This window comes from Pongo pygmaeus, chromosome 9, assembly GCF_028885625.2.
Source record: "Pongo pygmaeus isolate AG05252 chromosome 9, NHGRI_mPonPyg2-v2.0_pri, whole genome shotgun sequence".
In the NCBI taxonomy this organism is placed as follows: Eukaryota; Metazoa; Chordata; class Mammalia; order Primates; family Hominidae; genus Pongo; species Pongo pygmaeus.
Genome location: NC_072382.2, coordinates 90,819,457 through 90,873,872, shown reverse-complemented (window position 1 = coordinate 90,873,872; position 54,416 = coordinate 90,819,457). Strand labels below are relative to the sequence as shown.

At 39.1% G+C, this 54,416-nt stretch overlaps 2 protein-coding genes and 2 pseudogenes across 2 annotated transcripts; 1 reads left to right on the top strand and 3 right to left on the bottom strand.

Moving 5' to 3' along the window:
- Positions 1–2,786: 2,786 nt before the first annotated feature.
- Positions 2,787–5,293, bottom strand: LOC129007733 (ankyrin repeat domain-containing protein 33B-like; annotated as a pseudogene).
- A 3,564-nt stretch (positions 5,294–8,857) lies between these two features.
- LOC129007739 (tripartite motif-containing protein 64C) lies at positions 8,858–16,701 on the bottom strand. Its single transcript, XM_054438953.2, has 7 exons — positions 16,619–16,701; positions 13,843–14,258; positions 13,221–13,315; positions 12,290–12,520; positions 11,499–11,521; positions 10,451–10,548; positions 8,858–9,351 (listed from the first exon to the last, which is right to left on the bottom strand). Exons 2-7 carry the CDS (start codon positions 14,252–14,254, stop codon positions 8,858–8,860), a joined length of 1,353 nt encoding a protein of 450 aa, XP_054294928.1. The 5' UTR covers positions 14,255–14,258; positions 16,619–16,701.
- A 17,255-nt stretch (positions 16,702–33,956) lies between these two features.
- UBTFL1 (upstream binding transcription factor like 1) lies at positions 33,957–35,138 on the top strand. Its single transcript, XM_054438958.1, has one exon. The coding sequence runs from the start codon at positions 33,957–33,959 to the stop codon at positions 35,136–35,138; it is 1,182 nt and encodes a 393-aa protein (XP_054294933.1).
- A 14,902-nt stretch (positions 35,139–50,040) lies between these two features.
- Positions 50,041–53,889, bottom strand: LOC129008707 (cell adhesion molecule-related/down-regulated by oncogenes-like; annotated as a pseudogene).
- Between the last annotated feature and the right edge of the window lie 527 nt (positions 53,890–54,416).

The following is a 54,416-nucleotide window of genomic DNA, read 5'->3' as shown; positions in this document are numbered from 1 at the left end:
TTCAATCACTGATACCCTTTCTTCCAGTTGATTGAATCGGCTACTGAAACTTGTGCATTCATCACATAGTTCTCGGGCCATGGTTTTCACCTCCATCAGGTCATTTAAGGACTTCTCTACATTGGTTATTCTAGTTAGCCATTCATCTGATCTGTTTTCAAGGTTTTTAGCTTCTTTGCAACGGATTGGAACTTCCTCCTTTAGCAGGGAGAAGTTTGATCGTCTGAAGCCTTCTTCTCTCATCTTGTCAAAATCATTCTCCATCCAGCTTTGTTCCATTGCTGGTGAGGATCTGCATTCCTTTGGAGGGGGAGACATGCTCTGATTTTTAGAATTTTCAGTTTTTCTGTTCTGCTTTTTCCCCATCTTTGTGGTTTTATCTACCTTTGGGCTTTGATGATGGTGACGTACAGATGGGGTTTTGGTGTGGATGTCCTTTCTGTTTGTTAGTTTTCCTTCTAACAGTCAGGACCCTCAGCTGCAGGTCTGTTGGAGTTTGCTGGAGGTCCAATCCAGACCCTATTTGCCTGGGTATCAGCAGCGGAGGCTGCAGAACAGTGAATATTGCTGAACAGCAAATGTTGCTGCCTGATCATTCCTCTAGAAGCTTCATCTCAGAGGGGTAAGTGGCCGTGTGAGGTGTCAGTCTGCTCCTACTGGGGGGTGCCTCCTGGTTAGGCTACTCAGGGACCGACTTGAGGAGGCAGTCTGTCTGTTCTCAGATCTCGAACTCTGTGCTGGGAGAACCACTACTCTCTTCAGAGCTGTCAGACAGGGACATTTAAGTCTGCAGAGGTTTCTGCTGCCTTTTGTTCAGCTATGCCCTGCCCCCAGAGGTGGAGTCTACAGAGGCAGGCAGGCCTCCTTGAGCTGCAGTGGGCTCCACCCAGTTTGAGCTTCCAGCCCGCTTTGTTTACATACTGAAGCCACAGAAATGGCGGGCGCCCCTCCCCCAGCCTCACTGCTGCCTTGCAGTTGGATCTCAGACTGCTGTGCTAGCAATGAGTGAGGCTCTGTTGGCATAGGACCCTCTGAACCAGACACAGGATATAATCTCCTGGTGTGCTGTTTGCTGAGATCATTGGAAAAGCGCAGTATTAGGGTGGGGGTGACCCGATTTTCCAGGTGCCATCTTTCACAGATTCCTTTGGCTAGGAAAGGGAATTCCCTGACCCCTTGCACTTCCTGGGTGAGGCGATGCCTCATGCTTCTTTGGCTCACGCTGGGTGGGCTGCACCCACTGTCCTGCACCCACTGTCCAACAAGCCCCACTGAGATGAATCTGGTACCTCAGTTGGAAATGTAGTAATCACTCATCTTCTGCGTCGCTCACGCTGGGAGCTGTAGACTGGAGCTGTTCCTATTCGGCCACCTTGGAACCCGAGTGTGATTTTTAAATGATTTTTAACTTCCCATGGCGGAAACAGGAAGGAATGCCTGGCAACCCACAAAGGGTCAGATGCCACATCAACCGGAGCAGAAGCTGCCTAACCCTGGCTGTTCCAATGACAATTAGACGTTCTTGGGAAGGTGGAGCCCTTTGTGGGAGCTCCACAAAGTGGCCACTTAAAGGTGACTGAGGCCTCTCAAAATCCCTGTGTTAGAGCTGCAGCTCTCCATGTGGGCTGCAGTGCAGTCACCTATGGAGCTTTAGGACAGGCCCAGGGCTCATCTCCCTGGACCAGTGCCTTGAGAACTTTCGCAGAAGGGATAGCCGGCTTGGAGAAGCGTGCCTGGGAGACCATGTGGCACTGCCTGGCTGGGTCCTCAGCTGACAGAGGTGAGGGTAGGGCTCATGGTGACTTGGTAATGCTGTGAATTAGGTACATGTAGCAGGAAGGTGCCACAATGCCAAGGCCACACATCTTGGAAATTCCATGAGGTCTGCATGAGGTTGAACTAAACACCAAGTGCAGTCCTCAAAGGAAAAATAAAAGAAATATCCACATAAGGGACTCTTTGGAACTGAGTCTGGAAGAGAGGGCTGCCTGGTCCACTCCAGGAGAATTTGCCTAAAACAAGTTTGCTTCCCATTGCATTCTCTTTGCTTGTTCTAAACATCACCTCCTCCTCATTCCTGTAATTTGCATCATTCTGGGATCCTTACTCTTGTTGCATCCTTTATTACATTTTAAGGATGCCTGGATTCGATTTACTTAAGAGCATATATGGCTTAATTTTGTATTTCTGGTAATCATTTATTACATTACCCCCATTTTATCAAATGACACGTTTTTCTCACCTCTTTTTTTAAATATGTTAAAGAGTTTGTATCCAGTTTATCTAAAACTCCTTGCTTAAAATGAGTTTAATTCTAGCAATACATACATGCTTATTTTTGCATTGTTTTATAATTTGATGATAAAAGTTTTTCCCCAATATATGACTGTATGGATAATACTTTTTAAAAAGATACAATAAAATCTGATCTCTCTGTCTCACTTGATCATGTGGCTGAACTAGTCAATCCCTCCAACGAATAGAAATATCCGGCATCACTTAATCTAATTAATAAAAACATGCAGTGTGCACGTGCACCCATGATGAGAAGAAAAGATCAAAGCAAACAGCCCAAAAGGAGAGAATCCCATGATTTCTGTGTAAACTCCTACAGATATCATAAACATTTATTGCTAGAAACAGTATTTTAAATAAAAGGTCTTCAGGCAAGTGTATTAAAACTGCCTTGGATACAAGGGGTCCTACAACTTGTAAAAATTGGCAAATTGGATAACGATTAAAAATACAAAATTACACAGAAGATACCCTTTAATAAATTTATTTTTTAAAATTCAGACAGAGTTTGGCTCTCGTTGCCCAGGCCGGAGTGCAATGGCGCGATCTTGGCTGCCTGCCACCTTTGCCTCCGGGGTTCAAGCGATTCTCCTGCCTCAGCCTCCCGAGTAGTTGTGCCACCATACTCGGCTAATTTTGTATTTTTTGTAGAGATGGGGTTTCTCCATGTTGGTCACGCTAGTCTCAAACTCCCAACCACAGGAGATCCGCCTGCCTCGGACTACCAAAGTGCTGGGATTACAGGCGTGAGCCACCGCCTCCGGCCTAATAAATTGATCTTTAAAAACATCTTAATTGAGGTTCTCTAAAGGGAGCCTTTTAGGCAACATGCCCGCTAGGTGTTCTGACTGCCTGGGTGACTGGTGTCAGGCGAATCGATGTGGCTCCCCCAGGCCCTTCCTCGGAGCATCCTAGAGAGACAGCGCGGAAATACACGCGGCCGGGTGGTCCCGGGAGCTGCCATGGTGCCCAGCCCCGCGGCCTCGCCCTGCCCTCAAACCCCGTGTCAAGCACCCGCGGACTCTCACGTCCTCTTCTTCCAGGGCGGCGGGCGCTTCTCCTGCACCTTGGCCTGGCGCTTTTTCTCGGCCTCCTCCGCCTCCGGTTTCTCCTCCTTGGCCACCTTGTTAGGCCACTTGGGTATCCGCAGGTGGCCGCTGTCCTTGGTGCTGCCCTTCCGCGCTGGCCTCTCGGGCTGGAAGGCGGGCGCGGGGGCCTTGCTGAGGCGGACCCGGGGCACCACCATGCCTGGCCGCAAGCTGCTCCGCCGCAGGCGCTGCAGAGACAGGAGGCTGGCCTTCCACGGGGCGGGCTCGGCAGAGTCCCAGGACCCCAGCAGCGGGGCAGGTGGGAGGCAGGTTCTTGGGGTGCCCTTCTGGGAGCCCGCCGCCGCTAGGCCAGGCCGCTTGTGCAGCTCTGCGTCCTCCGTTTCGCCCGCCGCCCCCCCTGCGCCCGCCGCCCCCCCTGCGCCCGCCGCCCCCCCTGCGCCCGCCGCCCCCCCTGCGCCCGCCGCCCCCCCTGCGCCCGCCGCCCCCCCACCGACCCCACGCCTCGCCGCCAGAATTTCCTGCGCCGCCAGGATTTCCTGCACCGCCAGCCGCCTCTTCCCACGCACAGGGTGCTCTCGGGACACACGGTCTGGCACGCGAGGGCCACGGCGGGGCTGTTAGAGGCTCGTAGTCATCCTGACCATGGGGTCCAGGGCGCCCGGGTCCTCTGGGCCCCGCACTGAGGGCGGCGTCAGCGCGGACAGCTCGCAGTCCCTGACCCTCTGCAGGTAGTTTTTGGAGCCCTCGGGCTTCAGCGCCCTCTCGTGGAGCGGAGGCAGCTCCAGTTGGTACTTTTCCCCCAACCGCTCCTGGCAGGGGCGCTCCAGGAGCCTCTGCATGAGGCGACATGTAAGTGGCCACTCATCTGGCGACATCCCACGGCGAGGACCCTCGTGTGAACACCCGCCCCTGCTAGCTCAGGGCTCCGATGTTTTCGGTTCGACCCTGCATGGCGGCTTTCAACCCAAACGCATCCCTCCTTCAAGGTCAAGACCCAGGACATAGTTCAACAAGTAGTTGGTGATGATAGCATGCCCTGACTGGGCCAGAACAGCCTCTTTAATAAAACAACGCAGGAAAGTCATGAAACAGATGCTCAGCTCCTTTCTTCATTTTCACTTTAATTCCGTGATGCCTCTGTGTCCGTCTGACGACATTTCTCCTGGGGTCTGAGATTCTGCTGGTCTTCAATGCCTACTGAGAAGGGTTCCTGGCCATCATCAGCCATGAAAACCTCAAAGCCCTCTGTCCTCAACGTGGGATCCCTGGGCCAGCGGCATCAGCCTCACCAGGAAACCTGTTCTTCTGCTCATTCTTGGGCCCCACCCCAGGCCTATTCAGAGAAAGACTCCAGGGACAGGGCCTGGCAGCCTGTGTTTCCACCAGATCTGTGTTAAAGCTCAAATGAACCAGCCCAGGTGATGCTGACGCAGGAAGGGCAAGGCTGAGAGCCAGTGTCTAAGGCAACTGTACCCATGGGGCCAGAGGCAGCTCCTGCCTGTGCAGCTATGATTAGGGCTGCGTTCCCCTCCCTGTCCTGCCAGTTGACATCAATGTGGGGGTACTCAGCTAAGGCCATCACGGTATATCCACAAAGTCGTGGTAGCAGGCGACATTAAGGCCGGTCCAGCCATTATGGTCAGTCTCCTGTGCCTTCTTAAAGCTCACCCAACACCGCACTAGCTTCTGCAGCTGCCCCACGCCTCCAGGATGCCCTCCTCCGGGACGCTCTCCATGCCCTCGACGCCGTGCTCCTCCTCGTCCTGGAAAGTGTACAAAGAGTCGTCAGAGGCGATGCTGTGGGTGTCCGGCAGACTGGAGAAGTCCTGGAACTCTTTGGAGTCAGTGCGGTCCTCCTCGACCTGTGCGCCTAGGAGTGGGGATGGCGGTGGCGGGATCATGCAGCGCGCCCCGCCACCCTGCGGCCGGATCCCAGCCAGCAGCACCATGCTGGAGGCGTGGGCGGGGGTTCGTGGCACCGTCCCAGAAAGCCTGGTGCACTCCAAGGTCCCTGCTTCTCACAACTGAGTCCCCAGAGAAGCCCTAGCTCCCGCCCCCAGCCCGGCGGAAACCTCCCTTCCTTTACATTGTTAAGTTTGTTTTTATTTTAATTTTCTTAGGACATTGATAAAATCACTTTCGGATTATTGGGATTAAAAATTAAATAATTTTCAACTTTACCTTTTTTTAAAATTGTCACAATTTATTTTAATGCTTTTATTCGTTTGTAAATTTTAATTATTGTAATTTATATCTTCAATTATTATGGAAGAATTTTAGAAAAGTCTTTTCACATATTAAAGTCTAATTAATTAACTATTACTTATTCTCTCCTCTATCTCAAATACGGACTTTAAACTTTTAGAACACTTTATGTTTTGAGACTCTGGTTACTTATGTGACATTTTAACTATTATTCTTCACTCTTCTAGTGAATTTTTAATGTCATTCAAAGGGTACATCTTTCTATAGTGAGAATTATACATAGTTCTCAAAAATATTCTCAGATATTTAGAATTTCACCTTCCACTGGCGTGTTAAATATGTTCTCCTTCCCTTCTAATGCATGTTTTTCCCCCAAGTCCTCATGTTATACTCCTTTTTCACCCTCTATTCAAGAGGTGATTTTATTTATTTATTTATTTATTTATTTACTTATTTATTTATTTACTGAGACAGAGTCTCACTCAGTCTGTCACTGAGGCTGGAGTACAGTGACATGATCTCTGTTCACTGCTATCTTTGCCTCCTTGGTTCAAGTGCTTATCCTGCCTCAGCCTCCGTAAAAAAATCTGTAACCAGGCTATTGATAAATAACTTCTTTTAGGGATAAAAAACTCAGAAATTTCAAGATTTCTGGATTAATGATTGACAGTGTTCTTAGTGGTCTCTCTTTGATTTATTTCAATTGTAAGTAATTCTTGGTGATATTCTAATGTAAATTCTGACAGGTGATGAGAATAAATGAATTAAGTATCTCTAGGAGAATCAATAGAATAAGATTATCTTGGTTAAATGGTTGAGAAAATATGGTAAATAGACACAAAAACTTTTTCGTCTTCCAAAATCAGAGTCAAATACTACATGATCATAAAATAGCTAATACTGTCTTTCTGCAAAGTGAATCTGAGCTAAATTAAAAGAATGTCAGGAATAAATTTTTCCTTGAAATCTAGCAACAAATAATGTAATTAAATTATGAGGCATTGACTGTTGCATAGAGTTTTAGCATCAACAGAAAAGCTCACAAAACATAGGTGAAAATCAAAAAGGAGTGCTGGGTTGGAGCCCTAAGGTGAATAATTTTATCATCTCAGATCACTTGGAAAAAAGCAGCGAGTCCAAAAGAAGCTGATGATAAGCTTTCTCTCCGCTAATCCCTAATGTTCTGCATGAAATGTGTGAAGGCAGAAGAGAGACAGTTTATTACAGTCTACGTGGTATAGAGTGAAGGAATAAGAGAATATTTCTGATAAGTATTTTCAAAATTTGGAGAATCATTCCTATCTAAATCATTCATTTAAGGGACTAAAATACAAGTATGATGTTTCTTGATACCTAACCGTCAGCTAGCCAGGCTCTAAAAAGGACAACACTGGACACCTTGACAGTGGTAAAAAGCAGGGTTTACTCACTCTTGAATACTAAGAACTGGTGCTAACCTTAGGCAGCAGCTTATCTATTTGGTTGAGGTTCAGCTTTGTTTCATTGAACAAATCTCTTGGGTTATTTTCAGTTGTGCCAGCCATTTAATTTGTTTTCTGAATCAAATGATAAGAATAAATACGGTTTAGAGTGTAAACAGCATTCCCAGATATATCTTACAACTTGGTGTCCCATCTGCCTAATTTTGAACCTATAGGATGGGAATAAATGCATTGTGAAAAACACCAGGTGATTTCCTTAAAGCCAAATACTCTTGTCCCTCCTACTTTTCTTCCGGCTTTCCTGCTGCATGAGACATGGCAATAAATGGGAGTTTCCTGCACACAGAGATAAAATTCACTTGTTGAACATGTCATTCTTCTTCTTGACCAACTCCTATATTGGTCCAAACATGTGAGAGAAATGCACCTTCTGAATCGTTTCAAATTTGTGGTCTTTGTTAGAGCAGATAAGCCGATGCCCTAGGAGACGTAGCTATTACATTCTATTATAGAATTTTCCGTTCTGTATCATCTGGATTCTTATTTAAAGTGTAAACTAATTTTGTTCTTTCTACTGCATAACAAAGTTTATACCACTTTATGCTTAGTAATTAAATTTATATGTCAGTTTAAGGCCAGTCTCCACTATTCTAAGTCCTCTTCCTGTTCCCCATCATCTTATATAGGAACCTTCATTTTTCAATGGTTTATATTAAAAAACCTAAGACAATTGAAATCAACCCTATAAAAATTATGCTACAATTATTTTAAACCCTAACATAATAGTGTTATCTTTGATATCAATCTGAAAATCAATTTATTTCTTATCTTTTGATAGCTATTCATTAGTATGTTCTATCCTATTTTGTTACTTACATTTTGGAAAAGTTTCTCAATGTTAGAATACTATTTATACATATTAACTCCTCTACTTATCCATTAATTCATTTTATTTATTGTGTAATCTATTCTAAAAATCCCATTCGATAATGGTAATATATTAGCAAAGAAGACAAATACTGCCATTGCCCCCTTGGAATTTTCAATCTTGTAGTAATAAGTGTAAGAGTTTTCTGAATGTTATAATCTGATATAATATACTCGAGAAGATGTAATAGCAGAGCAACCCAGCACTGAAAAACTGTTGCATGAGCTGAAATGCGATTAATAACTAGGATGTTGAGAAATAATAAAGTCTGTGAGGTCAACTTAACATGCTCAGACTTAGAAAGAAAATAAGCACACTTCTTTATTCTTTGTAAGATAAGATATCCACCAGTTCATTTTTCTACCCCAGCCTGGTTCAAATATACAAGTAAGACAAATGGTTTAGTATATACAAACTGAAAACATACTCTCTGAAAAAGAAATCAGATTTAAAAAAGAACTTATATTGTATGATTTTATTTACCTGAATACAAAAACATAAAAAGTAGATTAAATGTTCTGAAGGAATGGGGGAAGGTGAATGGAGAATAAATGTTAATGGGTATTGGGATTCTTCTGGAAGTGATAAAAGTGCCCAGGCAGTAAGAGAGTTCTGATGGCTGCTCAAGTGTGATGTACTAACAATCTCTGAATTAAGTACATTAGGACATGACTTTCACAGTAAGTGAATGAATCTCAACAAAACTTGTACAAAAAAAGCCATTATTGTTGTTCTAGTAAAGATTCCACAATAATTTATTAATTAAAATAGCTTAATTAATGAATGTACACATTCAAGGTGGTTATCCCATTTATAACCATAAAGTAATTACATTCCATGAAGTTACAATGAGCTCACAGGCTCTCACACATAGGGTCTTAGGACACTATTTGCCTCATATATGGGAGGTCACAACAAATCATCATGAAACCAACTTTTCATGTACAACCAAAGCAAAAGAAAGGCCTCAGAGGGGAAGAGAAGGAGGAAGGAGGAAAATCATAGATAAGAGAACCTTTAGAAACATCAAAAAAACTCACAGATCCATTATCATAATCCAGAAACACCCCAACCCGACCCTGAGGCCTTTGCACATACTGAATTAAAGGTGGAGAGTTGGTGGAGAGACTATAGTGATTGCTCCTCTTTGAGGAAATTGAAAAAAATGTTTCATCAGAATCAAAAACGATACTGGTATCTGCTGTCCTGGAATCTCGACAGACTCCCAGAATCCAATTGGAGGAGTGGGTCACATCCACTTCCCAGTAATGCTTGCCGGAGGTGAATGCTTGCGCTCCCCACACAGCAAAGCTCTCCACTCCCTGGAGATCCATGGGTGCACCGAGATGGTCATCTCCAAATATCACATGTCTCACATGCTCAGAAAGGCTTATATAGCAAGGAGTCATTTCCGTGCTCAGAGCATTATCCACTGACAAGGAAAAAAATATATTAGTGAGTACCAGAAGGGATAGAGGCTCTGTGGCCCAATTATTCACTTCATTTGCTCTTCTTCCGAGAAAATACAAAAAAAAGGAAACCAAGAGATTTCAGCCCCATGCATCCATGAGGATGAAATATTATTACACCTCTACAGCATATACAATTATGTATCATTCCTTAAATAATAGAGAAAAAATGTGACCATATCACTGGGCAAAGTAATGATTTAATGTCTATCTCTGCATAGTTTGTTTCAGAACATATCTAAAATGTTTTTTTCTTCAATAGAAAAATCTTCTTGTATTATTTGTCTTTAAGATCATCAACAGGTAGACATCAATTTGCTGTGATGTGAGTATTTATTGGAATGTAAGTTATGCCTGTTATAGTTTCAAACATCAAAAATTTGGTAGAAATTAACACATGTAAAGTTTATAAGTTTCCAAAAAAAATACTCTGGCTTTACATTTTCTGTTTAGGCCCTGATTCAATCTACTCTGGATTCCTGCCCTCTGCTACCTAGACCTGCTCTCTAGAATGGGCCTAACATGGTTAGGCCATGTTCACAGATCCCTCACCTTTCACTTGTTACAAGATGTTTCTGATGGCATTAGAATTGTCCTGATTATGGATGTCTTAGTCATTTTCTTTGTTGATCAAAATGTTCTGATTTTGTAAATAATAAAAATTACTTATAAAATGCATGTAAATGAACAAAGAATAGAAATAATTAAAAACCATTATGCCAAATCTAAGCCTTCAAAATTGAATTAAATTGAATAAACAGGAAATACTGATGCCACCATGAGAACTAGTGTCTTCATAACTACATGATCTGAATATTCTTCGTCCTCTTATTCTGCAGATAAAGTATGTATCTTGCTTTTCATTTTCATCAAACTGTAAGTCAGGAAATTGAGTTTTGATCATTGTAATATTACTATGCAGGTAGAGAAGATGCACATGTTTTGGAAAACTATATATTACCTACATGTCAAAACTAATAAAACTTAAATGGGAAAAGCCTCAACCAAGTGACCCAATAAGGAAATAATTTGAGGCCGGACTGCCAAGCAGCTGGCTCTTGCCTCTGAAGTTGTTGAGCATGTCTAGGACTCCAGTGATGCACCATGAAGTGAGCTCCGGGTTCACTGGCTGGGGCTTTTGCATCTGTGCCAAATCAGTCCTGCAAAAAAAAATGGCCTCAGTTATATTTCCAGGCCCAGAGCTAATCACACAGTCATACGAAGATAATCATATTTTCATGTAAGATGTTTCCTCAGAATTTTGCCAGTTTGGGTTAACTGGGTGTACATTTTATTCCACACTCTAGGGGCCATAAGGATGTTACTTTTTCTAAACTTTACTTCCATAAAAATCCAATTTCCCCAGATATGTTATTCTCAGACATTATACAACTTCTAAAGTCATTAAAAGTCATTGCCTCCCTCTGCCCATCACACACCCTGAGGGTATGCAGAAATTCTGGAAATATTTCAGAGAGCAGAAAACTCAGACAAAAACCCTTGGGACCTCAGGCTGCAGTAGTCACTAATGCTAGTCAGTGTCTAATAGAGAGTGTTCACTGAGACAAAAGGTTTTAATCTTTTGTGCAAAACAAAGGAGTCTAATTCCAGCCTGAGAACCCTGCTGCTGAGGGTCCTGAGGCGACCATTTTCCTGAGGTCTTTCCTAGAACTGGGTGTATTGTGATGGAGCAGGCCCAGGTCATTGATGCTTTTAGGAACAAAATCCTCATCCTCAGCCTATCCTTACGAAACTCTGTCCTCCCTCTGTCTTTTTTTTTTTTTTTTAACCTCCCACTCCTCTAGAGTAGAAGACACCTCTGTGATTCCTCAGAGTAATTTTGTATTAAGATCTGTGGGGTAAGGCTGGACAAGATGGATGGATTGGGAGAACAAACTTCAGAATGGCAAATTAATTTTATGTATATTTTAATTCATACAAATTTTAAGATGAAAACTTTGCAGACCAGAGAGAAGACCTCAGGCCCTCTTTTGAAACAAAATCAGAAATAGCCACTAATAATGATGTTAGTGCCTCAAAATGTATATATCCCTTCAATTCACAAGAGAACAAACTTTTCAGAAATAGCATTTTTTTAGCATAAACTCACCTTGCGTATACATTTCCCACATCCTGCAAAAAAAGAAACAAAAGATAATGTTAATTATGAGAGATTTTTCCTTCTGCATCTTTTCTCATACTCTTATTTCTTTCTGTTTTAGTGTTTTAATAATGTATATCTTTTTATTCCCCTCTAAGGAATCATTCAAGGCTACGTTAATAAGAGAACCTCAACTAAACAATGAAAAGCTTCATCAGTGGGCATTAAGAAGAAAGGAGCTCAGCAAGAGATGGTGGAGTAAAGCAAAGATATCTAGGTTTCCAGTGTCATTAATTTCCTAATCTTATTTCCAAGGAAAGGTCTGACCACACATGACAACTATTAAAACAAAACAGAGAAGCATATGAGAAACAGAGCACATGGACATTGATGAGCAGCTTTGACAAACCTTGCCCAGGCAAGGGGAAACCCCTCAATGTCTTCAGCAAATCACTGCTGTGTGGGACATCAGAGAGTGAGGAGGAACAAGGGCATATACATGGATATTACTAACCTTCCCCTGGCCTAGAGTTCTAATGATTTTGGATGATCTCTTGTGGATAGCACTCCAAATTATACTGAAGAGAACTTTGTTATATGTTATCTACTAAAATGGCAAAAATTTCCCAAAGATTATCAAAGTATGCAGTAATAAATGACTGGAAAAATGTAATGGTGGAAGTCACACAGCATATGTCACTTAGCTTAGAGCAGTGACATATGCTGGTGACATTTGCATGTCCTGGCAGCATTGTCCAGCAAAGGCTTCCTGTCTCTGAGGATGGACCCTCCCTCCTCACCTGGAGCAGCTCCACGTCAGGCATGTGGCATGCCTCCCACAGCTCTCTGTACATGTCTTTCATCCCTTCTAAATGTTGGGTCATTCTCACTTGACTGTCTTTTAGTTGTTGGAAAAGCTCTTTTGCTTCCCTTTCCAGTGCCTGCAGATGGAGTTGCTCCTCTTCATCGAGAAACAGATGCATCTTTTGATACTGAATAGTGATTATCACCTCCCTTAATGACACATAGTCCTGCAGAGACATTTGGTTAAAAGGATTACATGTTCTCACTCTCAATAGAAAACTTCAAATAATTATATGCTGGGTGTAATCAAGCAATTTATAAACTTTCTGCCTCACTCTTGCAAAGAGTCTTGAATATTTGCTATCTTTTTCTGTCCATCTTTTTCAGTGTTCCTATTCTCTCTCCCTTTTTAAATCAAACCTATATAAAGACTCCTGGTTTCCGTCACTGTGATGCTTCTTCACAGTTGTTACTGAGTCAATTATTTCCTCTATTAATCTCTCTTTTAGGATTTTTCCATGTCTGATTTGCCTAAGTGTTAAAAAACATTTAGCCATACACCATATTATGAAGTATTTTTTTTCACTTTTACTATATTTTTACTCTATATTCTATTCTATTTCTTTCATCTTCCTCACACCCAATCTTAGTGAAAGGTTGTCTCATCTGCAGTGTCTGAAAAGGTTTATACCAACCTTCAAATTTGAACTAGAATACACATCATGCTGTTTATCCAGTATAATAAAATTAATTTGGCTAGCTTGTGTGGGCTTCTCTGTTTGCAACTCCTATTATATCAATTGAAATCCCTACATTTTCTTGAGACAAAATCACTATCTTTTAAATGGTAGTTTGAATTTAGCTAAAAAGTATAAGCCAACTTTGTGTTTATTTGCATAAAAACAAAGGAAGCATTTTTATTCTTACCACTAATGAAAAAAATTTGCTAGTTTCCTGATTTAGATTGTTTTGTATCTCTTGATTGATTTTCCATAAATAGTCCGTTTCCTTTATAAGTTTCCCTACAAAAGAAGCAAGAAGCTTAGCAATGATAAAGATAATATATTTCATCCCCTTATCAATAAAAATAAGGCTGTAATTGAAAGAAACATAAATTAAGTTAGAGTGGAGTGGTCAGATTTTTCCAAGTTAAACAAATATGGTTCTAATAATTTGGATGTAAAAAGTGATAGAAACATCATAGAGAGTTTTAAGGGACCCTTGAGATAATATCATCAACTTTCTGAAAAACTGGCTTTTACATAACCTGACTTTGAAAAGTGTTCTTGGTGCTGGCCACCAGCTCCACAGCTCCATTCTACACGTTTGAACAATGTTTCTAAGGAAACCTCCTTTAGTGAAGTCTCAACCCAGCTATGATTAGAGTGCCAAATTAGTCAGCAACATTGAAAGGACACATTTATGTGTTATGATTGACATGGAATAATCACCACCTCCACTATCTGCATTCTTATCACCATCATTATCATAGGCCCTCATCATTCTTATTTGGGATTCTATACAATTCAAACTGCCTTAGAGGCATCACATACCCTGCATTCCTCAGCAGCCCATCCTGTTGGGCTGTGGCTGTGAGCCATGTGCTCTGGTGACTCAGCACAGGGCCCACAGATCAATCTCTTGTCAGCCTCACAGAAGAGCTCCTTAGTCTCCTCATGGAGCACACAGATATTGTCTGAGTTGTTGATGTTCTGAAGTCTGGTCTGTCTGGCTAGGGAAGCCAGCTTTTTGAGTGCCACATTGATGTTGAAGTTGGGCTTCTCTGAGATTTTTATGCACATAGGGCAGTGCATTGGTGCTCTGCCTTCTTCTGAGCAGAGGCAGAGGCAGGGCCTGCAAGAGCTGTGCCCACAGTCAATGGTGACCGGGTCTATGAAGTAGTTCATACAAATGCAGCAGATGAGCTCATTCTGGAAGACTCGCAGGGCATCTGGATCCATGTTTCTGAAAATTAAAATAAAAAAGTGAGAATTTCTTTCTCTTATTTTTATTTGCCCCAATGAAAAGGAAAAAAAGGCCGGTGGACAATTTTCCTTGTCTACTTGAGCTCTGTCCAATATGTCTAATAAGTTAGCTCCAGTACAAACTGAGACATAGTAAATGCAAGCATGCTGGATTTATAAAGTTTTCCCTCAATAGCCATTGAAGATTCGGTCCAGGATTCCCTGAGATACCAAGATCCTAAGATGTTCAAGTATCTTATTAGTAAATGGTGTGGGATTTGCATGTAACCTAAACCTATCCTCTTGAATACTTTATGTCTAGATTACTTTGAATGCCTAATACAATGTAAATGCTGTGTAAATACTTGTAATGCCATACTGTTTAGGAACAGCAAGAAGATTAAAAATATGTACAAGTTTGGCAGGGTGCGTTCACTCATGCCTGTAATCCCAGCACTTCAGGAGGCCAAGGCAGGTGGATCACGAGGTCAGGAGATCAAGACCATCCTGGCTAACATGGTGAAACCCCATTTCTACTAAAAATACAAAAAATTAGCAGGGCGTGTTGGCACATGCCTGTAGTCCCAGCTATTCAGGAGGATGAGGCAGGAGAATCACTTGAACCCAGGAGGCAGAGGTTGCAGTGAGCTGAGATTGCGCCACTGCACTACAGCATGGGTAAGAGAGTGAGATTCTGTCTCAAAAAAAATTAAAAAAAAAAGTACATGTTCAGTACAGCTGCTTTTTTCTTCCTATAAATATTTTTTATCTGAGATTAGTTGAATCCATGGGTATGAAACATGGATATGAACAACCGTGATTCAAATGAGAAAATGAGACGACAGTCCTTATGGCATTTTTGTTAAGCAAGCCGTGCTCTCAATCATTCCCAGTTACTTAGACAAGCTTAAAGCCTGGGCGGAGGGTAAAAGCTGGGATGATTTCTGAGTCACTTATATAAGCTAATTAATGAAGAAACACATTCTGAATGTCATCCTGTCTCTGTCATTCTATCTCTCTCAATGATTCCATGATGATAATATATGAAAGACACTTAGTATCTATGGTATTATTCTATACTCCCTGCCTCCAAACTCACCTATGAAGTTTGCTCAGACAATTATAAATAAAGTAGCTTTTATCTAAGATTAAGTAATCAGAGTGGACTGTCAACTCCTAAAATTATCAATTATTAAATTTATCCTTTTAACTTTAATATCAAAACTCTTCCTTTCAATACGTTAAATGTAATTAATATCTATTATTTTTAATTTAGGAAATTTTTTTTCCCATAGTCAATTCAGATGATTAGAGAGAACACTTTCGCATTCTGAAATAGCGAATATTTCAACTATAATAATTAACAAGAATTAATCAACAATTAATTATCTTCTAAAATAACAAAAAAAGTGAAGATATGTATTAGGTTTTCCACTCTACCCTAGAAAATCCAGAAATGCAGTTAATGGAAGCATGGCCACTAATTCAACTTTCCCCTTAGTGACTTGGAAGTTTCAGCCTCTTGGGAGCCCTTGCCAGTTGGTTAGGTCTATTGATCTATTTTCTTTCTTTCTTTCTATCTTTTTTTTTTTTTGGTTGTTGTTGTTGTTGTTGTTGTTGTTGAGATGCAGTCTCGCTCTGTCACCCAGGCTGGAGTGCAGTGGCACGATCTCAGCTTACTGCAACCTCCGCCTCCCAGGTTCGAGCAACTCTTCTGCCGAGGCCTCCAGAGTAGCTGGTATTACAGGCACCCACCACCACGCCAGGAAAATTTTTTTGTATTTTTAGTAGAGACCGGGTTTCGCCATGTTGGCCAGGCTGGTGTCTAACTCTAGACCTCAAGCGATCTGCCTGCCTTGGCCTCTCAAAGTGCTAGGCTGCAAACATGAGCCATCATGCCCAGCCGATTAAATCTATTTTCAACAGCTTTCAAATCTAGTCTGCAAACTGCAAATTTTGAAGACACAGCAAATAAGACCTTTGAAACAAGAATTTTCAAAGTAATTCAACATTTTTAACATTCACTTTGGCATACATTATAACCATTACTACATGCCCACATTCTAGTGAACATTTCAGGTATTTTATGGGTTCTATCATTGCATGAAACTATGGAAATATGTCTTTTCACACTTAAGAAAAACCTAACAATACAGAAAACAGTCACATAAAAAGAATCGAATAGCAAGGGAACACAAACTACATCTTACAAATTGAAGATACTTTATATTGATTTTCTGTAAAATCACTAAGACAGTTACTTGCTTGCTTAGAAAAGACCCAAGCATGCTGCCAGGTAAATTTAAAGTATTTTAAGAGAAAAAGTGAGCATGATGGGTTTACTGCAAATTTTATACTCACAAGGCTACTATGAATGGTCTCAGTCTAGAAGCTCTGTAGATAACCAGGTTAGAAATAAATTCTGGCTCTTCAAAGCCCAGCAGCCACAAATCCAGTGGGTCCTCACTGAAGGAGAGAGAAATCTATGGACAAGCATCCTTTTAAAGTGTATGGGCCCATGAAAGACCACACCCACTTCCTGAGATTGATTAGATTGCACAGAAAGGTAAATTGGCTGATTAGGTTTATAAAGTATTGAAAACCACACTTGAAGGCTCAAAGCTCAACAGACAAGTTTGGAATGAGATGCAAGAAAGTTGACTTAACACAGTTTATTCAAAGTAATATTTTAAGTAGCTGGGCGAGGTGGCTCACGCCTGTAATCGCAGCACTGTGGGAGGCCCAGGAGGGTGGATCACGAGGTCAGGAGTTCAAGACCATCCTGGCCAAGATAGTGAAACTCCGTCTGTACTAAAAACAGAAAAAATTAGCGGAGTTCGGTGGCAGGCGCTTGTAATCCCAGCTACTTGGGAGGCTGAGGCATGAAAATCCCTTGAACCTGGGAGGCAGAGGTTACACTGAGCTGAGATAGCACCACTGCACTCCAGCCTGGGCGACAGAGTGAGACTCTGTCTCAAAAGAAAAAAAAAATAAGAAATATTTTAAATACAATAATTATTTCATTAAATATTATCACTTGCTAATTTTTTTTTTCTTTTGAGACGGTATCTCGCTCTGTCGCCCAGGCTGGAGTGCCATGGCTCGGTCTTAGCTCACTGCAACCTCTGCCTCTTGAGTTCAAGTGATTCTCCTGCATCAGGCTCCCAAGTAGCTGGGATTACAGTCGCCCGCCACTACGCCCAACTAATTTTTTTATTTTTAGTAGAGACGGGGTTTCACCATGTTGCTCAGGCTGGTCTCAAACTCCTGATCTCAGGTAATCTGCCCACCTTGGCCTCCCAAAGTGCTGGGATTACAAGCGTGAGCCACTGCACCGGGCCACATGCTAACTTTAAAATTTTGTTTCTCCCTCTGTTTTGAAATTAGAATTGCTTAAGTGCCTAGGCATTATTTATCTGAATATGTTCAAAGATAAAACATTAACTGGGATTACCAACACATCTGTGCTGTGTAACTCTCTTGTTTAAAAAAGTATAGCAAGGAACTCAATTGTGTTTCACATAATTGTATATATAATGGTTAATAGAATTAGTGTAACAGTCTGTTTTTCTTATAGTCTATTTTATGGCTATTTTATGTCTTATAGTCTATTTTATGACTATTTCCTAATGATTGTTTTATATGAAAATAAAACCTGTTTTGTATTCATCCACCTTTTTGAATAATTTTAAAACCAATACTTTACATATATATGTACATAACTATAACAATGTTATGTATTCATATTTTTAAAATTATATAATAATTATTTACACAATAATAATTATTATTATTACCTTCTTTTTGAGATGCAGTCTCTCTCTGGCACCAAGGCTGGAGTGCAATGGTATGATCTCGGCTCACTGCAACCTCTGCCTCTGAGGTTGAAGTGATTCTCCTGCCTCAGCCTCCCGAGTAGCTGGGATTACAGGTGTCTGCCACCGTGACTGGCTAATTTTGGTATTTTTAGTACAGATAAGGTTTCACCAAGTTGGCCAGGCTGGACTCGAACTCCTGACCTCAGGTGATCCACTGTTATCATTTTAGACTTTGAGTCTTTTTCAAACCAGTTTTTCTTTTCCAAATTGGAGACTTTTTCTTAAGAAATATTTCAAGAAATGAAAATACTATGACAAAATATAGAACTTTGTGACAGTTCTTGGACACTAGCAATATATAGCTATTACTTTCAAAAAGATTAATATAATTCACAATATTATCAGATATCCATGGAGAGCATATGCTTCAGTGTACCAGATAGAGCAATGGGCACAACCAAGGTGTAAATTGTTATGCTACTGTGAGCAGCAGAACAATAGCAAAAGGGTTCCATCTAATCATTTCAACATGGAAGCAAACTTTTTATTAGGATTTCTTGCTAATATCAAAATATTCAGCTAAAAAAATTTTGTTTCCTGGGAAATGATATAAAATATCAATAAGCATGATAAAATACACTATCACTATCAAATGCCATAATTAGTGCATGAGATAAACACAGGGTTTCACAGAAAGATAAAGTCTTTGGAAGTTCACAAAGAGATTCTCAGATTATTTGAATGATATTTAATAAACTTAGAGTTGACCCTTGAGCACCATGGTGGTTGGGGTGTCAAGATCCCAAGTAGTCAGAAATCAGCATATAACGTTTGTCTTCCTCAAAACTTAGCTATCAATAGCCTACTGTTTGCTTACTAGAAGCCTTAATGATAATATTCACAGGTGATTAACCCATATTTTATGTTATATATATACTGTATTTTTACAATAAAGTTAGCTAAATGAAATAAAATATTAAGAAAATCAAAAGAAAAATATATTTAATATTCATTAATGGAATACTAAATATAATTAGTGGAAGTGGATCGTTATAAGGGTTTTCATCCTCATCATTTTCATGTTGAGTAATCAGGGAAGGAGGAGAAAGAGGAGGGGTTGATCTTGCTGTCTCAGGGGTGTCAGAAGCAGAAGAAACTCCAATTATAAGTGACTCACATAGCTCCAACCAGTGTTATTCAAGGGTCAACAGTATATATAGGTCAAAAGCTTTAAAACTATATTCTCTGATTTTCTAAATAAAATTAAACTACATTACATAAGAAAATTTGATAGGAAATTTTTTGGATTTCAGGCAGGTAAATTGGGGCAGGGGGTGCTGGAAACTATACACTAGATAAACCATTGTACTATTGGATTTCCACATAGTTCACGTATGTGATTAACACATATATGATGAGAGAGGCCGTGCTTAGAGATGTAGCAGAAAAGGTAGCATAGGGTAGTTCAAGATGGGGCCTAGATGCATGGCTGAAGAATCTGTATGGATCATTTACTGATTCAAACATAAAATGAATACTGTGAAGAGAAGAGATGAAATGAAATTACATATACATTCTGAAAGAAGTAAAGATTTCCTGATGGAAAAGCAAAACAAATAATATTGAAGACACTCCTAAGCACTAAGAAAGAAATTGGCTCTGTGTGAAAGAGAGAGATATCATGAGCTTAATTATTAATATTATAAGTTGTCTTGATTCTTTAAAGGTGATATCCTTAAGGATAGTACTTACAATACTTTTTTCTTCAAAATATCAAGTGCCTACTGTGTCTTAATAAGCATTCTCAGCCAATGCAGAAATGAACAAATGAGACAGATTTTCTTGCATCTAAAGAGCTAATGAGGTTGCAGGGTGAGAAACTCAAGTCAAGAAGTCAAAATACAACATTCAAAAAGTGAAGCTGGCACAGTTCACAGTGGCTCTGGCCTGTAATACCAGCACTTCAGGATTCTGAAGCAGGAGGATCACTTGTGCTTAGCAGTTCAAGACTAGCCTCAGCAACAAAGTGAGAGCTCATCTCTAAGAAAAAATAAACAAAATTAGCTGGGGTTGTGGCATGTCCCTGTATTCTCAGACACTGGCTTAGGTGAGAGGATTGCTTGAACCTGGGAAGTCAAGGCTGCAGTGAGCTGGTATTGCACCACGCTTAAGCCTGGATGACAGAGCAAGACCCTGTCTCCAAAAAAAAAAAAAAAAAAAATTGACAGAGTGACGCATTGTGATAAGTGCTTTAGAGAAAAATACAGCAGGAAAGGAAAATGAAGAATCATAGACAAAAATCGATTTTTGTTTTATTTTGTTTTGTGTTTGTTTTTGAGACAGAGTCTCACTCTGTCTCCCAGGCTGGAGTGCAGTGGCGCTATCTTGGCTCACTGCAAGCTCCGCCTCCTGGGTTCTTGCCATTCTCCTGCCTCAGCCTCCAGAGTAGCTGGGACTACAGGAGCCCGCCACCACGCTCGGTTAATTTTTTTTTTGTATTATTAGTAGAGGCGGGGTTTCACCGTGTTAGCCAGGATGGTCTCGATCTCCTGACCTGGTGATCTGCCTGCCTCGGCCTCCCAAAGTGCTGGGATTACAGGCGTGAGCCACCACACCCGGCCCAAAATTGAATTTTTAATATCATGGTCAGAAAAGACATAGTATAGAATATATTTGCGCAGATACCTAAAGAAGGCTAGAAACTAAGGCAGGTGGCTATTTCATGTATTTCAGCTTTTTCCTAGCTTTTTAAGAAGAGATAACTACATTAAAAAATATCTAAATATAAACTGATTTTTCTCCACACCGTATTTGCCCCCACTGTCTATTATGAAGCTTCTGATATAAAGGAGAAGGAATGAGAATAGAGAAAATTGAAGCCAGATCTGGTAATGTTATTCCAACATTTTTCCTGGCAGAAGTTTCTTTCTAATCTTGACCTGTGTTTTCCGGTGAGAATCTCTTTCTTATCGGAACATAAGAATTTATAAACTGCTTTTCACTGGAACATTCTCTTTTTTCTACAATGGAAATTTCCTTCACTTGGGAAGTAACCAACTACAATATCAGGCTGTTTGAGGATGTGAGAAGTTTGATGTTTAGACGTGAATCTTTGCATTCTCACAGATTTGACTGTTTTGCTGCATGGGGAACCTGGGTCTTCTCCTCTGGCAAACACTACTGGGAGCTGGATGTGGACAACTCTTGGGACTGGGCTCTGGGAGTCTGTAAGGACTCCTGGATAAGGAAGAATAGCACAATAGTTAAATCTAAGGACATATTTCTTCTTTTATGTGTGAAGGTGGATAATTATTTCAGTCTCTTGACCACCTCCCCAATGTTTCCTCACCATGTAGAGAAACGTCTGGGCCGGGTTGGTGTGTTTCTTGATTTTGAAAGTGGAAGGGTGAGTTTTTTGAATGTCACCAAGAGTTCCCTCATATGGAGTTACCGGGCTGGTTCCTTAAATTTTCCTGTCAGGCCTTTCTTTTACACTGGCCATAGATGATCAGGATTAAGAAACCTGACTGTTCAGGAACTCCATATACAAGGGAGCCCTTCACTGTTGATACAAAGAAATCATACTGTTCAGGCTTTTTTCCACTTTAGTGTCACTTCATTTTATTGCTATTAAATAGAAGATATGTAAAATGCAAAACATTTTTGTACATTTTCTTACAATTAAAATAATCTCTTATGGCCCATTACCTAAAATATGTATTGTGATTTTCAAGTGTTTGTGAATTTATTGGATGGAATTCTGGAAATATGTTGGTGTGTGATTCCCACTTAATGATCTCATGCAGGAACAAAATTCGCACATCATGGACAGACAGGATTTTGTACAATGCACTTGTACGTGTGAGAGCTCTCTCCTATTAATACAGTAAATTTTACACCTCATCGCTTTAGGAGGAAAAGTTTATTTTACACAGAAGTTTTCACTGAATCTTTGGGCCAGAATAGGAATTTAACAGTCATTCATCCTAAGGCAACAAAAACCCATTCTGAGAAATTCATTACTAGGCGATTTTATCATTGTGTGAACATTAGAACACACATAAAAAACCTAGATAGAATATCCATCTACAGATATAAGCTGAATGGTATAGCCAGTTGCTTCTCTGAGAAGTTGCTAGCAATGTCTGAGCAGGAACCAAAAGGGTTTAACCCACACTGAATTCTGTAGGTGTTTAATAAAGCAAACAGCATCACCCAGGGAAAAATAAACAGATGAGCAGACTGTCTACTTTAAAATGTGTTTATACTTCCCATTCACACGGATTGTGACTTCTCATTGTTAACCTAGAGTCCCAGCTACTCAGGAGGCTGAGGCAGGAGAAACATGTGAACCTAGGAGGCAGAGGCTGCAGTGAGCCGAGATTGCACCACTGTACTCCAGTCTGGTGACAGAGCGAGACTCATCTCAAAAAAAAAAAAAAAAAAAAAAAAAAAAAAATTAGCTTCAAATTCCAAAACACTTAATGTTGCACCCTCCTTGAACAATAACTTAAAAAACTGGTTTCCACTCTGTGAAAATACAATCTTTAAGCCTATAACTGGTATCAGCAGATCAATATAAAAAATACAGTACCAAGCTACACTGGTATATTTCCATTTTAAGAACTTCACAATATCCTTATTACTGAGACCATAGTCCTTGCATTAGTTTTCAGTCCACTATGAACAATTATCTGCTGCATGTAAACATGTCTAAATAACTATAGATAAAATACATCAATTATGAATTTCTGTAAAAGATAATAAAATATCTTCTTTAAAAAACAAAACAATAAGCTATTACTGCACTATTTCCAATTTTATGAAAATGGAACAAACATATGGTTGTTGCTAGTCTTGAGTTCATTGTAATAAAAATGGCCCTAGTTCCTAGTTAAAGTCAGCAACCAATCCATTTTCTTCAATAGATGTCTTCTAGCTGTGTAGGCAAGAATTTGTTTTACATGCTATTCTGTCAATTTATAAAATTATACACCAGAAACTGACCAGTGCCACAGTACTCCGTTGCAAACAGTTTTCCATCAGGAGTGGGATCTGAGAAAGCAATTTCTTCTTTACTCAAATATGAGGCATATATAAAGTTACTCCTTAGGCATTCAATCATGGGAGAAGCAATTTTCTTCCGACACATCATGCTGAATACCCATATTCGACTGATCCCACAGATTGCAGGCTCTGGTAATGTTGAGCAGCAAGATTCCAATTTTAAATAAATGGGAGGCTGTTTTTCTCACCTACTTATCCAAATAGAGGAGGTAATCAAAACGAAGATTGACACTTTCATCAACTGGATTTCCTCTCTATGTGCAAGAAAGTGCAATCTGTTGCCATCTCCTGTTCAGTGAGAAAGCTGAAAAAAACATCCTGAGCAAGAGGAACTGAATGTAAGGAAATTACCTGGTGTTTTCCTCAGTACTTCTGTTCCCATCCTATTGCTTCAAGCTTAGGTATACAGCACACTGAACTGCAAGATGTATCCAGAAATGCTGAATACACACTAAAATGTTTATTTTTATTTCCTTTATTTTATTTTATTTTATTTTTATTTCTTTTGCTAGAGACAATTTCTCGCTATGTTGCCCATGGTGGTCTCGAACTCCTGACCTCAAGCAACTCTCCCGCCTGAACTGCCCAAAGCACTAGGATTAGAGGCATGTGCCACTGTGTCTGGTTTTTTTCTTTCTTTGGTCTCAAACTCCTGACCTCAAGCAACCCACCCTCCTCAACCGCCCAAAGCACTGAGATTAGAGGCATGTGCCACCGGTGTCTGGCCTTTTCTTTCTTTCTTTTTCTTTTTTTCTTTGATTTAGAAGAAAAAGAAAATTAAATGACAGCACAGCAGAAGAAATGCCCAAGAGCTTGTGTTCGATGAAAATCAGGTGATCCTTTACTAAAGAGTTGCTTTTAGTTAGAACCGGGAATGGGTATTCAGGAATAAGTAAACTCTGCTTTTCACCACTGTCGAAGCGTCCAGTGTTTCCCCATTCAGCAACTAGCTAATTAAGGGTCATATGGCAAGAAGGATCTTATGTGTCTTTTAATCTCTTAAATTGATCACTAACTCAAGGTGATTATACAAATTATGAAAATGCTTATTAGCAATGCTTCCTTATTCTTTCTGTCTGTACTACCTAGACTCCTTTGTTAACTTTCTCTCTTCTCCTCCCACACACTTATTTGCAGCACTTTCCTAGGTAACAGGAAAAGTCTATCACCTTCTGATGATTTGTGTCTCTCCAACTGATCCCAGATTATAGAATTTTGCCTTCTGGGCTTTCAACCCAATTCTCCTTTTTATTTCCACCTAAAGTTTCTGAGCTTTCTCTATTGACACTAAAAATTTCCATAAGCAACAGCTATTAAACTCTCAATATTACCTTGTTACCAATTTTGTTTGTCACTTATTCAAAGAAAATTATATAGCTAATCGTATTTAGCTTAGATTTACTTGTACATACAGTTGATATTAGCTACTGTAGACATTTAAGATATTACTTTAATTTTGGAAGAGGCGAAAGTGCATATTAGTTTGGTAAACTTTCTTAGCCATTAAACCAAAAACTTGTTACATTCTTCTGTATTGGCAACTTCTATTAGAATTATTATCATCTGGGACATTCCTAAAATTGAGAAATAAAATTAAGGTGAAACTACTGGGAACCTTGCCAGTTATATCAGAAATCTAGGACTCCTCACCTCCTGAAGAGGTTATTGATCCATTTGCCTTGTCACATTTTGGGGGACAGAAGTTAAATTCTTCACGGAAATAAAATTAAAAGTTAAAAACTGATGTGGAGACATAGCACGTGTGTAGTTCAAACCAGAGAGATTAGATGAAATTGTAAAAGGAAGAGTATACAAAATGAGAAGAGATCATGGTCTGTGATGAAATTGTGGGAAAGCGATAGCATAAAGGTAACATTGAGGAACTTGAGACCAGGAAGAAACTAAGATGTGTTTACCCATGTAGTTAAAAACAGAAAATTACATGTTGGGAGCCTGAGACGGGCAGATAACTTGAGGCCAGGAGTTTAAGACAAGCCTGGCCAGCATGGTGAAAGCCTGTCTCTACCAAAATTACAAAAATTATCCAGACATGGTGGTGGGCACCTATAATCCCAGCTAGTTGAGACACTGAGGCAGGAGACTTGCTTGAACCCAGAAGGTGCAGGCTGCTGTGAGCTAAGATTGTGCTACTGCACTTCACCCTGGGTGACAGAGTGAGACTCCATCTCAAAAAAAAAAAAAAAAAAAAAAGAATGCCAGACATGCAGACATGGTCACTCACGCCTGTAATCCCAGCACTTTGGGAGGCCGAGGTGGGCGATTCATGAGGTCAGGAGTTTGAGACCAGCCTGACCAAGATGATGAAAGCCCATCTCTACTAAAAATACAAAAATTAGGTGGGCATGGTGCACGCCTGTAATCCCAGCCACTCAGGAGGCTGAGGCAGGAGAATTGCTTGAACCCGGGAGGCAGAGGTTGCAGTGAGCTGAGATCGTGCCACTGCACTCCTGCACTCCAGCCTGGGTGACAGACCAAGACTACGTCTCAAAAAAAAAAAAAAAAAAGAAAAGAAAAAAATTGTGTGTGGCAAAATAAAGCTAATAAAAGTTATTTGTTCTGAAGAAAACCAACAGGAGTATCTCAGATTAGTATTGAAAAGCAAGGATACCATAAGGAAGAGTTCAGACTATGATAGAAACTTCACTTGAATGCTGAGTTATAAAAACTGGTCAGGTAGTGGTATGCAAGATGTTCTATAGGCAGAAAGAGGCAACAGCTAAGAGATTAAAATAATTTCCATCAAAAGGAGCCTTGATTGTCAGTATAGGATACAAGTAACAGACAGAGAGATAGAAGTAAAAACAGTATAAAGAACATCTCTAGCCAAATATTTCAGGTATTACCATCTAATCCCTCAAAAATCTTATCTAGGCCGGGTGTGGCGGCTCATGCCTGTAATCCCAGCACTTTGAGAGGTGGAGAGCGGTGGATCACCTGAGGTCAGCAGTAAGACCAGCCTGGCCAACATAGCGAAACCCTGTCTCTACTAAAAACACAAAAATTAGCCTGTAATCCCAGCTACTCGGGAGGCTGAGGCAGGAGAATCACTTGAATCCGCGAGGCAGAGGTTGCAGTGAGCCGAGGTTGCGCCAGTGCACTCCAGCCTGGGTAACAGAGTGAGACTCCATCTCAAAAAAAAAAAAAAAAAGTATCTAATGTTTCTAATGTGTTCCCATTTTCTCTAAGTGACAGTTTTCTGAGGTGCGGAAAAAGAAACACGACTAAAATTCCACATGGAATTGTCTTCATTGAGTAAAATTCCTTGGCATATTTAGTTTAGAAGCTGTACATTTGAGTAGGTGACTATGAAGTAATGACAACAGTAACAAGTTGATAGTATTCCTATATACAGGAAGCAGCATTTTGCCTTTGTGGAAATAGAAGAAGAGGCATTTGCACAGAGAAGGGCCAAGCACCATCTGATGACAGATGGGCACCAAGATTGGAAATGGTTAGGGGGAAAGATAATGAATAGCAATAGATAATAATCACATTTAATTTAATTTATTTACCAACCCCACCCAATTTAGTGAGGTGTACTTGTATGCAAGATCTTGTTTTGTGATTCTTATTGTTGAAATCAAAGAGAGTGAATGATTTTGTATCTGAATTTATGAGAACTGGAGCAGTTGCGCTAACTTGAGTTTGTAAAAATATCCAGAACCTGAACTGATTCTGTTAAAGCATGAGGTCATATTGGAGAGGTCCCTAGACTCTGTATACAATCTGGATGGATGCTTTTGAACCACATTTTGTATTTCTTGAAAAGCAGAGTTGCCTCAATTAACATCAGAGGATCTGAAAGTATCTGCTCTGCTTTTTGTCCTGTGTGAGATACTGTGGAGTGAAGTGAAGCAAGGAACAGAGAAAGACCACAGCCATCAGCTACCACGATAAGTAGCAGCCCTGAAAACAAAATTCTCATGTATACAGGGCACAGGGCTGGTCCTCGACAATGGAATACTAGCTAATACTGAGTGTCTAATTTGCAAGAAGAAGATCAACACACAAAGAACCTTTTTACTAAGCATTAGGGGTTATGACAGAAATAAAATATTTTTCTAGAAATGATGAGACAGAAGCTTATCACCAAAATCACTCATGCAGGGTATATTGCCATAATTAACTAATGCATCTTTTACCTGTTGGGAAGCGTTTTCTTAGGACTTCTTAATTTTCTTAGGACTAGAGCCAGAATAAAGCGAAAACATCTGGATGAGATTGAATAAAAATTCCTTTCAAGGCCAGGCATAGAGCCTTAAGCCTTATGCCTTTAATCTCAGCACTTTGGGAGCCTGGGCAGGAGGAATGCTTGAATCCAGGAGTTCAAGATGAGCCTGGACAACATTGAGATAAGCTATTTCTTTGTTTCTTTTTTTTTTTTTTTTTTTTTGAGACGGAGTCTTGCTCTGTCGCCTAGGCTGGAGTGCAGTGGCATGATCTGGGCTCACTTCAACCTCTGCCTCCAGGGTTCAAGCAATTCTCATGCCTCAGCCTTTCGAGCAGCTGGAATTAAATGCATGCGCTAAGATGCCAAGCATTTTTTTTTTTTTCATATTTTTAGTAGTGATGGTGTTTCACCATGTTGCCCAGGTTGGTCTCAAACTCCAGGCCTCAAGTCATCCGCCTGCCTCAGCCTCCTAAAGTACTGGGATTACAGGCATGAGCCACCAGGTCCAGCCCCAGATACTCTATTTCTATAAAAATAATTTTTCAAAAAATTAGCAGCATGGTGGCACACGTCTGTGGTTGCAGCTACTTGGGAGGCTAAGGTGGGAGGATCACTTGAACCTTGGAGTTTGAAGCTGCAGTGAGCCACGATTGTTCCACTGCATCCCATTCTGGGCACAGAACTAGAGCTTTTCTCGAAACAAACAAACAAAAAAAGGTATTTTATTTCACCACAATGTTTTATTTGCATATATTTGCTTGCGCACATATATGTGTGTGTTGTGGTGTATTTTAGAGTAGAAGACAAACTTTAAGTCACGACATGGGTGACAGTTTGAGCTTATATCCTCAAACTCTAGCATGTGTCAGAATTATCCACAGGGCTTAATATTATAGATATTCCTAAACCCCACCATATAAAACTAATTGTAACTACAATGCCTAAATAATTATTTATGTAAGTAATATAAGAGATACATATCTGATAGTATATTCTTACAGGAGTAAAGGTTTCTTTTTCAATAGAAGTTTATTCTCATTAACAACCATAAAATATAAAGAAAAAGATGATAATTTTAAAAAATAATATCAGGAAGATTTTATCATTAAAATCTCCAAGGAGTTTAATCCTTCTGATATTTTTCTGTACATGTTTTTGTCTATATCCATCTTTGTCTATAATTTTTAAAATTTTTTTCAAAATAAGTTATATTAATTGTATTATAAAGCTAAAATGTATTTAAACATTTTATTAATTTAGGCTTTTTCAAATAATATCTTGTTATTTGATACATTTAGTTAATTACTAGTTGGTAACTTTAGATATAAAATGTTTAATAGGCAGAAACCTGTTTTATAAATTATGAAGCCTCATATTGTCAAACCCTAATTTGATCAATGCACAATTTATACATATGTCAAAATACTATATTGTACCTTATAAAAATATGTGCAATTTTTATATATTGCTTAAAAATAAAAATTTTAAAATTTGTTCAAATAAGTTGTCATTTAAATAAAGGTATCTTTTTGATTAGTTTGAATTTGATCAAAAACAAAATTATCTGAATTTTTTTGGGGAGCAGCACCTATTTCATTTCCCTAAATTTAAAATTAAATCAGCCAGAGATGCCAGACATCGAGCTTCTACTTCTCTTTTTCCAAAACCATCCACCATCATCATTAGCATTTTGATCCCCAAGTCTAAAGGCTGGTAGGAACTGATCAGTACTGAAGGGAATTACATGTCCACGAGGAAGGTGAGATGGTAGCAGATCCTAGATTTCAGTGAAGAAAGGGCAGAAATTATCAAAGAATGGAATGATGTATGTTCAAATATCATATAAAAATACTGCCAGATGTGGGAACAGAAATGAAAGTAGACTTGTTGCCCCAGAAAAATCAAACATGAACTTTCCACGTGAGTGTTATTTAAAAATCAATGACAATATAAACCAGCACTAGAGGGTGTTTGTAGAGGGCTATTTACAGAGATTAGAAATGGAGTTAATTTAATCAATGGTTGAAAGGTAAATCCTTTCATTGATGCTTTGTACTGCAGAAACCTAATCAGGGAGGGGCTTTAAGGATCCTATAATACACTGGCATCCAAAAACCAAGGCTTATTATTTTAGAGGCATTTGGAATTTGCTAGACTGTGGAAACCTCAGAAAATAACATCTGTTGTCCAGAAAGCCCAGAGGACACAGAACTCCTGAGCCAAATGCACGAACTTTCCTGCAAGCACTGTTCAGACCAGTTATAGAATATTCAGGTGAGTATTTCCTTTAATTTTTTGTTCCTTGTTTATACAAATTGTGAACTTCTGAAGGGAAAGTCCTAGATATTATACAGTTTTATCTATGGCATGATATCTAGAATTTAATTGGAAACCTTTATTGTAGAATATGAAAAGTTCTATGTTGTCTGTAACTTCAGGTTGAATGCAGCCTTGGTCGTCTGCAAAGTTTTTAAAGTGCTCAAAGGCACTTTTTAATTTTCCTAATATTCCACTGAAGTTTTTATTTCTGTAATGGTATTTTTATTTTACAAAACCTATTTTGTTGTTTGAATCCTCTTTTTAAAGCCTCTTGTTATTTTTTGATATTTTTATTATATTTAATATAATTTGATAATAAATATCATACGTGTGCTTTGTGAAGCTACTATATAAATGTTTATTTTATTTTATTTTATTTTTATTTTCCTTTTTTGAGATGCAGTCTCACTCTGTCACCCAGGCTGGAGTGCAGTGGCGTGATCTCAGCTCACTGCAACCTCCGCCTCCCAGGTTCAAGCGATTCTCCTGCCTCAGCCTCCTGAGTAGCTGGGACTACAGGGGTGCACCACCATGCCCAGCTAATTTTTGTATTTTTAGTAGAGATTGGGTTTCACCATGTCAGCCAGGATGGTCTTGATCTCTTGACCTCATGATCTGCCTGCCTCAGCCTCCCAAAGTGCTGGGATTACAGGCGTGAGGCTCTGTGCCTGGCCAAATATTTATCTTTTATGTTACAAAAATTTAAAAAATTAACAATTCATGCAGCTTCATAAAGTCACAGGAGTTCATACATTTTGTTTAAGATCAAAACTTACTCTCAAATGGTTCAGGAATAAAATGGTGTCTTCTAAGTATTTCGTAAGTGATTATGATAAAAAATGAAAAATAAAAATTAGATGGATTATAACACAGAAAAGGGAAAATCACACAACATTGACAGGGTCAATGTTTTTGAGACAGAGTCTCACTCTGTTGTCTAGTCTGAAGTGCAGTGATACAATCAAGGCTCACTGAAGTCTTGACCTCCTTTGCTCAAGCCATCCTCTCACCTCAGCCTCCAGAGTAGTTGGGAGTACAGGCACTACAATGTGGGTCTGGCTAAATTTTTGTTTTTGTAGACGTGGGGTCTCTCCATGTTGCCCAGGCTGGTCTGGAACTCCTGAACTCAAGTAATCTTCCTGCTTCAGCCTCCAAAAATGTTGAAATTACAGGCATGAGCCACTGTGCCTGGCCCTATATAAATTCTTAGTTTTCTCAGTCTTTCTTTCTTTCTTTCTGTCTGTCTGTCTGTCTTTCTTTCTTTTTTTTTTTTTTTGACAGGGGTCTCTCACTTTGTTGCCCAGGCTTGTCTCAAACTCCTGAGTTCAAATGACCCTCCCATCTTAGGCTCCAAAAGTGCTGGGATTACAGGCATGAGCCACCATGCCTGGTCACAGTTTCATCATATACGTAATGGAACAGCAAGCATAAAATGAGCTCACAGAGTTTTAAAGAGAAAAATAAGATATTAATAATAAATGTAAAACATTTGCATATTAGGTTCCTGGGGCTGCTGTAATAAACTATCACAGATAAAACAATAATTTGCTCTCTCACATTTCTGAACGCGTAACATTTAAAATCAACATGTTGATAGAGTGGTTCCCTTTGGAAATTCTGAGGGGAAATCCACCTGCTCCCTCTCTGCTAGCTTTCTGGTGGGTAATGGGAATCCTTGGCTTTCATTGGCTTGTGGCAGCATAGCTCTAGTGAGCTCTGTCTCTGCCTCTGTCTCCACGTGGCTGTCTATGTGTCTCAGATCTTCCTTTTATTTCTTCTATAAGGATACCAGTCATTGGACTTAGGTCCCACCCTAAACCCAGACTAATCTCATTGGGAGATTACCAAGGTAGTTACATCTGCAAAGATCCTATTTTCGAAAGTCCATATTCACAGGTTTCAGGGGTTAGGACTTAGACATATGTTTCGGGGGGCAACTCTTTAACTGGCCATTTGAAAAAAATGCCTGGCTCATAAAACAGCCACATAACAACAAAAACACAACCGTATTTTTATTTCCACTGCTTTACACAAATTGCCCTAACTTTTACAATTGGGAAGATGGTACTTCTTTTTTCCTAAATTCAGATTCTGAATATTCCACATCTCTTTTCTAATGTCAATTCTATGTGATTTCCCTTTTTTCTGAGTTAGAATACATCTTATATTTATTTATTTTTATTATTTATAATCACCACAATATATTTGGAAGTTTGACATTTTTTGTTTCTGAACCATTTGAGACTATGTTCTGATCTTAAACACAAAGTATGGAATCCATTATGTTTTTTTTTTAACTTTAATTTGTGAAAGTTACTTTTTTCTTAATTACTCTTTTTATTGGTTACATTACTAAGTTTATTTTATTTTAATTTTCACAGGATTTTGATGAAATGACTTTTTTATGATTTTTGAGATTAAAAATTTAATAACTTTCAATTTTACATTCTTTTAAGTTTTTCACAGTTTATTGTAATTCTTCTTTTGGTAAATTTTAATTATTGTTATTTATATCTTCATTTATTATGGAACAATTTCCTGAAAGTCTTTTTCACATAATAAATTTGATATATAAGCTATTATTTATTTTCTCTTCTATCTCAAATATGGACTTTAATTATATTTCAATATTTCAGAACATTTTAATCTATGTTTTGAGACATTTGTGACTTACATGATATTATGACTATTATTCTTTACACTTCTAGTGAATTTTTAATGTCATTCAAAGGCTACATCTTTCTATACTCTACTGAGAATTAAAAATAGTTCTCAAAAATATTATTCTCAGATATTCAGAACTCATTCTCAGAATTTCAACTTCCACCAGTATCTTAACTCTGTTCTCTTTCCCTTCTAATGCATATTTTCCCCCTGACGGCCCATTGTTACACTCCTTATGCATCCTCCATTTAAGATTCGGTTTTATTTAATGTTGTATGTATTTGTACACAATTTTACTTATGTGAGGCTTAGTCTTAGAATAGAAGATTATCCTAAAAAGACTAGTGAAAGAGTTAGAATTTTGAGAGTGAATCCAGAAATCACGTACCAGAGGAATTACTTTAGGCAAGACAAAATTGCTAAAAAAAAAAAAAAAAAAAAAAAAAAAGGAGTGAAGTCATCAGGTCTGCCACGTTTTCAAGTTCTATAATGAAAAATGGCAGGTATTCTGGAGGGAGTTTCTGGAGGAAGCCAAACTTTCACTGAGGCTTAAATATGATGAACAATCAACCAAATAAAATAGAAATGTTTTATAATTGTCATTAAATCCTTGATATTTAAAAGGAGAAGCAGTATGGTTCTTAGAAAGCATTCATTCCCAGCCCAGGAGTGGTGGCTCACGCCTGTAATCCTAGCGCTCTGGGAAGCCGAGGCGGCAGATCACCTGAGGTTAGGAATTTGAGACCAGCCTGGCCAACATGGTGAAACCCCGTCTCTACTAAAAATTACAAAAAAATTAGCCAGGTGTGGTGGCGCATGCCTGTAATCTCAGCTTCTTGGGAGGCTGAGGCAGGAGAATCACTTGAAGCCGAAAACCCCACTGCACTCCAACCTGGGCGACAAGAGTGAAACTCTGTCTCAATAAAAAAGAAAAAGAAAGAAAGCATTCATTCCCATGCACGGGTCCTGGAGAATCTATAATTCAGTCTTTTATCACAGGTTCACATTCCCTCATAAAAAGGTGACAGTTGGATGCATGTCTGGAGGAGCTCTTGGGCTTGTCCTATTGTATCTTTAACTTCTCATCTGCACCTTTAGCTATGGCTATTTGGGCTGTGCTTAGAAAATGGCCTTACTCAGGGCACTGTAGAATGAACAGTCTTTCCTGTTTCGGCATTTCTCCTTCCACTTTAACTTCTGACTCTGTCTTCAGGGCATTTCTGTTACATTAAGCTTCTTAAGAGATGAGTGGTCTGGTGTTTGTGTTATGCAACTCAATTTAAGATAGGTTCATGTGAGATCTGGCAGAAAGCAGGCTGGAGTGGGGTGTGGAGATACTGAATATTGCACATGTAGCATATGAAAGGCAAACATAAATTTAATTCAGAAACAGGCAAAGTTTATTTATGTTTAAGGGCCAAATGAATTATACAAGGAACATATGGCAAATAGGATGTAATTTACTTCATTAATCCAAATGAAGGAAAGTAACTTTCTTTCTCCTCAGAAATACAGCATCACACATACTACAAGACTTCCAGAAATAAATCATCCACTGAGTCTTAAAAGTAAAGAACTCTGTGTTCTTGTTCTGGTGTCTACATAACTGGGATCTTATAAACAAGCCAAAGACATCAAAATGGCTTTGCCTAGAAGCCAAGGCCATTGGTCCAACACAGACCTCTTGAGGTTACTGGAATGCATGCAGAATAATCTCCCATCTGATGACAACAGCACGTTTAGCTCAACTCAGTCACACATGGACTGGGGAAAAGTAGCTTTTAAAAACTTTTCTGGTGAAATGTGCAGACTCAAATGGTTAGAGATTTCTTGCAACTTGAGAAAATTCAGCACTTTTAAAGAATTAGTCCTGGAAACTAAGAAATGTGTTAAAAAGATGAACAAAAGCCAGAAATGCAGGAACCATCCAGACTTTCCAAAGAGGCCCCTTACTGCTTATAATCGCTTCTTCAAGGAGAGTTGGCCCCAGTACTCCCAAATGTACCCTGGAAAGAGAAGCCAGGAACTGACCAAAATCCTGTCAAAGAAATACAAGGAACTCCCAGAGCAGATGAAACAGAAATATATTCAGGATTTCCAGAAGGAAAAGCAAGAATTTGAGGAAAAACTTGCTCGATTCAGGGAAGAACACCCTGATTTTGTCCAGAAGTCCAAGAAATCTGGTGTCTCCAAGAGGACTCAAATCAAAGTGCAAAAGAAGGTTCAGAAAAATGTTGAAGAAGTGAGGTCTCTTCCAAAAACGGATCAATTTTTCAAGAAGGTAAAATTTCATGGAGAGCCTCAGAAACCCCCCATGAATGGATACCACAAGTTTCACCAAGATTCCTGGTCAAGTAAGGAGCTGCAACATTTGTCAATGAGGGAGCGCATGGTAGAGATTGGCAGACGCTGGCAGCGCATCCCACAGAGCCAGAAGGATCATTTGAAGAGCCAAGCTGAGGAGCTGCAGAAGCAATACAAGGTGAAATTGGATCTCTGGCTCAAGACTTTGTCACCTGAAAATTATGCTGCATACAAAGAATCGACCTATGCTAAGGGTAAGAATATGGCCATAACAGGAGGCCTGGACACCAGGTTGAAACAAGCAGATCCGCAGTCCTCATTAGCAAAGGGTCTGCAAGAAGGGTTTGGGGATGGGCAAGGGCTCCAGCCTGCAAGAACAGATTCATCACAGACTAGTTGGGTAAACTGTCATGTCTCCATGGAACCAGAAGAGAACAGGAAGAAAGATGCAGAAGAGGAAGAAAGCAGTAACTCTTCAGACTGCAGCAGTGGAGAAGAAATGGAAGTTGATGTCTGAGGGCAGTGGCTCTAGTGCAGCTTCCTTGTTTTTTTTTCTTTTCTCTTTTCTTTTCTTCCTTCCACCCACAAATTAGGACAGGTTGGGAAGAAAGAAGCAACTTGGTGCAGCACTCTCCTACATCAAGATTACGAACCTGGGAGGTACTCTTCGGGAAGAATAAATATAAGTTTGAGCCAATACTGGCCTTATCCTTAAAAAAACAAGCAAACAAATATCATCCCTTTCCTGAGGAACTTTATGCAATTAAGCCTTCTGAAATGAAGAAATGATTATGTTGCGGGGTACACACTGTATTAGACTGAATATTTCTGAAGCAAGAAGCTTTGCTTTACTCATTTTTGTCCTTCCAAAGGTGGTAGGGGGATACCCATAAGTCTGGGACCCGAACTTCCCTGTGGAAATGTTTTTCAGGACTCCTGCACTAAATCTAGGGTCGGGGATATTTAATGAAAGGTGGGGTAGGTGTCTTAAGAGAATTGTGCCACTCTTGATATCTCTCTCCTCCACTCCCTGAAGTAAGGAGTTGGCCATTCCCATGCCTGGGAGTAGGGAGCAATATTTCTACATGTATATCTGACTCTTAGTTCTCGATTAGACTTTTCTTGCTTGTTTAAAAAAAATGAAAACACAAAATAAAAAGTTACTTATTTAATCTGAAAGAGCTCCCCCACAAAATCACTTGTGATATTGGGTGCAGCTTCTCTAAGTTATATCTGCATTTATTCTTGAAGCTCCAAATTTTTCCTGCTGCTTCAGGTGCAAGTGAATCTCACCTTTAGCATTCAGGATTGATACAAAGATGTAGAGAAAGACAGATATAGATGAGTACACTATCCTGTTTCACTATCTGCTCTCTCTAGGAATTCATGCACCAGTGTCACATTGTTTTAATTTTTTGGTTTATTAATATGTTTGAAAATCTACCTAAAGTTAGTGCCTTCTCAGTATACCTTTATTCTATTAAACATTTCTGGCTATTTTCATATTTTGTTCTTATGAATATGAGCATCACAGAACTAGTTGTATTCTTTTTATATAAAAACCATTGAATATTGAGTGTTTATTTTGTCCTAGATATCTTAGGAAAATTTTACTTATACGTTTTTTCTAAGTAAATAATAAGTTTCAGAGAATAATGACAATGTTTACCATTTTTATACCTCTAATTTCTAAATGTGTTGGATTAAAATATCCAGAAGAATGTTAAGCAATAAGAATAATCTGTTCTTGGCTTGCTTCTGACTTTTGACCTAATGCTTACAGAATTTAAAATCGTGAAAATTATGCTGATGTGTACATTTGAAATAAATTATTAAAAATAAGAAAATTGCTATTTACTTTCATTATTATTTGCTTTTAATTTTTAATGCATATCGATTTTTAACAAATTTATTTTATCATATATTAATGTAATTTTTTCTTACTGTATTGGTCATCATCCTGCAGAGAAACAGAACCACCAACATAGATAGAGAAACAAAGTGACAGGGAGAGTGATAGAATAATACAGAGAGGAGAGAGACAAAGAGACTAATTTTACTATGAAGAATTGGCTCACAAAATTGTGGAGGCAAAAAAATACCATGATCTGAAATCTGCAAGCTGGACACTTAGGAAAGCCGGAGGTGTAATTCAATCTGAGTCTGAAAGCCTGGGAAGCAGGGCAGCCAATGGTGTAAACCCTAATTCAAGGGAAGGGGAAGATAAGATGAGATATACTAGCTAAGTAGTGAGACAGGAAAAAAAGGGTCAAACTCCTCTATCATCTGCCCTTTGTTCTATGCAGGCCTTAAATGGGTTGGATAATGCACATCCCATACTGGGGAGGAAAGCCTACTTTACAGAGACCGGTTCAAGCTGACACATAAAATTTACCATCACACTTTCATTTTCTTAGAGATTCTGGAGATTTAGGTATTTTTATATGAATTCTAGACGGGTGATTGGTTGAATTTTTTTTTTTTTTTTTTTTTTTTTGAGACAGAGTCTCCCTCTGTTGCCCAGGCTGGAGTGCAGTGGCGAGATCTCAGCTCACTGCAAGCTCTGCCTCCCAGGTTCACGCCATTCTCCTGCCTCAGCCTCCCGAGTACCCGGGACTACAGGCGCCTGCCACCACGCCCGGCTAATTTTTTTCATATTTTTAGTAGAGACGGTGTTTCATCATGTTATCCACGATAGTTTCCATCTCCTGACCTTGTGATCCACCGGTCTCGGCCTCCCAAAGTGCTGGGATTACAGGTGTGAGCCACCACGCCCAGCCAATGGGTTGAATTTATTTAGAAAATGTGTTTGCATATTATGTTCTTTGTTTCTCTTAACATCAAGTTTGCAAAATTAACTTTAAAGATCTGATTCTTTTTATTTCCAATTCAGAAGATACTGTAAGTCACATTTGCCACTAACTAGTAGTAAGGCCCATAGCCCAGGCTAGATGGTGAGATGTACAAATTCAATTAGGGCTTTAGTAGTGATTTTAAATAACGTGTTTTTAAATTTATTCAGCACCTACTCTTTTTAAGACTTGCCCTCCTTGTGTGGGATACAGAGATTAAAGTTACAATTCTTGACTTCATGACACTCAAGAGTTAAAGATGGTATTATTTGGCTTAAAAACCACAAATACTGACAAATATAAACTAAGCTTATGAGTTTGCTATTTTAGTAAAATATCATTGGTTAAAATAATGATCTCTTTGCTTTTCTGTTACCTCATCTGTACATTAATGAACTGGAAATAAAATTATGGTTAGATTAGGCCAGGTATGGTGCCTCATGCCTATAATCCCAGCACTTTGGGAGGCTGAGTCAGCCAGATCACTTGAGGTCAGGAGTTCAAGACCAGCCTGGCCAACATGGTGAAACCCCATCTCTACTAAAAATACAAAAATTATCCAGATGTAGTGGCACATGCCTGTAATCCCAGCTACTCAAGAGGCTGAGGCAGGATAATTGCTTGAACCTGGGAGGCAGAAGTTGCTGTGAGCCTTGATTACACCAGTGCACTCCAGCCTAAGTGACAGAGCAAGACTCCATCTCACAAAACAAAACAAAACAAAAAAATTACAACGAGATTAGATATAGGTAAATGTTAGACTTAATGCTTGTGAAGTACCTAACTCACAGTAGATATAGAAAATGTTAGGTTGTCACCTTTTTTTCTTCTTTATTTCTTTCATCATCCATATTTCTCCTTTACTTAATTCCAATGAAAACCTTTAAGTAATGCGTATTATATACAATATATATTACATTAAATAAATTAAAATGCAATTAATGATATTTATCTGCAATGCACATAAAGACCTACTACCTTGCTAGAATTTGGTCCCAAATTTGACCCAAGTATACCAGAAATGTTTTAAAATAGTGTTGTGGATTGTGTCTGTGTATGTGTGTGTGTGTGTGTGTGTGTGTATACATATATATATATATACACACTATATATTTGTACATAATAATGAGAGAGCGTTGAATGCAATGGCAATTGATAGAAAGTGTAGTACAATTTTTAAAATGCAAAAATGTTTCTGAAAGGAAATTAAATCAAAATTTGTCCTTGATAAAATAAATATTAATTCAAAAAGGAAGTATTGGAAGTGGAAGTGATGTCCAGACAGAGGAAACAGCATACCCAATCATTCAAAGTGAAGAAAGCCATGATGCCTGTGGAGAAGCTACTTCTACAATTCTTTGTTCCAGTCTTCTGTTACACACAGCTCATGGAAACTGCTAAACACACTGAGATCCAGTTTAGAGGCATTCTTTGTTTACACATTTTTAAAAATTTCACCTTAAAATTCTGAAAATATAGAGAGGTGCAGTGTACTTTCAGACTATTTCCAAAGCTCTAAAGAAAAACAGAGAAAAACTAGATTAACAAAATTAAAATTCATGAACAATATTTACAACAACACTGGGTAACAATGTGCCCTACAAAAAATCCCCAATATGAATAGTCACAGACAAATCAGGAAGACCTGCAATATCCATGAGGAATCAGAATCCTTTCAAGATGAAGCAGAGAGGGTGAACACAATATGTTATGGATTTGAGAACCCCCAAGTCAGCAACAAGGAATCATTAGAAAGTGTGCAAGGCAATTAAAAAACAGCTGCAGAAACTAAGTAGGGTGGGAGTTTGCACACATCAATAAGCAAGATCCAGGATGAGATAAAAAAAAAAAAAAGAGGCTGGGACCATATGGCTTCTACAACTCTTAAGATAACCAGATCAAATTCTCTTCCAGGATCAAGTTCCATATTGAGAAGAATTTACTGCAAGTAAACTACATATTAAACAAGGCTGACATAATAGGGCCAAAAAAAAGAAGGCCTCTATAAAGTAAGTGGGGACAGAAGCAGAACCAGGACAGAGCAAAAAGTGAAGGGTCTTATTATTGAATATCTTATGAAATCAACAGGAGAGCTCTAGATTCAGGATGCTAGGAAAGCTATCTTGACCGATCTTTACCTTATAAAAGTTCAAGTTTAATTTCATACAAATGGCATCGATATGGCACGCTTTTGTTGTTGTTTGTTTCTTATTTAAGGAGAGTGCAGAGGGAAGAAAGTGTCTTTCCCAAAATAGTATACCTTGATGTGACTGTTCATGAAGTAACATCTAGCGTTTTTAAAAGAACCTTAGTGCCAGGGCTACAATGAGCTTATATTCTGCAGCTGCAACCTTGAGAGAAGTGCTTCTGGGCAGTCCTCTCTGTTTCCTTCCCAGCAGAACCTCAGCCCCACCTCACTGGATCCAGCTCCATCACTGTGCCTGGCCACCTCAAGTTATTCCTGAAGGTCAATTTCTGGAGTATGTCCTAATCCTCTCCTCCTCCAAGCACCCCTCTTGGTCCCTGCAATATCCCTCCCGAACCCCCACCTAATAGCCTTTCTGCCTGCCCTTGCCCCATAATACCTCATCCAAGAATGTACTATAAGCCCAGCATGGTGACTCATACCTATAATCCCAGCAATTTGGGGGGCCTAGGCAGACGGATCACTTGAGGCAAGAAGTTCGAGACCAGCCTGGCCAACAAGGTGAAATCTCCTCTCTACTAAAGATACAAAAATTAGCAGGGTGTGTTGACACATGTCTGTCCTCTCAGCTACTCCGGAGGTGGAGGCATGAGAATAGCTTGAACGTGGGAGGCAGAATTTGCAGTGATCGAGATAGCCGCACTGAACTTCAGCCTGAGCAACAGAGTGATGACACAGTGAGAAAAAAAATGAGAAATAGGGAGAGGCAGAGGTAGGTATATATCTACATTATCGATATATCTATGTATTTAGTTATGTATAATATATATGCATATTATACATTTACATGAATATATGCGTTATATATTGCTTAATATGTAGTTTACTTCCATTATTATATATAGTACATTATACATGCATATATGAGAGAGAGATCTCAAATTTATAGAATCCCTAATAACAAGCAGCTACCACCCCCATCTTTCACAATGGCTAATTACTTTACTGCGTGATTTACTCTCAGATATGGTACTGGGGACCACGAGGTATCTCCAGCAAATTATCTGCAAATTCAAGTGCAAGTTTTTGGCTTTAAAAAATGTTTCAAATCAGTCAGCTACACTTGGGAAATGAGGTTAGGAATATGCACCCAAAGGGTTGATCTTAACTATTCATTATCACTAGTGGGAAAATTCTGGAGATTAAGGGATGTTTGGGGTGGCTGTCTTGCTCTGAGAGGGGTAGGGGTGGGGAATGGATTTATCCTCTTTTCCTTTTGTGTTAATAATGGTGGGAGATTTTGGTTACTGCAAATAGTACCTACATGAGCTGGATAAATCACGAGCACTAAAGGTTTTGGGAGGGTAAAGAGGGGCTGCAGGGACTGCAGGGAAGAGGGACTGGGGCTTTTTCAGAGAGTGTGCAGAGAGAAAGCAGTCAGCTTCTCTGTCCATCATCCACAGCTCCAGGATTAAAGAAAACTCTGCTTTCTCCCTGCACATTCTCTTTGTATCTGCAAAAGAAAGTGGATGGTTAAAATTAGTGAACTGAAATTAGCATTTTCCAGAAAGACAATTGAATCACTACCAAGATATATAAAGGCAGCTGGGGTTTTGTGAGGCCACCCAAACCAGCCTCCATCCAGGGTAATGAAAGGGAATCCAGTTGTCCCCACAGCTGGAGATTTCGGGTAATTAGGAAAGTGCCAAGGAGGCAGTGGAGGGGTCGGGTTAAAATAAAACACCTTGTGTAATATCTGCATTAATGGGCCAGGCTAGGAAAGAAAAACTGGTAAATATGAGTTGATAGAAGAAAAATAGGAGAGAAAGTTTTATTTTATTTTTTAAAATAATTTTCTGAAACCAACTTTATTTATATGAGTTTTATGGAAGAAAGGACTAGAAATAATAGGAATAAAAATATGTGTGTTTAGCAAAGGAAGTTCGTGGTCAGATAAAGAATGTAGTTGAAAGGATGTTGGTGGTGAGATGAAGAACATGGTTTCGTAAACTGTTGGGAATGAAAGATTTCATTGACTTGAAAAGAGATGGAAAGTTTCACAAATGAGTACAGAGAACATACTCATGTGGTCAAGAAATATGCTTTGTTATGGACAAAAGAGATAGCACAAAAATCAAGTGAAGATCTTGGGTCAGTGTAGCTATTTAGTTTTATTTCAAGACAATTGGAGTAAATAAGGTAGGTTTTAAAACTCAGAGAAAATAACAAAGATAAAGCAAGAAAAAGAAAATGAGAGAGAGGAAAGTAATATTGGAAGGTGATTGTCTGTTGAATAATGTCTCTGAAGACAGCATGGATGTCGACTTATACGTGTAGTGCAAAGCCTTGGAAAAGAAGAAGAAAGTTGCGCTAATGGGGTCAGGCTCTTGTTAGCATGTAGTTTTTGAAGTACTAAAAGTAAAAATTTTAGCAATGTCTTATCTCATTTTATGAAGTAATATTTGCTATTGTTTGTGACAATAAAGAATCAGCATACAGGTAAAATATTTAAGAATAAATAAACTAAACAGATTTAATAATGAGGCTTGTGTGTATTATAAGATAATTAATTATCAAATCATAAATTACTAGTTTTAAATAAAATGTAGGTATTTGAGGGAAAATAATTGGAGGCCAGGTTGACTTCTGGTGCATATACATATATACATACACACATAGAAAAGAAGGGAAAAAAAAAGAAGAAAGAAAAGAGAAACCAGTCCATAATTTTTGGTTCATTCATTGCAACAAATTGCTAAATATCTTAAGATAAAACAATAGATAAAACATATGAATAAAAGTAGACTATGTGTTCCAACGATTTCATTATTACTTCAGGGTTATGTGAATCTATGGAGGAAGATGATCCATGCTGCATATTGGAGAGTTTGTCATTTGCTTTATGAGGAAGAGGAATGTCACTTGGAGAGACTGGAATAGGAAAGCAAAGAAAAGTAAAGACAGTAAAGACAGAATGAAATGAAGAGGGAAAGGCGTAGGAGGAATGTATAAGAAACTGAAGGAAATGTACCATAAACCAGACCTGGAGCTGCTCCAGATCAGGACTGAGAAAAAGAGAGTCCACTGGGAATAAATGATCTCATTCTCTTTGCCTTCTGTGTTGTGTTTGGAATGATGCTTTCATGAAGCTATAAAAGTGAGTTGCTTGTCTAGTAATAAAAGAGACAAAGTCAGTTTTTCTTGATCCAGGAGCAAAAAGCAAACAAACAAAAACAGTAGAAACCACTCAAGAAAAAAAAAAAAAAAAACCTTCTAAAATTCATTCAATTGCTGAAAAACTGCAGTAAAGAAGTTTATTTGAAGCTTTCTGAATTTGTATTTAAATATGTTTAGATATTTAGAAATTTGGGAATCCATGCAGTATATTTCCTCAATGGCCATTTCCTGGATACCAATTGCTATAAACTTTGGGCTCACCCATCCTTAGAAATCTAATAAATTAAGCCTTCACTATGAATTTTGTGATGAATGTTAAGACTTTCTCTCTTCTTCCTTAAATAATTTTGGAAATGTGTTAAAAGGTAAGTTTGTCCCTATATTCAAGGTTTGATAACTGTGACAGTAATCAGTCTAATACTGAAGTGGGAACATAATTTATTATGATAATGTACCCTCCTCCATAGTATATTTAGTCTTCCCCTTCTTAAACAGTAGAAAGGTTTTGTTTGTTAGGCAGGGCTATTATTTTCAAGGAACTGTAGAGAAATCACATAGAGAAAATTACCATTATCAATTTTAATTTTCAAAGTGTATAAACAAATTGACATAATGGCCGCAAATTATGCCAGGACTTATGGGGGAAGGGTAAGTATTTCTGACAGTGTAAGGTGGAAGCAGGGTGTAAATAAGCAAAAGAGTGGATCCTCAAGGATTTGTGGCTTTTGTATGTAGCAGATGGTGGATTCCAACTTCAAATGTAAAGGCTATGGGGTGCACTTAGGGAAGCTGGGTCTTAGGAAGCAGGATGCCTGCCTCAGCTAAGCTTGTCAAGCCCTAGTTTGTGGTTATTGACACTGAGCATTACAGTGGTATATAACATTACACAAAAATACTTTGTATAATCATTACTTATATTAAGAACATTAGAGGAATACTTATGAACAACAGCCACAAAGTAAGCTGGTAACTTATTTTACTGGATTTATCCCTTTCTCAAGAGATACTCTGGCAGAGAACTCTCACAAAGAAATCTTTAAAAAGCATATGTGTATTTTCTTTTACTTTATTATATCTATGCATTCTTTAGTGAAAAATACATAAATCTGAGACAAAGTGGTTATTTAAAATAAGAATTATTACTATTATTAATTATTGTTACTAATTTTCTGAGAATAAGGGGAAGCTACTTTTGTTACTGACTTTGAATTATTAGTAACTCCACAAATTTAAATGTTCTAGGGAATGTAACTGAGCTTAGCAATAATTTCTGTTCTCTATATATTCCAAGAAAATTTGTAATTTTTCCCCATTTTTCTGGTTCAGGATTTGCTTGTTATGAATATGGAGTAATCCTTGAACATCAGTAAACTTCTCCAGTGTGCCCGCTGTCTTGACCCATATTTCCAGTGATAACCTGGCATACGTAGACACTATGTAAAGCCCACGTCCATTAGAAGTTTATAACACTCTATTTTCATGTGACTGTTTTCTGATTCCTGCAGTGCATATTTCCTGGGATAATAAAATAACCACTTGGTACATTCCCCTTGTTTGAAGATCTGAGACAACTGCTCTTTGATTCTGATTATCTCAACATTGCCCCGAGTTCAAGAAAATCTAAGTGTTTTCTTGATGGCGAGCCCTACCATTCACTTTTGGAAGATATTACTGGGAGGAGGATGTTGGAGAGTGTTGGAACTGGGCTGTTGGATTTTGCAAGGTTTCTTGGACATGAGAAATGACATACTGGTTAATGCCAAGAAAATTTTTCTACTTTTTTGTGTCAAAGAGAGCTACTGGTGTCATCTCAAGACCTCTTCCCCACTATTACCTCAGTATACAGAAAGGCCTCTAGGCCAGATGGTGGTGTTTCCAGATTATGAATGTGGCATGATAAGCTTTGTTAATGTGGCCAACAATCTTCTCATTTGTAGCCTGTCAGGTTCTTTCCCTTACACTCTTACACCTTTCTTTTGTTTTGGACACACAGAATCAGGGATAGGTCAGTAACCTGACTAAAGGTATCAGAAACACCAGCTTCTGAGAATGCTAACATACTGACTACTTGATTTTCTTTATCTATTTCTATGAAAAATTTTCTGTACCATTTTTAAAAGTGTAGAGGTAACACTTGTTTTGATTTTCTTTAAATAAAAGTATTCTTTCTTAGAATACTGTGCATGTCTTTCCTTTTATGCTATATCTTTTCTTTTCCCTTGATCTCTAAGCCAGTCCAGGTAAATAAATACCTGAGTGTGTTTATCCAAACTGATGGGCTAATAATGCAAGAGCACAGGTTTCTTCCCCCTGACCTGGAATTTTCCTTTCTCTGTTAGACACCTGCTAAGTCCCAATTCATCAAGTGTAAGCTTCAACATTTCTTCAGGGAATTATTTCTTTAGCTCCTGGACTAGATTAGGTTATTTGTTGTATAGACTCAGAAAAGCTTATACCTTTCTTTGTAAAACTTACAATGTAATATTGGGCTTCTTTTCTGGTTTTCAAATTACAAGAGAAGGATGGTGTTTGTACTACACACAGATATATTCCAAGAAATCACACAATGCTTAATATATAACATATTCAATAATTGTTTGAATAAAAGAATAAATGCACAAAATAATTGATAAAAACATGTGATACAACTGTTTAAAAGGCTACCAAATTTACCCCTGTATTTCTGTTGATTTTGGCTACTGAATGTAACCAAAATCAATAGGGATACTGAGAAATATTATTTAATAAAGTTGTAAATTGGACTGCTTATCAAATTGATAGGCTCAGCAAATTTTCTTTAGCTCAGTCACAAACTATTGATGAACACAGATCTTAACAGAATGACAATGATACAAATAAAAAGACTGAAAATCTGTAAGATTTTAGTAATTTCACCGATGGCATCCTACAGACACAGTTACCTGGGAACATGTCATTATCAGAATAGAAAATAAGACTCACTTTTTGCTTCAGAAAATACAGAATACTCAGAAGCCTCATTGCATTTTAATAAAATTCCAAATTTATTTAGTTCTTAGAAATTTTTAAAATACATGTGCATTAAAATATCCTTATTATCAGAAATACCTATATTTTGATCATGTTAATTTTGTATGAAGCCTTTCCTTTAGTATCGACTTGGAACTGGTTCCAGGACTCCCCACAGATATCAAAATCCTTGGATGCTAATAATCCTCAGATGTCCTTACATAAGATGGCGAGGTATTTGCATGTAGCCTAAGCACATCCTCCAATGTACTTTAATTATCTCTAGATTACTTAAAATACTTAACGCAATGTAAATGCTATGTAAGTAGTTGTTACACTGAATTATTTAGGGAATAATGACAAGCAAAAAAGAATCTGCACATGTTGAGTGCAAATGAAACCATCCGATATTTTTTTCCTGAATATTTTTAATCCATGGTGAGTTGAACATATGGGTGCAGAACCCTATCATATGGAGGTCCAACTGTATATCAAATATCATATATAATGGTGTATTTTCTGGTATTTAATTTAATTACTGGCAACATGGCACACAACAAACATATCCAAAGTTTTTGATATGTAGTTTTTAAATTTATTTAAAGCAATCCAATAATGCCTCCTTTAATGAAGATTGCTGACAGCAAAGTCTAAAAAAGACTGACTCCATCTATAAGCAGTAGGCCTAATCCAAAAGTTTAATGACAGATGGATTGCATAATGGGTTCTTTCAATGATAGGAGTAATGCAAACATACAATTCTGTAGTCATTTATATTTTAATTGTATTATACTCTTTTAACCCTCCTCATCTTGTATATTATCTCGTTGTGTATTAGAATACAACTAGTAGAGCAATAAGGAAGAGTGGATGAATACGGCCAGTTTTTTGTTATTGTTTTGTTTTGTTTTTTTGAGATAGGCTCTCACTCTGTCTCCCAGGTTGGAGTGCAATGGTGAGATCATGGCTCACTGCAGCCTCAACAACCCAGATCAAGCAATCCTCCAACCTCAGTATCCCATATAGCTGGCTACAGGCTGCAACGTCATGCCTGAGTAATTTTTTTTTTTTTTTTTTTTTTTTTTTTTGAGAAACAGAGTCTCACTCTGTTGCCCAGGCTTGTCTCAAACTCCTGGGCTCAAGAGATCCTCCTACCTTAACCTCTAAAATTTCTGGGACTATAGGCACAAGCCACCATGCCAGGCCTAAATTCAGCCAATTAAACTGAAGTTTAAATTATTTGTGTTTCACTCTCTTTCATTATAAAAATAATCTGTGTCTTAAACTGTGTTCTTGAATATGAATTACTTTATGATTGCACCTTCATAAGATTAGTTCTTAAAGTTTAAGAATAATTCATGAAAATATGAAAATTCATTTATAAAAAATGACCAGCATTAATAGAAGGAATACTAGGTACAGGCAGTGGACAATCAAACTTTAAGTGCATTATCTCATTCTGTCCTCACAATTATAAGAGAAAGTGGTCCTCCCACCTCAGTCTCTCAAAGTTCTGGAATTATAGGCATGAGCCACCATGCCTGGCCTAAATATGGCCAATAATTTAAGCTTCAGTTTAATTGGCAGTTCTTATACGTTTATGAGAGAAATATGCTTCTCTTATAATTGTGAGGACTGGATGAGATAATGCACATACAGCCTCCACTGATAGGGTAGAATCTCCACCCCGGAACAGGAGGTCTAGGGTTGCTATGCCCAAGTTTCCCACTGGCTGTATCTTCCGTCCCTCAAGGGATAAGACAAAACACCGGGGGACACCATCCCCCTACCTATCCCAGCACAGACTTGTAGAGCGTGTGTGAGTGCTAGAGAAGCCACTGTCAACTCCTTTGCAGTGATGTAGAGATTCATCTAGGAGGACTGACAAGCCAGAAAAACTGAGAGCTTTGCTCAATGCCTCACAGTAATGATAGATTTTGAATCAGTCATGAAAAGGTACATTCCCAAGGGCATTGTCAAAAACAATGGAGACCTTGGTTAGGAACATTAAAGAGGAGCTTGGAATCTTTAGCATGCTTTGGAGCAACAAATAAACTTCTGGCAGACAGCCTGAAGTTTACCAAAGAAAACCAGGCAAAAAGAAAGCCAAGAAAAGGTGTCCTAGGATCACTAATTTCTGGAGATCTGGAAGGCTGTGTATCTGTGCTAGACTGCACCCACTCAAGAGCAATCAAGGTGGAATGTGGACAAATTTGTAAGCACTCCCCAAGCTAACCACTGATTCATCAGCAAAGAGCCTTTAGCCCTCCTGGCTAAAGAGCTAAAGCACAAATTCTGAGTGAACATTGGGTGAACAATAAATTATTCTATTCCAGGGAGTGGCTCCCAGAAGCCAGACTTAAAAACAAAATCACATTCATCTCCGGTGATCTGGAAGCCTGACAATGCACTGTCTTAGCAGTAACCAGAGAGAGGACCTCTGAGCTGTTAGTCCACTGAATGTGGGATGTAATTGTAAACTGCCTGACCAGTGAAAGCTGTCTCCAAGCCACACACATTGAATGATAAAGGATAAAAATCTAACTAGGAGGGTTAGACACAACTTTTGAAATACAGATTTAGGTAGAAATAGAGATAAATAGATATGGATATTGCTGAGTTTAATGTTTAACTGAGTTTATGGTAAATATTTATTATCATGAATATGTTCACCTCAGAAGCCAAAAGCATAGCTATTCTCACATGAAGGTTTTATATATATATATATATGTATATATATGTGTATATATATGTGTGTGTATATATATGTATATATATATGTGTATGTGTATATATATGTATATATCTGTGTGTGTGTGTGTATATATATATATTTCAAAGTAGTCATTTGTATATTTTTTTAATTAGTAATCTAATTTTCCAAGCACTATTTTATCCATGAAGTAAATATATATATATATATACTAGTGAAGTATAAACTAAGGTGCTTTCTGCATGAGTGACTTGCAGATAATTTTTTACAATATATATTTTTTAATTTCAACTTTTATTTTAGATGCAGGGGGGATACATGTGCATATTTGTTATATGGGAGTATTGCATGATGCTGACGTTTGAATACAGATTCTGTCACATTGGTAGTCAGCATAGTACCCAATAGATAGTTTTTAAAAAACATATTATTGTTATTTATTAATGTGGAGAAGAGCCTTCCAAAGGCAGCTGCAAATGTCCTTGTCACGCAGAGGCAGCAGTGGTCAGGAGCTCTGCCGACCAATGCTTTAGGTGCTTATTTACAAGGATGACATTCTGAAAAAAATGGCAGGAAACTTCAGAAGAAAAAAAAAAAAACCCTTTTCTTCCAAAGTAGGTATATTCTGACACTCATACCTTCAAGCTGTTGCCCCTGTGGGAAGTGAAAGGATGGCTGGTTTCTGGCAGTGTGACACCAGGAGCATGCTCCTAGGCTCATGGAACAGACTGAAGAGCTCCCTCCAAGAAGAGCTTCCCATAGCCCTTCCCTTTCTTTCTTCTGAAAATCTGTATCTTTCTTTTCAAGCCACAACTTAAAATCTTATTGTGTTCCTACTCTTAGAAACAGTAAAAAAGAGCCCCATAATGGCCATTTTATAAATTAATGTAATTTTAAAGCAGTGGGACATTAAGGCATTATTTGTCTCTCTGGCCTTGGTTCCTTTTCTGCATACTGCAATCATTCAACTACATCTTACACTCTACCATGTCCACGACACTGCTTATGACTAACGACTAGAAGACTGAACATCACTTGTGCCCACATGCAGATACAGAGATAGTCATCCGGTCACATTACCACTTTGGTGGAAGGCACTCTTATAAAATTCATCAGCCAGGTCTGCTATTATAAACACTGGGTCAAAACCGTGGTTGACTTCAAAGTGTTCTCAGAAAGTTTGATAATACACTATTAAAAGACAATTTTCCATCTGAAAACGTGACTGGTGGCAACCTTCAATTGGCCCCTGCATTTCCTCTGAGCCGAAGCAGCCAAGAGATGGAATCGTTTGCATGAGGAGTTCTTACTGCCACTAAGGTTGTTAGAAAACATGGAATGATCCCTCTGCCCTCCAGGTGATTGAAAGCTATGCAAAACAAGGTTGTTTCTTTCTGAGAGGAAGAAAGGGATGGGTAAGAAAACTTTTAAGGCATAAATAATATAAAAGGGCACACATTTCAAGATGTATTCATATGACATTATACTACAAAGAAATAAATAATGATTTTTCTCTGATTTGAATTAAAGTCCTTCACATAGTTCACTCCCAGGCCTGTTTTGTGCAGTTGGTTACAGACTGGAAGTCAGAACATGGCTGGTTGTTTGCACATCTTCCAGTTTCCTGGGGCTGCTGGAGGACCTCTGAGGGGCTGTCTAAAGGAACACCAGGCAGAGGCCATGTTGTCTTTTCAGCACCGTCCTCTGAGATAGGTGGCAAAAATAAGAGGATTCCAATGTAAAATGTTGCTGTCTGTTTCTGAAGAGACACAGCTGTCTCCTCTGCTGAACTCTTCTGGATCTTCTGTGTGATTAGAGCTGACATTGTTTCTATTATCCTGACAGCAAGTATGCTGAGTAGAGATTGATTCCACATTGTTCTTGATGCTCTCGTGAGGCAACTGGCCACAATCAGGGATGCAGAAGCCAGGCATACGGGCATCTTCATTTGACTGAGGGGCCTGATTCCCACACCATACTGAGGACAAAGTGCCACCCTAGAGACCATAGGACAAGGGCTGCTGCTGAAAGTGCTGTTGGTTTTGGTGAAACAGCTATTGTTGTTTCAACAATTTTGACAGTTAACACATTCAGAGGGTCAATCTGAGGCACCGCTATGTACATTCCACCACCGTTCACTAGATGATGAGGCTGTTCAAGATTCACGTGTCCTGGTTAGAGAGTTAGTGTGCCCAGAGTAAAGTCCTCCATTTAAGCTCCCATTCACAATTACACTGACTCCATTGAGAACCTTATGGTGAAGGTGGAAACAGCCACTGCTGAGAGTGCCATGGCTCAGGAAGCCTCCATGAAAATTTCCATTTATCTCATTTGCTCCTGAGAGAGTGGTGTATTCCACCATCTGCCCATTAATATCTGATCCCTGGTAGAGATAACCCAGTGGGTCATATTTCTCTGTGATATTCTTCTGGTGATTCTTCCACAGGCACATTGCAATAAAAAGCCACAAAAATAAGGACCATGACACCCAGCCTATAGCCAAGGATCAGATACAACACGTCACTGCTTCTGGCAGGGCTGGTTGCTGGCCTCACATTCCCTTCACTTCCTGAAGAATTCAGAGGGATACTCAAGCCTTTCAGATACTCAGAAGCTCCAGGAACACGTTTTACTTTAGTCTCACAGATCATCACACTGCTAAACTCACTTTCTTCTTCACTGAAGCACTGCATTTTAATGCCATAGGAAGTTTCTGACAGCAGATGGCCAATCATGTGCCACTCCTTTGAACCTTCTACTACATCCCTCTTGTAATCACTGTCATTGTCACTATCTGATGGTCAGTAATAGATATAAAAGAATGGAAGTGTTATTGTTACTTCATGGAATGTATGTCCACTTTAGCATTATCTGGGCAACACTGACAGCCTCTGTGTAGGCAATGTGAGTTCCATTATTGGATGGCTGAAAAAATGACTGGGGAACCCAGCCACCTGATAAGGACAAGATTCTGGACTCTTAAAACTCCCTTCCTAATGATTGATAGCAATGACTCTCAATTTGTATGTTGAACCCGGTTCTAAGCTATAAACTTCCATGGAAATTCTGGAAGCAAGGATATCTTCAGCTGCCACCAGCCAATCACTGGTCCTCATCCTTTCATATTCAACTTTGAAAGCAGTGATTGGAGAAACCCAATTTTCCAGAAGAATCTGAGTGACATAGACTAATGTCTCTGATGCATTGGAGACAGTAGGGCCATTTGGTGCCTCTGGAACTTCGCTGTGCCTTCAAGAATCTGTAGGTACCACTCTAAAATTGTTTGCAGCTTCTGAAACAACAGGATACTTATGGATGCCCATGGGTGGATAGGATGCCTGGGTGTTTTTTGTCAATGCTCTTTTTTCTTTGCTGTTTCAGAAGGTAAGCATGGCAGTTTGTCCTTCACCTGCTCCACTTCTTGCTACTATCAAGACTTTGTAAAGACTAGATGGCCCTATTTCAGCTAAATGGAGCTCATTTTCACTACCTGGGACTCGAACTGTATGCCCATTTCCTACCAAATCAACCCCATTGTTCATCTTTTGATATTTCATAAAATACACATTAATAGATAGCCCACCATTCCTGCCTGCCCTCCACACCAGGTTGTATATATCTGGTGTGTGGCTCTGTCAGGAGATCAGTATGATGGGGACGTGAGGAATAGCGATGCCATTAACATTTTTCTCTGGTGCTGATTCCACTGCACTGGGATGTACCTTAACTGGACATGAGCTCAATCCAGTTTCTGAACCATCTCTTTTATTTCTTTCATCATTCTGAGTAGCAGCAGAAAGTGTGACTATTTCCACTTTTGTATTTGTTTCAAAAGGAACAACTATGAGAGATGCTTCTCCCAGCATGGTACTGTGTCCATCTGGAGCTTCCTATATGTGTTTCCCCACATGTTTCTGAGTCACATCCTGAATAAGGAGAGAGCTTGAGCCAACTTGGGACATGATGAAGTAGACAGGCTTCAGGTCCAAGATTCCAGGTCTTGATAAGTGTGACTTTGGGGACTTAGATCTAAGGACTTAAGACAGATGGCTGGCTATTAATCCATAGCTGTCATAACCAAGGAATGACTGGAACTGGCAGCCCAGTGGCATTGCAGGACACAGTGACAAAGTCTCCACATACCACCTTTGTGCTTATTGGTGCCATGATTATAACTGGCTTGAATCCATTGTCTTTTTTCAATTTCAAGTCTTCCAGTAGACTGCATAAATCCAGTCCCATTATCTGTTAAACACTGATACAGCCCAGTATCTTCCATGATAACCCCACTTACTTTCAGTCAATTTCCTGCAGTTAGATGTCATGGGGAAGGATGAATAGGCTGTGTATCATGAAACCAAGTATGGTTGGTGGCTGGGTTTCCATGAATATGACAGGTAAAATGTACTGTGGCACCCAGAGACTGATCCTGTAGTCCTTTATAAATGGGAGCATATTCAAGCACATTAACCATGTATGTCACATATTTTACATCTCCAGTCTTGTTTCCCACCATGCAGGAATAGTTTCCAGAGTCTACTGGGTCAATGCTATCTGTCACAACATGAGAATATAACCTTCTCCAGTTGCTTCCTGGAGCAATATTCCCTGTCCTTTAGCCAATACACTTGAGGATCCAGGACCCCACTAACCACACACTCCAAGGTTAGAGGAATACATGAAAAAACAACTAATACCTGTGAACAAGCAGGATGAAGAATGTCAAAATCATCTGAAGAAAGGTGACTCATAAGGAGCTTTTGGCCAATGGGTTCAACTTTTAATTCATGTGTGACAGGATTACAAGCCACATATTTGTATGATCCCTTGTCCTCTAAGGATACATTCAACATGTAAAGATGTCCTGATGGAAGGATTAAGTAATTCTTTGTGGAATGTTTCAGCCACTTCCCGTGGGTTTTAGCGCACACCTCAGCTTTCGGGTTACTCTCTGGTACCCTGCAGCCAATGAAACCAGCACTTTTTTCTTCTGCTGTAATAACATGCTTTGTGGATGAACCAAAATCACCAAGAACTGCTGTGGATATTGTTACAGGGCCACTTACAACAACATCAACCTATTGTTGGAAATGCATTGGTAGTAACCCAAAAAGGAGGCTTTAAGAGAAAAAAATTGTCAAAGTCCCCTGATGATTCTTAATATATTCCATGTTTCTATTCTATTTTTTTCCATTATGTGACCATGAGATATGAGTGGTCACAGGTTTAGCAGAACAATATAGTCCTACGGTCCACTAAGTTTCTGGACGGCAGAGAGTTGCTCAAAAATGAAATAAGGTGCCACATCTGAACTCACAGAAAAGCAGGGAATCATCAGAGTAACATACAGTAGTGTCCATAAAGAGCCAAGATCTGGATGCAGAGCACCAGATTACAGAAGCAGGCAGGACAGACTTCCATACCCAAACCCAGGCCTTGGTTCATTTTCCATAGTAATGCAGTCCAGGGTAATCAAACACATTCTTTAATCTTGACTTCTTGGTGCTCACTAAAAACTCCGATAAGGGACAGTCTTCATGCTGTCCACAGGGGTCTCTCAATATTAAGAGTAACAGCTGGCTTACATCTTCAGTGATTCAAGTCTGGAAGGTGTATGGACTTTTGCTGGGGAGGGAAAGCGGAGAAGCCACTTTCTGTACTTAGCCTGGAGTTCACTTCAGTGCTATAAACATCATCGCAGTCCTGCTTGTAATAAAGTCCGGACTAGCAATCTGGCATTGAGTTGAGCTTTTCTCTTACAAGGTAAGTTGTTAAGTCATGCCTTGATTTTAGATCTCTCCACGGAGAAGGCTAAGCATCTGGAGCTCCTGCGTGGCAGCCAGTTGGGAAAGCCACCCCGATGTCATGCTCTCCCGCGGGCGGCAGCAGCTGTGGTGACGGCTGAGATCTGAAGGGGCC

What these genes read in the sequence shown, in the direction of transcription:
- UBTFL1 (XM_054438958.1), top strand. Translation starts at nt 33,957, where the DNA reads ATGGCTTTGCCTAGAAGCCAAGGCCATTGGTCCAACACAGACCTCTTG.
- LOC129007739 (XM_054438953.2), bottom strand. Translation starts at nt 14,254, where the DNA reads ATGGATCCAGATGCCCTGCGAGTCTTCCAGAATGAGCTCATCTGCTGC. An exon ending in TGCTGAGGAATGCAGGGTAT is followed by an intron (nt 13,316 to 13,842) that starts GTGATGCCTCTA and finishes CTTCTTTTGTAG; the next exon opens with GGAAACTTATAAAGGAAACG. An exon ending in CTGACGTGGAGCTGCTCCAG is followed by an intron (nt 11,522 to 12,289) that starts GTGAGGAGGGAG and finishes CTTTTTTTGCAG; the next exon opens with GATGTGGGAAATGTATACGC.